The 70,772-nt window shown below is 53.9% G+C and overlaps 1 protein-coding gene across 1 annotated transcript; it reads left to right on the plus strand.

Moving 5' to 3' along the window:
- Positions 1 to 7,056: 7,056 nt before the first annotated feature.
- Positions 7,057 to 28,764, plus strand: WDR75 (WD repeat domain 75). The gene is made up of 21 exons (XM_080670055.1): positions 7,057 to 7,363; positions 10,213 to 10,342; positions 12,676 to 12,741; positions 13,902 to 13,992; positions 14,988 to 15,112; positions 15,665 to 15,735; positions 16,046 to 16,165; positions 16,650 to 16,738; positions 17,670 to 17,828; positions 19,453 to 19,512; positions 19,598 to 19,713; positions 20,396 to 20,571; positions 21,813 to 21,970; positions 22,344 to 22,524; positions 23,278 to 23,372; positions 24,115 to 24,210; positions 24,686 to 24,855; positions 25,112 to 25,171; positions 27,529 to 27,675; positions 27,976 to 28,067; positions 28,449 to 28,764. The coding sequence occupies exons 1-21, from the start codon at positions 7,275 to 7,277 to the stop codon at positions 28,651 to 28,653; spliced, it is 2,496 nt and encodes an 831-aa protein (XP_080526181.1). The 5' UTR covers positions 7,057 to 7,274; the 3' UTR covers positions 28,654 to 28,764.
- The last annotated feature ends 42,008 nt before the right edge of the window (positions 28,765 to 70,772 follow it).

Raw genomic sequence — 70,772 nt, forward strand, 5'->3', positions numbered from 1 at the left:
CAACAAATAATCAATCTGAACTACGCTTTGATCGTGAAACGACCAGAATGGGCCAGAAGACACGGCAAAGTAATTTTGCTTCATGATGTCACACCATCACACACTTCAAAACCAGTTAAACACACATTAAAGATCTTGCCTGGGAAGTATTAACCCACCCGCCGTATTCACCAGACCTTGCTCCTTCAGATTACCACTTGTTCCGATCAATGGCACACGCACTTTCTGAGCAGCACTTCAAAATGTAGGAAGAAGTGGAAAATTGGGTCTCTGAATGGTTTGCCTCAAAACAAGAAAAGTTCTATTGTGATGGTATCCACAAATTACCTGAAAGATGGGGGAAATGTGTAGCTAGCGATGGACATTACTTTGAATAAAGCTCTTTTGATGTTTCTCTTGAAATTATCGTGTTTTCTTTGATTACAAAATCCGCATTATTAACTGGTACACCTAGTAGAGCGTCAGCCTGCGGACTGAAGGGTCCTGGGTTCGATCCCGGCCAAGGGCACATGCCGGGGCTGCCAGCTCCATCCCCAGTGTGGGGCGTGCAGGAGGCAGCTGATCAATGATTCTCATCATTGATGTTCCTCTCTCTCTCTCCCTCACCCTTCCTCTCTGAAATCAATACAAATATATTTTTTTAAAAACCACAAATGCCAGTCACGTGCCGAAGCAATTCACCCCCTTGGCAATGCCTGACAAGTGAGCTCCGTGGCGAGGGGCGCACAGGAGGGACCCCGCTGGCCCTGGAGGCAGCAGCAGCAGCAGCTTCGTGCCTGACGTCATTGGGCCGTCCTTGCCTCAGGCCCTCGCCTCCTGACTTCTCCTTGGGAAGCATTTGCTCTTACAATACCCACTCTCCTGACGGCCTTTCCCCAGACCTGGGATCCCAAACTAAACGGGCCCCTCGGCTGCCATGAGCTATTCTTCCTGGGCGCCCGGGCCACGTCTCAGCTCCACAAAATGCTCCCCGGAACACACAGGCGGGCAGGGCCTCGGGGGTCTGCCTCCCACTCCCGCAGGGCTTGGAGGGGACAGGCTCAGGGCGCCCCTCCTCCCAGCCCCGACCCCCTCCACCGTATCATCCAGTCCCACCTTCAGCACCTCCTCCGGGACCAGCCAGCACACGGGTTTTCCACCTTCACTCCTTCTGCCGACACCCATGGGCTCCCAATTCCTCAGGATCATCCCCAGGTAGAGGCCGGTCCCCGCCCGCACCTGCCCCTCGCCCACACCCACCTCTCTCTGGCCTCTGTTCTGACCCCAGGCTGCGGCTCTCCAGGGTGGGGGGCCTCTCCTTCCTCGAGTTGGCGGAGAAGAAGCCGAGGGCGCTGAGCATCTTAAGGTGCAAACCCAGCGCGGGGGCCGCCTTCTCTCCAGGAGGAGCTGGAGCCTCCCCAGGTGAGGGGGTGACACCCGGGACCCCGAGGAGGCCCTGGCCTGGGAGGGGGAGCTGGCCCGGCCCGTGTGGAGCTGCAGGCCCTGGTGCTGCCGCAGACCCTCAGCTCCGTGCCCCCTGCAGAACCGCCTCCGCGGGAGGAGGGGCAGCTCATCAGGAAGATGGGCCACACCTGCCTCCCCTCCGCAGGCTGCCCCCAGGCGGGGCTGGCGAGTGTCTCTTCCAAAGGCTCCCCTCCAGCACCCCAGGAGCCTGGGAGCCCAGAGGCCTTTGGGGGCCCCTCTGCGTCCCCCTGGGGTCTGGCTTCTGCCCGAGCCGCCTCTCCCCGAAGCCACTAGGCATCCTGTAAGCACCTGGAGCCCTCTCCCAGGCACTGGACCAAATGCAACAATAAAGTTTTCTGCAGCAAAAAAAACACACAAAAAACAAAAACTGCAGCTACCCTTCAAGCCTGCAAGCCCAGCCTAGGACGCCTCTGCGAGGTGTAACATGTACGTGTCCCGTCGCGCTGTCTGCGCCGTTAAAAACCGGAGAGACGGCACCACCTGTGAGAGAATGACTGAATGGTGGCACACTTCCTCTAGGAGACACACGCAGCCATTCAGAGGAATGGGGATCTGAAGGTGAACACGCGTGTGCGTGTGCTTCTAGGCCCGAGAGGAGCCTGCGTGCAGGCCCCGGTGGTTCGGAGCCCAGACCCGCATCAGGAAGCGCCCCGCCCGCCCCCCCTGCAGCTGGAGGACGCTCCTGGGCTGCGGGGACGGGCCTTCCCCATGGCATCTGGGCACCGGTTCACGTGGAAATGCTGTAATTTTCACTTTTTTTTTTAATATATTTTATTGATTTTTTACAGAGAGGAAGGGAGAGGGATAGAGAGTGAGAAACATCGATGAGAGAGAAACATCGATCAGCTGCCTCCTGCACACCCCCTACTGGGGATGTGCCCGCAACCAAGGTACATGCCCTTGACCGGAATCGAACCCGGGACCTTTCAGTCCGCAGGCCGACGCTCTATCCACTGAGCCAAACCGGTTTCGGCTAATTTTCACTTTTTAACCTGCCAACTTTAACAGACATCGATTCATCAGCTGAAGCCGAAACCTCCTCAGGAAAAACTGCCCTTTTACCGTTCTGTTCCCTTCAACACGCGATCTGCGATTCTGTTTTATTTCCTTCAACACACAATCTGTAATTATTTGGTGTAACTTGTTAAAGTCTCTCTCCCGTTTTAAAAAATACATTTTTAATCCTCACCTGAGGATATTTTCCCATTGATGTTTATTTTTTATTTTTTAAAATATATTTTTTATTGATTTTTTACAGAGGAAGGAAGAGGGACAGAGAGTTAGAAACATCGATGAGAGAGAAACATCGATCAGCTGCCTCCTGCACACCTCCCACTGGGGATGTGCCTGCAACCAAGATACATGCCCTTGACCGGAATCGAACGTGGGACCCTTGAGTCCGCAGGCCGACGCTCTATCTACTGAGCCACACCGGTCAGGGCTCCCATTGATGTTTAGAGAGAGTGGAAGGGAGGGGGAGAGCCAGAGAGAAACATCCATGTGAGAGAGACACATGGATTGGTTGCCTCCTGCACGCGTCCTGACCAGGGACTGGGATTGAGCCCGCAACCAAGGCACGTGCCCTTTACCGGAATGGAACCCGGGACCTCCAGTCCGCAGGCTGACGCTCCATCCACTGAGCAAACCGGCCAGGGCTCTCCCCCACTTTTAACCGGACAGGGTCCCCCCTGCCCTGCACCATCTCCCACGTGAGGCCCCTCCTGCGCCATCTCGCTCACCGTCTCTAGGTAACCCTCAGCCTCCAGAAGCCCCGAAGGGACGGGGTGACCCTCAGCACCCCCAGGAGGGCGGGTGCCTGCACAGGAACCCCGCTGAGCCTGGGGAGCAGGCCCACGGCGCTAAGGGCAGGAGCACACTGCGAACAACAGGGACCTGCCTGTCCTCCCGGGAGCCCTGCGCCTGGGGAATGAACCTGCAGGAGCCCCTGGTCCCCTCCATGCGCCCCAATAGGGAGGGGGGAGGAGGAGGAGGAGGAGGAAGAGGAGGAGGAGGAGGAGGAGGAGGAGGAGGAACCCTGGCAGGCACACGTCCGTCCTGGGCCCCTGTGGAGGCAGGTTGACAGGCGGGAGAGAGGTCCCTGTACTAAACAGATGGAGAGAGGTTACCTGTACTAAACAGATGGAGAGAGGTTACCTGTACTAAATAGATGGAGAGAGGTTACCTGTACTAAATAGATGGAGAGAGGTTACCTGTACTAAATAGATGGAGAGAGGTCCCTGTACTAAATAGATGGAGAGAGGTTACCTGTACTAAACAGATGGAGAGAGGTTACCTGTACTAAATAGATGGAGAGAGGTTACCTGTACTAAATAGATGGAGAGAGGTCACCTGTACTAAATAGATGGAGAGAGGTCCCTGTACTAAATAGATGGAGAGAGGTTACCTGTACTAAATAGATGGAGAGAGGTCCCTGTACTAAATAGATGGAGAGAGGTCCCTGTACTAAATAGATGGAGAGAGGTCCCTGTACTAAACAGATGGAGAGAGGTCCCTGTACTAAACAGATGGAGAGAGGTTACCTGTGCTAAATAGATGGAGAGAGGTTACCTGTGCTAAATAGATGGAGAGAGGTTACCTGTACTAAATAGATGGAGAGAGGTTACCTGTACTAAATAGACGGAGAGAGGTTACCTGTACTAAATAGACGGAGAGAGGTTACCTGTACTAAATAGATGGAGAGAGGTTACCTGTACTAAATAGATGGAGAGAGGTTACCTGTACTAAATAGACGGAGAGAGGTTACCTGTACTAAATAGACGGAGAGAGGTTACCTGTACTAAATAGACGGAGAGAGGTTACCTGTACTAAATAGACGGAGAGAGGTTACCTGTACTAAATAGACGGAGAGAGGTTACCTGTACTAAATAGACGGAGAGAGGTTACCTGTACTAAATAGACGGAGAGAGGTTACCTGTACTAAATAGACGGAGAGAGGTTACCTGTACTAAATAGATGGAGAGAGGTTACCTGTACTAAATAGATGGAGAGAGGTTACCTGTACTAAATAGACGGAGAGAGGTTACCTGTACTAAATAGATGGAGAGAGGTACCTGTACTAAATAGATGGAGAGAGGTTACCTGTACTAAATAGATGGAGAGAGGTCCCTGTACTAAATAGATGGAGAGAGGTTACCTGTACTAAATAGATGGAGAGAGGTCCCTGTACTAAATAGATGGAGAGAGGTTACCTGTACTAAACAGATGGAGAGAGGTTACCTGTACTAAATAGATGGAGAGAGGTTACCTGTGCTAAATAGATGGAGAGAGGTTACCTGTACTAAATAGATGGAGAGAGGTTACCTGTACTAAATAGACGGAGAGAGGTTACCTGTGCTAAATAGACGGAGAGAGGTTACCTGTACTAAATAGATGGAGAGAGGTTACCTGTACTAAATAGATGGAGAGAGGTTACCTGTACTAAATAGACGGAGAGAGGTTACCTGTACTAAATAGATGGAGAGAGGTTACCTGTACTAAATAGATGGAGAGAGGTTACCTGTGCTAAATAGACGGAGAGAGGTTACCTGTACTAAATAGACGGAGAGAGGTTACCTGTACTAAATAGACGGAGAGAGGTTACCTGTACTAAATAGACGGAGAGAGGTTACCTGTACTAAATAGACGGAGAGAGGTTACCTGTACTAAATAGATGGAGAGAGGTTACCTGTACTAAATAGACGGAGAGAGGTTACCTGTACTAAATAGACGGAGAGAGGTTACCTGTACTAAATAGACGGAGAGAGGTTACCTGTACTAAATAGATGGAGAGAGGTACCTGTACTAAATAGATGGAGACAGGTTACCTGTACTAAATAGATGGAGAGAGGTTACCTGTACTAAATAGATGGAGAGAGGTACCTGTACTAAATAGATGGAGACAGGTTACCTGTACTAAATAGATGGAGAGAGGTTACCTGTACTAAATAGATGGAGAGAGGTTACCTGTACTAAATAGACGGAGAGAGGTTACCTGTACTAAACAGATGGAGAGAGGTTACCTGTACTAAATAGATGGAGAGAGGTTACCTGTACTAAACAGATGGGACTGCCATTGGGCTCAGGGACCCCACTCGGAGGAATATTTCCTAAGAAACCCAAAACACCCACCTGAGAGAACGTGCGTTCATGGCAGCACAACGTACACTAGCTAAGATGTGGACCAGCCCTGCCCATCAGCGGACGAGTGGGTAAGAACGCTGTGGGGCCGTAACCGGTTTGGCTCAGTGGATGGAGCGTCGGCCTGTGGATTGAAAGGTCCCGGATTCGATTCCAGTCGAGGGCATGTACCTTGGTTGTGGGCACATCCCCGGTGGAAGGTGTGCACATCCCCGGTGGAAGGCAGCTGATCGATGTTTCTCTCTCATCGATGTTTCTATCTTTCTATCCCTCTCCCTTCCTCTCTGTAAAAAAATCAATATATATATATATATATATATATATATATGTATATATATACATATATATATATATATACACACACACATATATATAAAAGAACGCTGTGGGACATCTACACCCTGGAGTACTATGCAGCCCTGAAAAGGGAAGGACTCTTATCCTTTGCAGCAGCATGGGGGGGCCTGGAGAGCAACGTGCTGAGTGAACCAAGCCGGGCAGAGAAAGACAAGCATCCCGTGATCTCTCACAGGTGGGACCCAGGGAACAAAATAAACTGATGAACCAAACTAGACCCCGAGACACGGAAGCATCCAGCCGAGAGTGGAATCTCAGAGGGAAGGTGGAGGAGGCGGTGGGTGGGAGGTCATCAGCCAAGGACCTTGTGTGTGTGACCCAGGGCCACAGCCGGAGGTGGTGAGGGCCGGGGCGGGGTGGAGGGGGTCCATGGGAGAAAACGGGCATCTGTACATAGAGATTTTTGTAGAAGTCAGAGGGAAGGCAGGGGGTGTGGGGAGAGCTCACCCAATGAACTCACACGCGTGTATGCACAGCCCATGGGCCCAGACATCCGGTGGTGAGGGCCCCGGGGGCGGGGGCAGGGTGGGAGAGGTCAGTGGGGGGAAGGGGGACATCTGTAATACTTTCAACAGTGAAGATTTTTTTTAGAAATAAGGCGGGGGCGGTGGGTGGTTGGGAGGTAATCAACCAAAGACCTTGTGTGCCTATTAGCAGAGCCCATGGGCGCAGACAACAGCGGTGCAGGCCGGGGGGGGGGGGGGGGGGGCCGGGGGCTAGAGGGTAAATGGGAGGAAAAAGGGGACAAATGTAACAATTTCAACAAGAGACTTAAAAAATAAAATAATAATAATAAAATTTTAAAAGGTAAATAAATACATAAATAAATGAATGAATGAATGAATAAATAAATAAATAAATAAATAAATAAATAAATAAATAAATAAATAAATAAATAAATAAAAGTGTTAAAAAAAAACGAGTTCAAAGGTACCCAATAGAAACGCATTGTCTCTGTCTTTCATTTCCCCGTGAGTTCTCACTGGACGTCGCCACACGAACGATGGCGGCGCGGGCGCGGCGTCCTGCCATAGAGACGCCGGCCTAGAGGAGCCCTGCGCGGCGCCTGTGCGCGTGCGCCCCACCGCCCGGCCCCCGGAAAGGAAGCGGGGATAGGGCCGCCGCCGGGAGCTCCTGCGCCTGCGCGAAGGTAGTGGAGGAAGAGAGGGTCGGCAAGGGCGAACCCGGCGCGGCGTCCTACCATCGAGATGCGGTCCTAGAGGAGCCCTGCGCGGCGCCTGTGCGCGTGCGCACCACCGCCCGGAGAGGAAGTCGGGGGCGGGGCCGGCGCCGGGAGCTCCCGGGTCGCCGCGAAGATGGTGGAGGAGGAGCCGGCCGTCCGCGTGGTCCGCTGCGGCGGCAGCGAGCTGAACTTTAGGAGGGCGGTGTTCTCTGCCGATTCCAAGTACGGGGCTGTGCGCTGCGTCAGGGGCCGCGCGTGTGCGTCCCGGGGGCGGGGGAAGGACTGTCAGGTGCCCGCGCTCGCCGGCCGCTGGTGGGGGCCTCAGGGGGGGTCCGCGTGCCGGACCCCAGGGCGCACGGAGGGGGTGGGGGGCGCTGGTGCCAGGGTGGGGTGACAAGAGCGAGACACCCCTCCGTCCCGGCCACCGCAGGCTGGGGCGCGCTGCCGCCCCGCGATGGTCCCCTGCGCGGGGAGAGGAGGGCGCGGGGGGCGGGCCCATGTGTCTGCAGGGCTTAGGTGCACCCTTATTTCACAGCAGCACGTGTGGAGTGTTTGCTCTGTGGGCTAAGCGTGCCTTTGCCTGCACTGATTTTACGGAACCCTCATGGTAACACTGAGACAGGACGTGGGAAAGCTGGCTTCAAACCCACGTGTGTTTGACCGGTACCATAGGTCTGTTGTTATTTACTAGTGGCCCGGTGCACGAAATTCGTGCACATTAAAAGGGGATTAATTAGAGGAAATAATTTAATGTTGCTATTCGTCCTTGAAGTGTCAGAGATGAAAGAAAATTAGTAAAATGTATATGAAAACCTTCCTCCTGTCAGAGTCTGGGGCAAACCACGGGACCCAGAGTCAAGTCCCCGCCCACCCACCCACATGCGCCTCAAAATTGCGTGAGACCCAGACTCGGCCAGTCCCCCCCCCCATTGGGCTAGATCCAGACCTGGCCAGTCCCACTCTTGCCAAGCCCTGCTGGACAGGGGACGTAGTCTCAGGTCCCCTGGCCCGGCTCCAGGACGGGGGCGTGGCCTGAGGTCCCCCAGCCCAGACTGGGGCAGGGGACGTGCCTTGAGGTCCCCCATCAAGCCCTGCCAGTGGGGGGTGTGCAGCCTCAGATCCCCCATCAAGCCCTGCTGGGCAGAGGGCGCAGCCTGAGTTCCCCTGACCCAGCACTGGGGGTGAACCTTTAGGTCCTCTGTCAAGCCCTGCTGTGTGGGGGGCGCAGCCTGAGGTCCCCTAGCCCAGCATCAGGATGGGAAGCACACCTTGAGGTTCCCCCATCAAGCCCCACCAGGCAGGGGGCATGGCCTCAGGTCCCCTGGCCTGGTGCTGGGGCAGGGGGCGTGGCCTGAGGTCCCCTGTCAAGCCCTACGGGGGCAGGAGAGGGCGTAGCCTCAGGTCCCTGCTGATTGCTTGTTAAGGCTCCTTATGGGAACTTGGCCTCAGCTGTGGGTGCAGCCATCTTTGTGATGGAGTGATGGTCAATTAGCATATCCCCTCTTTATTAGTAGGATAGTAAGCAAGCACACAGTTCCTCCCCTCGGGATCTGTCCTTACGCCCGGTGGGTGTGGTGAGGGAGCCTGGCCGTGGTCCCTGGGAGCACAGGGGCTGCCGCTGGCCTGGAAGGAGGTGAGGGAGGCCCCTGCACCGAACTGTCAAGCAGTAGCCGAAGGAAAGTGCTATACGGAGACCACGGAGCATGCAGAGCATGGGGTGCCTTTGGGGGTGCATGCAGGTGGTTAGAGGATCAGATCGTTTCCTTTGGGGATGCATGCAGGTGGTTAGAGGATCAAATGGTTTCCTTTGGGGGAGCATGCAGGTGGTGCAGCCACTGTTCTTGCTGAAGGTCCCAGCGAGGAAAGCCTCCTCTGGGGAAGCATTTCAGTGTGGTCACGGGGAGACTTCTAGGCAAACAGGACCCACCATCTGCAGGAAGCACAGCCTAGGGGACCTGCCCGCTGACTCCAGGGCGTCTGTGTTCTGCGAGGGAGAAGGCTGTTGGAGTGGAACCGGTGACAGGTCAAGGGAAAGGGGTTCCAGGCGGGGTCAAACCACCCAAGGCCTGAGGAGTTTGGATGGTGTGCTGAGGCGGTGGGAGAACTTTGGAGGGTTTAGCTTCATCTTATTTAAGGCGTGCTGTGGTCACATGCACAGGGTGAGCCCGAGGTAAGTCTGAAAGGTACATTGAAGGGCGCGCCTGGAGACGGCAGGACGTCCCTGAGCGTGCCCAGGCTGGAGGTGGGCCTTGGGCACGGAGAGGGGGACCACCCGCTGGGAGGCGCGTGCCCAGAGCTTGGTGCTCATGTTGCTTATCTTGTAGACAGTTGCTCACAGCCACGCGGTGACGGCCTCGTGGCCACAGCACTCAGAAGACGCAGCCGGCTCTCAGGGGAAGGTGAAAAATCAGTGGCTCAGAACGGGAAACATAGTGACCCCGGCCGGCGTTAGAACAGTTGCTCTTATTATTTTATAATAGTTATTTTCTGGTTCATTTCACCCAGTTAATTTGTAAAGCCTCTGAGGTTCAGGCAAGTTCTGTTCAACAAACTGCATTGGACACTGGGAAACAGAAAATAATCCCTCTGCCCCGTAGGGTCTGATGGCCAGGTGAGGGAGGTAGACATGTATGTAAGCAGGTGCTTCCAACACGATGTGAAAAGACCACACCGTGGCCTGTGTTCTGTCTGCTATGAAAACAGTCAAACAAGCGTCCCAGCTTTCATCTACTAGCAGTTCAGTAGCCTCTGCGATAAACTGTTGTTTTGAAAGGAACATGGACCATAAAGAGGTCTTACTCTCTAGAGCAGGGGTCCTCACACCTTTTAAACAGGGGGCCAGTTCACTGTCCCTCAGACCGTGGGAGGGCCGGACTATAGTTTAAAAAAAAAAACTATGAACAAATTCCTATGCGCACTGCGGGCCCGGGACGCGTCGGCTGCTAAGCAGGACAGGCAGCGGCCCCCGGCGGGCTGGATCCATGTCCTCGGCGGGCCGCATGTGGCCCGCGGGCTGTCGTTTGAGGACGCCTGGTCTGGAGTGTGTGGGACTGATTTTCCTCTCGTTGCAGGTACCTCTTCTGTGTGTCTGGAGACTTTGTCAAGGTGTACAGCACAGCCACGGAGGAGTGCGTGCACGTGCTGCAGGGCCATCGGGACCTGGTGACGGGCATCCAGCTCAACCCCAACAACCATCTCCAGGTGGCGACCGTTCACGCTTGCGTCTGTGCATGTTGGCTTATTGTTGCCAGAAACGTTGGCCTTACTTTGCCTGGGAATCTGTCCAGGTTATGATCAGGGAAGGAACTATGTTGATTTTCTGATTCAAGATATTTTCACTTATTTTTATTTTTTTTAACTTTTTTGTTCCCCTTCACCCAAGAACATGCATGTTATTGGTCATTAACATGGGGTCCCAGCCCACGGCCGCACAGCCTGGGGGGTGTTCTGTCAGTCACTGTCACTCAGGGCCAATAGCTGTGCTTGGGGGCGGGCTCTGGGCTGCCTCCGCCTGACACTCGGGGTCTGGCACACAGTGGGTTTCTTGATGAGTCTTCTCGGCTTCCTTTCATGCCCGGTGACTAACCCGCGTCCGGGAGGGGCAGCTAGGACTTGGTGCTTCTCCAACCTGTTTGACCTCTGAACTCCTGTTTCCGGAACACGTTTTTCAATGCTGCCTCCGGGCTTGGTTTGGTAGCTCTTTCAGAGGTGCGGCTTGTTCGTGTGGATGCAGAAGCCGCCTCCGGGAGGCCGGCATCTGGGCAGGAAGGGCCCCTCAGCCAGTGGGTCCATCGGTTCGTTTTAGGACAGATGTGTGGGCCTCCCGTCTCCCTCCACAAAAAGCTCTTGCTTCTCGGAATTTAAGGATAAGGAACCGTCACTTTAATTCAGTTCCTAAGTCCCAGCCAAGCTACCAAAGAGGTGCCTCCGGAACACTGCCTTGCTCTCATTTTCCATCAGGTCCCACTCCTCCGGGGGAGTCACAGCCACCTGGGGAGCGACTGCTTGGTTTGACCAAGGTGTGCAGCCCCGGCCGGCCGCGTCCCCTGCCCCAGCAGGTGGCCGATTCGCTTCCGGCCGGCGCACACCTAGACTTGGCTCAGGTGCCCACAGGAGGCAACCGAGTGACCCCCATGTTTCTTCCTCCCCCCCCCCCCCCGCCCCGAAATGAAAAGTAAAGGGACTCGCATTGTCATGCACTGCACTGTCACAGGAAGTCGGACGTAAAGGGACACTGAGCCTTTCCAAAACCGAAGGAGCTGCTCTGGAAAGTCGGTGGTGGCTTTCCTGCAGGGCAGGCGCCCTGCTGTCCTCAGGGTGTGAGCACACAGCTGTTAGTGTCCACAGCATTTGGATGGTTTTCTGTAGCGGGAATATCCTGTGATTAAAATTGGAATTTGTGAAATCTGTATTACTAAGTTTTAGAGCAACATGAAAAACTACACATTACATAAAAGATCTGTTTCGAGGAACCTTAAGTTAAAGAATTCGAGGAGGACAATTTTAACAGCAGGTTCGGTTGAGGTGGAGGGTGTGTGCCGGAGGTTCTGTGGACTGGAGTCATAGTTTTTTATTGGCCATTGTTTTAACAGTGATTATGTATTTGCCTTATTAGATTTTACTAATTCGTGTTCATGAGTCTAAGGTTATATGTAGTTGCAATGTGTATTTTTAACTTAATATAAATGTTTTAATTGAATAGATAATATTTCCTTCATCACTTTTTATTCCTATTCTCCAATTCCGTGTCCTCAGTGGTAGAAATCTTAAAATTGCCGCTCTCAAAATTATCTGAAATTCTTTATAAACATTATAAGCAAAGCGTTTTCACAATAACAACAAAATCTCCCCACGTCCAGTGGGCAGAATGGGGGCGGGGCTTGGCCAGGCCTCCGGGTGCTGCGGAGCGAGGGTCCTCGCTGGCGGGGTGTGTTCGGAAGAGGACACTCGGTCCTTCCGGAAGCACTGCCCTCCTGCGCACAGATGACAGCAGTTTGTTACACAGGACGCAGCCCCGCCCCTGAGGGCTTTCGGGTCAGTCCCTCCAAGAGGAGGTTGACCTTCCCCCCCCTTTTTTTTTTTTTTTAAATACATTTTATTGATTTTTTACAGAGAGGAAGAGAGAGGGATAGAGAGTTAGAAACATTGATGAGAGAGAAACATCGATCAGCTGCCTCCTGCACACCTCCCACTGGGGATGTGCCCGCAACCAAGGTACATGCCCTTGACCGGAATCGAACCCGGGACCCTTCAGTCCGCAGGCCGACGCTCTATCCACGGAGCCAAACCGGTTTCGGCAGACCTTCCCCCTTTTTAATTACACGTTCAGTCGATGGATCTGCTTCCTCCACGGCTGTGGTAAGATGGTCACAAACAATAGAAGTTTTGCAAAAACAACCAAATCAATGACTCCACTTCTCTAAGACGAATAGTGAGTTAGTGGGCAAAATGCCTTCTGTGTTAGCATTTAGTTCATTTGATGTCTTAACGCAGTTCCTTTTTTTAATCCGTTGTTACCGTGTGTACCCTTTTAGCTGTACTCTTGTTCCTTTGACGGCACGATTAAGCTGTGGGACTATCTCGACGGCATTTTGATAAAGGTATGTGGATTGGTCTTCCAGTTTTGTTATGTGAAAAGGAATGGCGACATAATTTAATGACCCATTGCTCCTCTGTAAGGCCAGACGGCATTCCCAAACAAGGCGTGAAAGTCACACACCACAAAAGCAAACCTGACGACATAAAAACTTTAAACTTTAACAGGAAATGAGCAATGAAATGAAGATAACACTTACTAAAGATATGCAGTAAACGTGCGGATGTGCCTGACCCCGTTGGTAACTAAGGAGATGTGAATTAGACGTCAGGCGTCCGGCACTCCCACCGGTCACGCCGAATTACAGGCTGAAAGAAGCCTAATGGCAGGCAGAGCGTGGAGCAGCGGCCACGAGGACAGGCTGAGCACACATGCCTTTGCTCCAGCTGCCTCCCCGTGGGGCTCTCCTGACCAAACCGCGCCTGTGCCGTCGGCCTTAACGCCCTGCGTACGGCAGAAAGGAGAAACCCACTGTGACCTTGAAGTCAGTCAGACTTCGATAATTCGTTCAGTAGGGTACTGGACAGCCATGAGAAAGAAAGGGCAGGCCCTGTCTGTGTGATTTGGAAGGCTGTTTGATAAATACGTATTGTCGTTCAATAGGGTACTGTACAGCCATGAGAAAGAAAGGGCAGGCCCTGTCTGTGTGATTTGGAAGGCTGTTTGATAAACACGTATTGTCGTTCAATAGAATACTGTACAGCCATGAGAAAGAAAGGGCAGGCCCTGTCTGTGTGATTTGGAAGGCTGTTTGATAAACATGTATTGTCGTTCAATAGGGTACTGTACAGCCATGAGAAAGAAAGGGCAGGCCCTGTCTGTGGAATTTGGAAGGCTGTTTGATAAACACGTATTGTCGTTCAATAGAATACTGTACAGCCATGAGAAAGAAAGGGCAGGCCCTGTCTGTGTGATTTGGAAGGCTGTTTGATAAACACGTATTGTCGTTCAATAGAATACTGTACAGCCATGAGAAAGAAAGGGCAGGCCCTGTCTGTGTGATTTGGAAGGCTGTTTGATAAACACGTATTGTCGTCTGTGTGCCAGTCACCCTTCTGATGTGAGCAGAAGGGACAGAAGTCCCTGCCCTGCGTGGAACTTGGGTTGGGGGCGGGGCTCAGAGGTAGGAGGGCAGGCTGGACAGCGTGGCTTTCTGTCTTTCAGACTTTCACAGTTGGGCACAAACTTCACGCCCTCTTTACCCACGCGTGTGCTGAGGACTCTGTCTTCGTTACGCTGAGGAAAGAAAAGCCAGGTACGGTCCAACTGATGTACTTCGCTTGGTACAGGCGCTTCCATTTCACAGTGTCTCAAACGCAGGGGTGCCTGCAGCCCGCGCTGTGGAAGGCTGCTGTGTTCAGAACTCAGTACAGACAGCTCGGAGGCTGTCCCCGGGCCGGTGGCTAGATGGGCTCGCGGCTTGTTAGCGGAGTGAGTCCTTCCCGCGCTTCTGTATTTTTGTCTCACTTTGTTTTCGGGTTTTTTTGCCGGGGGGTTGGGGAGGGGGGAACAAGTTTGCCCATTGTTAGTATATCATGGACTTTTAAGTAACCTGAGACTAGTCAAAATGGTGACAGCTAAATTTTTTTTTAGCTAAAATTCATTTGGTGCCAAGTCTGTTAGTGAATAACATTTTATCTGTCAAAATATTACATTAAAAAAAACAGTAAGTTTAGTTTTCCCTATGTAGTCGTCTCTAAAGGGTATTCCAAAAATGTTCTGGAAATGGCAACATTCTAAAACAGTTAAGTTGCCTTCTCAAATGACTGCTTTAAACATAACAGTCTTCGCTATTCAGGTTCTGTTTTGTATGTAAATACGTGGATTCTTATGTCTGTCCACATGCTTCCAGCAAGTTCAGATTCCTCGTCTCCCTGGCTGACAGTTCACAGGCTCACTGGGTCTGAGGCTTGGCTGGGAATCTGCATGTTGGTAAACCCCCAGGGGTGCTGCTCACGCGTATTTGGTAGCCCCTCTGAGACTCACCCAGACTCCTGGGCTGGGGGCGGTGCCCGTGGCTGGAACAGCTCTCCTGTCAGTGAGGCCCGGGGCCTGACCGGCTGCCCATTGGGATCGCTCCAAGGGGCTGAAACGTAAGACGCAAAGACTCCCGCTTCAAAGCCGCTTTGTTCACGAGGCCTATGACCGACCACTTGGCAGCGAGCGGCTCCCAGGAACGGCGCGCGGTTCCGTGCGGGAGCGCTGTCTCGCTCGCTGCGGGCGCTCGCTAGTGACCCGCTCCTGTGCTAGATGTGTTCCAGCTCGTCTCCGTGACGCTGCCCCGCACGCCCCGCCAGGACGCCGAGGCCGGGGAGCCCTGCCTCGTGCTGGACTACGTCAGCCCGTCGCCCAAGTGCATCGCCTTCGGGAGCCAGGTCAGAGTCCCTCCGTGGGCTTCTGTTTCGTGCCTCGACTCCCTGTCCTGCAGCCTGCCCTCAGCGTGTTTCCTCACGGGCTCAGTGCTGCCTCGAGCTGCAGCGTGTTCGTTAGTGACTAAGGCAGCCGTGGGCAAACGACGGCCCGCGGGCCGGATCCGGCTGTTCTATCGGTTCTTTGGCTCTCCCCTCCGCTCCTTTACTTTGAATTTATATTAGTTCACACGAACACTCCATCCATGCTTTTGTTCCGGCCCTCCGGTCCAGTTTAAGAACCCATTGTGACTCTCGAGTCAAAAAGTTTGCCCACCCCTGGACTAAGGCCTGTGTCGCTCTGGAGCGTGTGTTTATGGTGTGGGTTTGCCAGACCATCTCGTGTTGTACATCCTGTGCCACTGCTCTTGAAACGCCATTGTCCAAAACATACTCGGTGGTTTTGGCATTTGCACTGTGTTTCTGCAGAAAAGTCACTGTCACCGTACTGACTTTGTGACAGCATTTCTTCCTAGAGCGCTGACTCTTCGGGGCACGTTCCCTTCTCTTTGAAACCAGGGCGACTACGTGGCTGCCGTGCGGGACTTCTACTTGTCCGTGTATTTCTTCAGAAGGAAGGCCACGTCGAGGTGAGCGTTCCCTTGGGTGGCACTGGTCTCGGGTGCAGTAGGGCGAGGGCCCTGACAGCTTTAGGCGCGTTAGCCAGTCGTCCCAGCTGCCATTCCTTAGGCCCGGGCAGAGCTGATGCTGACACTCAGCTTCAACAAGAAATTCGAGCCAGCTTTGCCCAGGCAACGAAAACAGACACCAAAAACACCAGAAGGACTTTCTTTCACAGTCCTGCCCTCCCGCGGGGCTGATAAGGGCGCGAATCCCTTTCACTTAGTTAACTACTTACCAGGAGACTTTAATAATCAGGAAAACGTTGTTTTCTTTTAGGTTTACTTTGTCATCATCAGGAAATAGGAAACACGCCAAGAACAACTTCACATGTGTAGCGTGTCACCCGAAGGAAGACTGCATAGCGACCGGGCACAAGGACGGCAAGATCCGCCTCTGGTCAGGCGGCTCGGGGAGGGCGCCGGTTTCTGTGCGGCTGTGTGTGGTCTGCGGGGCAGCCGCCTCGGTCAGGAGGGGGAAGCACTGGGCCTCTACGTGGGGACACCCCTTCACCCCCTCCCCTCCCCTCCCCGCCACCCCCCCTGCTCCTCCCTCCACCTGTGCTTCTGTGCATACACTTCAGTGCGCACGCTCACTGCTTTAGGGGAGAGGGAAGTTGTGCTGTAGTCATTTTACTGAAGAGAGCTTTTTTGTCTGCCTTTAAGTAAAAAGGAAAGGGTGAGTGACAGTAAGGGACCAGCTGAACCGTAGGACCCCAAGAAGGCCTGCTGTTCATAGACGTGACTGGTTAGAAATAGGACATGGACTCAGTGTACTTTTTGGACGTTAGGACCCATAAGCTGGATACCGTGATTTGTTATTTTGTGCAGAAATGTAACATACACCTTTGGTGAAATTAAAAATACTGGTTTTTCTCCAATAGGCGGGGTTTTGATGATGAAAAGAAGTACACGTACACGTGTCTGCACTGGCACCATGACCTGGTCATGGACCTGGCTTTCTCAGCGACGGGTAAGGCACGCTTAGTGGTTTCGTTAAGGTGAATTTTGGACGCATGTGAGTCCAGTATTTGAATCTCGGAGTTCAGAAGCCTTTCCTATCTTAGGATAAGATCATGTTGAATCAAAGCGGTAAAGTGTTCCCAGTCCCAAGAGGGACGTGTTCAGTGTTTTACCCGAAACACGCATTTGCAGTTGAGTCTCTGGGACCCTGGGTGGAAAGTAAAGGCCCATCAGTTCCACGTTGCCGAGTGGCCTGCCTCATGGGGGTAGCGTCTGTCACTTGGTGACCGTTCGGATCTGTGGTTTCCCCTTGCTCTGTAAGCGGGCGGGTTAAATCGATGGATTTTTCAGGTGTTAAGACAACCTCGCGTTCCCCTGCAGGGAATCACAGGGTCCCGCTCGATCCTCGTGTTTCGTTGGGAGCTTCCGCCTGTCACGAGATTGGCCGGGATCGCTTCCCGGGCGCTGGTTTAGGTGTAGGCTTGTGCCGGTGACACACATTGGGAAATGTTCTTCTGTTGTTGTTACCCGGAAGATTTCTTCCTAGAGAAGCCAGCGGGCCTAGAGGGAGCGTATTTCTTTCCGTTCTCCTTGTCATCAGAGGAGGAGCTGGTCAGCAGCTAATCAGAGGCCAGTGGGAAGGAAAGTCCCTGAATCGTGACCTTAAGTCTTGGTGTGAAGAGATTAAAAGATAGGAACGCACTTGTGTGCCTATATAAAGTCAGCTCAGCGTTTGCTTCAGCAGGGCATACACTACCATTGGAACGACACAGAGGTTAGCATAGCCCCTGCGCAGGATGACAGGCAAATGCATGGGGCGTTCCACGTTTAAAAAGAAATGGTTCGTTTCTCTAACATGGCCAGAAAAATCAAACGCCGAGTGTACTTCTCTTTCCCTTTTCCTCCCCGAACACCGCCCTGGCCTCTCCGTGCGGGAGAAGGCAGCAGCCTGCTGAGCGGCGGCCGGGAGTCGGTCCTGGTGGAGTGGCGCGACGCGGCCGAGAAGACCAAGGAGTTCCTGCCGCGCCTGGGGGCCACCATCGAGCACATCGCGGTCTCGCCGGCGGGGGACCTGCTCTGCACCTCCCACGCGGACAACAGTACGTCCGCACTCGGGGCGGGCAGCACCGTGGGGGGAGGCCTGCACCGCCTGCCCCTGCGGGAACGGCAGGCGGAGGCGGAGGCCGGATGCAGAGCAGCCTCACGTTTAGGAGCCTGTCTTTCTCTGTGGACTTGGTGTGCGTGGGCCCGGTGTGCGCGTGGGCCCGGTGTGCGCGTGGGCTCGGTGTGCGCGGGGACCCGGTGTGCGGGGACCCGGTGTGCGTGGGCCCGGTGTGCGCGTGGGCCCGGTGTGCGCGTGGGCCCGGTGTGCGCGTGGGCCCGGTGTGCGTGGGCCCGGTGTGCGTGGACCCGGTGTGTGCGGGGACCCGGTGTGCGTGGACTCGGTGTGTGCGTGGACCCGGTGTGCGTGGGCTCGGTGTGCGGGGACTCGGTGTGTGTGTGGGCTCGGTGTGCGTGGGCCCGGTGTGTGCGTGGACTCGGTGTGTGCGGGGACCCGGTGTGCGTGGGCCCGGTGTGTGCGGGGACCCGGTGTGCGTGGGCCCGGTGTGTGCGTGGGCCCGGTGTGCGTGGGCCCGGTGTGTGCGGGGACCCGGTGTGCGTGGGCCCGGTGTGTGCGGGGACCCGGTGTGCGTGGGCCCGGTGTGTGCGGGGACCCGGTGTGCGTGGGCCCGGTGTGTGCGGGGACCCGGTGTGCGTGGGCCCGGTGTGTGCGGGGACCCGGTGTGCGTGGGCCCGGTGTGTGCGTGGGCCCGGTGTGTGCGTGGGCCCGGTGTGTGCGTGGACTCGGTGTGTGCGGGGACCTGGTGTGCGTGGGCCCGGTGTGTGCGGGGACCCGGTGTGCGTGGGCCCGGTGTGTGCGGGGACCCGGTGTGCGTGGGCCCGGTGTGTGCGTGGGCCCGGTGTGTGCGGGGACCCGGTGTGTGTGTGGGCCCGGTGTGCGTGGACCCGGTGTGTGTGTGGGCCCGGTGTGCGTGGACCCGGTGTGTGCGTGGGCCCGGTGTGTGTGGGGACCCGGTGTGCGTGGGCCCGGTGTGTGCGGGGACCCGGTGTGCGTGGGCCCGGTGTGTGCGGGGACCCGGTGTGCGTGGACTCGGTGTGTGCGTGGACTCGGTGAGCGTGGACTCGGTGTGTGCGGGGACCCGGTGTGCGTGGACCCGGTGTGTGCGTGGACTCGGTGTGTGGTTTTTGTTGTACCACTTACATTTCAGAGCCTTTTCTGGGGAAGGAACGGCGTGGGCACGTGGAGGACGGGCTCTGAGGTGGGCCTTGGTGCTGGCACAGGCACGTGCGCTTCTGGAAGAGATGGCCGTGTCGGGGCGAGGGCTGCTCTGGCAGAAATGGAGGCGGTCTGCTTCCCCCAGAACTGGTGCTCGTCCTGTCCCCACGCCGGATGGAGAGCCCAGAGCCGCTGCCTCCCTGCCCTCCGGCGGGCACACCTGAATGTACACCCTGAGCCACCACATGCAGGGGCCGCTTCAGAGGGCAGGCTCTCTTTCGGGGCACGTGGCTTTCCGAGTTAACACTTACAATGCACTCGTGTGACACCCAAAAGACAGCTCGTTCCGCTTCCTCATACCCCGATGACTTCAGAGCCTCTAAGTTCAGCTGCTTTTTCTAACGGGGGCTCCGACCTGCTCACGGTGGAGTGTTTTGTGCCCACAGAGATCATCGTCATCGGCCGGAACCTGGAGGCCTCCGCGGTGATCCAGGGCCTGGTGAGAGGTACTGCGGCGCGGGGCGGGGGGGCTGCGTCCCTGGGAAGCGGGCGTCTGTCTGGCTTCAGCCGCTTGCGTCACTCTCTTTGCAGACAGCAGTGTCTTGACTGGCTTGATGATTGATCCGAGAACGAAAGCTTTGGTTTTGAATGGAAAGCCCGGCCATTTGCAGTTCTATTCTCTCCAGAGTGATAAGCAGTTATACAACGTAAGCTTCTGGCCCGTCAGCTGCCTTAAAGCTAGTGGGAGCTTGCAGCCCGCAGGGCCCTGGCCACCACGCGCTCAGCAGCGCTCAGTCTGCAGCTGGTCCTGGTGGCCGTGGCCGTGGCCACAGCCTGAATCTGCTCGCAGCCACCGGCGCTGCTGCAGCCCCTCTGTCTGTCGCCGTGTTTTCAGACTCTAATTAGCTGCACACACGTCTGTGCCTCAGGCCACGGGGACCGGGAGGAGAGGATGTGGCTGCAGTGCAGACGCGCCTCCGCCGGTGGTGGAGCGGCCATGGCACACGGCAGATAAGCTCTCCGCTGCAGACTAGAGGGAGGCCTCCTGGGACCCGAAATCCAGCCCGCGGCCGCCTCCTCTGTTCCCCGGGACCCTCCGAGATCTGTCCGGGGAGCTGTGGCACCGTCTCTCTCTCTCACCTGTCAGCCCTCAGAGAAAGGAAACTTGCTGGTCTTTTTACTCCCACGTTTCTACTGCAGTCCTGGGGGTAGCAGGCACTTAACACGTGTAGTACACAGACCAGGAAGCGGGTGAAAGGAACAGCTGGGAGTAAAATGCCGGGCTACTCACAGCACTTCAGTCTTTTTCCACTTCTTAAAGTGATCCTTGAATGCTGTCACGTGCATGTATTTACATTAATAAGCATTTTGGATTTTTTTAACCCCCAGCTAGACATTGTGCAGCAAGAATACATCAATGACTACGGTCTGGTCCAAATTGAGCTCACAAAGGCTGCATTCGGCTGCTTCGGTGCCTGGCTCGCAACCGTAGAACAGCGTCAAGAAAAGGAAGGGGAGCTGGAGCTGCAGATGAAGCTGTGGACGTACAATAAGAAAACACAAGGGTAACGCCCCTTTACAGCCCTAGGCAGGGGTCCCCAAACTTTTTAAACAGGGGGCCAGTTCACGGTCCCTCAGACCGTGGGAGGGCCGGACTATAGTTTAAAAAAAAAAACTATGAACAAATTCCTATGCGCACTGCGGGCCCGGGACGCGTCGGCTGCTAAGCAGGACAGGCAGCGGCCCCCGGCGGGCCGGATAAATGTCCTCGGCGGGCTGCATGTGGCCCGCGGGCCGCAGTTTGAGGACCCCTGCAGAGCTTCAAATTGGAAAACGTTTTCTCTATGGTTTCACTTCCTGGTCTTTCAGATGCTGTATTTGATTGGCTTTAGATTTAGGGTGATGGAGGAGGCATGCTTCTGATAACGCCGTTAAGCTTTCTGCTCTGAGACAGCACAGGTGTCCCCCAGGTTATCAGTCATCTCACTGCATAAATGAGAGAACATGGGGAAGTGACACCCAGGACATAAGGCCTGGTTCCAGGCAGATCCAGACTCTGAATGTCTCGGCTCGTTGCTCCCTCATCACACTGCCTTCTTGGGGAACATGGCAGTGTAGACGGCGGGGTGCAGTGTGTGTGTGTGTGTGTGTGTGTGTGTGTGTGTGTGTGTGGACTGGGGAAGGAGCCCACCGGTTTCTCATACCAGGACCATCCAGCCCTTTATCAAGTCCTTCCTGTGTGCCAGAGCGAGGCTTGCTGCTTCTGTACCCACAGAACCCGTGGGATAAGCCTGGCGTCCATCTCGCCAGGGGAGGGAACAGGCCCGGTCACCCTCTCGGAACCTGAGCTTTTTCCACAGCACAACCCGGTCCATCTCCCCTCCGCAGCCTCCCGGGGACCGGCGGGAAAGGTGGTTGGGTGATCACAGACACGAAGTGCTGACAGGCAGTGGGAGTAGGTGGTTTTCTCTTTTCTTCCTCAGTGGGGTCTTCGTACTCAGTCCGTCGTTTGCTTATTTTCAGAAGCAGCCAGGGAGGCACTGGGCTGTGCAGGCGGCTTTCGGGGGTCATGTTTGATGGCCCCGTTTAGACTCACGTCGTACCATTGAGGTGACCCGGTGCTCCATCACCTCTGCACTGTGGACGCTGTCAGGACAGGTGGTGTGTCAGGAGTGCGCCGCGGCGGAGACAGCAGGCGGCTGTCTGTCTGTCGTCCTAGGCCTCCCGAGATGCCGTTGTAGCATGTACAGCAGGCCCCGTGTGTTGTGTGAGAAATCCAGGATGACGTGCGTCTTCTTCCTTCCAGGTTTCTTCTCAACACCAAGGTTAGCGCGCCCCACGAGGACCGCATCACCGCCCTGTGCTTCCGCAGCGCAGAGAAGGCCGACAGCCCCACCTTGGTCACGGCCAGCAGAGACGGCCGCTTCAAAGTGTGGGTCTTAGCGGACGACTCTGACATCTACAGTGAGTGGCTCCCGCAGAGCGCGTCGGGGAATGATAGGTTTATCCCATGCGCTACACCCATTCTGGCAGGGCACTGACACGACGTAAGAGGTCACACTGACGTGCCTTTTCTCCAAGCCCATGCTTTTCAGCGACGTACTGGACTGCTCCGTGCTGGCTGTTCTGTTCCCTTTGCAAGAGGGCTGGAAAGGGCTCGGGTGCAGCCTCCCGTGGCCCCACCAGGGGGCGGTCGAGGTCTCTGGGACGAGCATGAGCTGCAGCTCAGCCCGTGCTTGCAGCCTCCTCCCCAGGGAGCAGGGGTCCTGCCTGTTGGGTGACTTCCCACACCTACCCGCCGTGGTGCCGTTTCCAAAGCGTGTCCGTGCTTCCACAGGAAAGGCTGTGGGCTGGACCTGCGACTTCGTGGGCAGTTACCACAAGTACCAGGCGACCAACTGCTGTTTCTCGGAAGACGGCTCGCTGCTGGCCGTCAGCTTCGAGGAGACGGTCACCATCTGGGAGTCGGAGACCTGGGAGCTCAGGTGCACGTTTTGCCAGCGAGCTGGGCACGTGCGGTAGGTGAATGATGGGGGGATAGGAAGTACCTTTCTCTGACATTTAAACTAGTTCTGCACGTGAGCTCTAGGATACTGTGTGCCTCTGTGACGGCTGTGGGCCGTGGGCCGTGGGCAGCAGCTGAGCCGAGGGCCGTGGGCCGTGAGCCGAGGGCCGTGGGCTGAGGGCTGTGGGCCGTGGGCAGCAGCTGAGCCGAGGGCAGGAAGCCAGGCCTTCTCTGCGGGTGGGCCAGGTGCTAGAGTCGCCATTTCTGGAACCAGGAGTGACTCCTCGTTCCGGGCCTGTGGGTTCTTCTCTCTGTCACCACCCACATCACGTTGTGCTGCCTCAGGACCAGCTGTGCCTGAGCCTCGGGGTCCGGGGTGCTGGCCCAGCAGCGTCCCCCCCTTCAGGGGACAGAGTGGCAGACGGCGAGGACATGGCTCCCAGTTCCCAATGCGTGTGACTCCGAATTCACTTTGTAGGGTTCACAGTGCAAACCCCTCCTTAGGTAAATGAGCACAAAAAGGGGCTGTTACTAAATGTCTGTACGTCCGCATACGTTCTGTGTGAGTGTGAGTTATTAACCACGCAGCACAGCAGAGAGAGAACTGGTCATCAAACCTGTTTCTCTAAAGAAACAGGCCCAAGTAAGCTTCCCTCTGTGCTGCTCCGTCCCTTTTCCGCACGATGATGATGCGGAAAGCGTGTCTCTGGAACCGGCCAAGCGGCCGTGCCTGGGGTGGGGCTGACTGAGCCCCTGTGGTCCTCAGGCACCTCTGCTTCGGGAGGCTGACTTGCTCGAAGTACCTTCTTGGAGCCACTGAGAACGGGATCCTGTGCTGCTGGAACCTGCTGAGCTGTGCACGTAAGATGTCTCCGGCGCCTCGGCAAAGCACGGGCGGCGGGAGCCGGGCCTTCTAGGGCTTCTGGGTTGTAGCCTCACGTCTCGACCCAGAGACGAATCTTCTCAACGGGGCGTCCTGAAGGGCGGCGCCCAGGCCTGCCGTAGGCGGGTCATTCGCAAGCGGCCAGTGTCGGGGGCGAGCCTCAGCTGGCCTCGCTCTTGGGTGCCTGCAGCGTGTGGCTGGCTGCTGCCCCGTCCTCCATCCGCTGGCCGGAGCCGTGTTTCCGCTCGCGTGTGCATGTCACCCCCAGTGTCCCGGCCGCTTGCAGCCTGAGCTGCCGGCCACTCCCTCCTGGCCGAGGTGACGGAGTGGCGTTTACTCGTTGGAGTACGTGTTGGAAAGGCGTGGTGGGTGCTTAGCAATGGATGGTGTGGGAGCACCTTTCGTTCTCTGCACTGTCTCTGGCTGACGTTTTGCCCACGTTTAGCAGCAGCAGAAAGCGCCTGGCATAGCTTCAGGGAAGGGAGCATTGCATGGTGTGTGGGAGGAGGGCTGGGTCCTGCCTGCGGCCTCTGCAGCTTCCACCCAGTCCCTGTGTCTGTGTCTGTGTCTATGTCTGTGTCTGTGTCTGCCAGGGCTTTCGGGAGCTGACTCCCTCTTCCTGGGACAGGGGGGGGGATGGCTGTCCCAGCAGAGAGTTAAGTGACAGGCTTTGACGCGCTCCCGGCCAGTAGCAGTGAATCGCTTTTCCTTTCTCCCCAGTGGAGTGGAGCACAAAACTGAACATCACAGTGATGGAGCCGGACCCTCGCTCAGAGAACGTGGCCGCCGTCGCTCGGTCCTCGGGGGGTTCGGACTGTGAGTGCAGATCCCGCTGGCACAGTAGGCGTCTGTTACTAAGTCTCCTCTGAACGGCTGAAGCAGAAGTGGGGTCACACAGGCCTGCCGGTCAGAGGTCTGAAGCCTCGGAGCCCGCGGCACTGCCCTTCCCCGAGTCCCTGTTCCAGCGCCGAGTGCTTTGGGCGGCGTGCGTGTCCTGGAGCGTCGTGCAGCCTCGCTCCGTGCACCTCCCTGCTCCTGGGGGCGCCCCGCGCTGGGGCCCGCTGTCTCCTCGGCTCTGGGCTCTGGGCTCTGGAGCGGGGTCCTGCCTCCTGGTCCCCCGTGGCCTCGCTCCTCCCCTGGACACACAGGCGGCCAGGAGGTGTTGGTAGGGTCAGCGCTTAAAGCGGCCAGGACGGCTGTGGCGAGGTGGGCGAGTCCGGGAGGGTGGCCGCCAGCCCGAGGCCAGAGCTGGCCTTTGCGAAGCGTGTTTTCTGTCCGTCTTTCCCTCTAGTGTTCGTGTTCAAACCGAGCGAGCCGAGGCCGCTGTACGTTCAGAGGAACATCTGCAGCGAGGAGGTCAGGTGGGGCGTCTTTGTGCCTCGAGACGTCCCCGACGCGCTCACCTCCGAGGCGCTCCAGTGGCTGAACAGGTCCCAGTTCTACTTCCTGACGGCGTCGCAGGTACGCGCCCTCCCCGAAGGCTCCCTCGGTCGGGAACCGCCGGCTGCTGTGCTGCTGAGGGGTGGTCGCCAGGACAGGCGCCGGGCCTTGTTGCGGGACTGCTCCCACGGGAAGTTGTCCGGTGTGCCCACCCTCAGGCCTTAGGTGGACGCTCCTGCGTCAGAACGGAAGGCTGGCCTCCCTTTCTCGCTGTCACATCTTCCTTCCTGTGCCGCCTCAGGTCATCTCTCACGCATCCACTGATCTCTCTTTTCAGAGTTTGCTGACGTTCAGCTCAAAGTCTCCCGAAGAGAAACTCACTCCAACAAGCAAGCAGGTATGTGGCGCCGCCCACGGTGCAGAGCGCGTGGCTTCCCTGCACAGATCGGTGCTCGTTCGAACGAGCCATGAGGAAGCACGCCTCGCCCGGCCTGACCCGGAACCAAATCCGTCCTCCCCTGCGGCCTCCTGAGGCACGTTGTTCCTAAACACGCCGTTTGGCGTGTGAGTCCGTGTTGGGTGCTCGTGCGCGAAGAGGGACGCGTCAGGGACAGCCTTCCATCCGCGCGTGTCTGAGGAACACGTGTGTTGCTGACTCGGGTTTTGAGATGCAGGGTTACCTGTGACTCTGAGCCGTGGAAATGGAAGTTGTCGCTCTTTTCCACACCACCCCTCCCCCACATGCACGTCGCTCACACACACCCCCTCCCTCCCGGTTTCCCAGGAAACATCTGAAAATGGGTCGGTCAGTATCATGATGATAACCCCGAACACGGCTCCCCGGCCAGCCGTGTAGAACGGGCTGTTGTTCCTTTGTGACCACTTCTCTCCGGCGTCAGTAATGACCTCCTCCCTTCGTTTGCTCCGTCTTCTGTTCACTTCTCCCCGACCCGCTCCGAGCTCGCTCCCAGTTGCACACGTCGCCGCGGCATTTCCAGGCACATCGCGTGCTCTTTCGGCTCTTGAAGAAATTCTGAGCCTTCTGACCGCTCCCACCTGGCTGCTTGCTCTGTGAGCCCGAGGCGGCCTCTGCCCACGCCAGGGCCTTGCCTCACCTCTGCGGTCAGCCCGTGGTCCCCGGCTCCGGCCACGCCCTGGCTTCGGTGCAGCACGCCCTTCGGGGCCGGGGTGGTCAATGGAAGACCTGTGTCTGGGAGAGGGTTTCCCTTCTCCCGAGGCCTGACTGGTTGGCTGGGCATAGAACTCTGAGGGGAAAGCCGTCCTCTCTCAGAACTCTGACGGCCTGTCCCCGTGTGCTGCAGTTCCCACTGTCACCGGAAGGCCAGTGCCATGTACTCATTGAACCCACTCAGCAACCTGAGCGCTCCTGGGTCTCGACGTTGGAGATGTGCCAGCGAGCAGATCTCACCTGCGGTGTTGGCATTTAACAGGAAGATGCAGACAGGATTTCAGGCTGTGTTTACTATCTAATAAGGAGGGAATGTGCTAATTGACCCTCATGTCATCGCAAAGATGGCAGCGCCCACAGCCAATAAGGAGGGAATATGCTAATTGACTGCTCTGCCCTCAAAGATGGCGGCGCACAGTCCCCTCAGCCCTGCTGGGGCAGCAGGCGCACGGCAAGGCCGGACCTGCCCCAGGCACGCCCAGCTGCTCCGCGCGCCTGCCTCCGGAGTCCCCCAGTCCCCTCAGCCCCCCAGCCGCCCAGGGCCGCCCAAATCTCAGGTAACCAGGGCCGCCCGAGGCTTGCACTGCCGGCAGTGACAACAGCAGAGGTGTGATGGGGCGTCGCCTTCCCCTGATCACTGGGTCACCTCCTGCCTCTGAGGGCTCCCGGACTGTGAGAGGGGGCAGGCCGGGCTGAGGGACCCCCCTCCAGTGCATGAATTTTCATGCCCCAGGCCTCTAGTAAGTTCATAAGCACTATTTCAAGTGATGAGAATATGAGGGAGGACTAAGGGGGGGGTACTGCTTGCCGTGTTAAAAGGGGGTGCAAGTCAGCCTTCAGGAAAGATGGCTTTTCCTCAGGAAATGAGGGGCCTCCCGACGGGTGTTAATCAGACAACTAAGGAAGAGTCAGTTACTCCTTGCCTTCATTTCTGTTCTTTTTCTGGAATTCCTGCTAGACTGGCGGCGCGAATGTTCTTTATTCCTCCTGTTTTCTGGGAGACGTCCTCGTTTTTATCCTGACGACCTTTTCTCGTTCTCTCTCGCGTGGTCCGTTCCATCAGGGACCTAGCCCGTTGCAGAGACCCTGTGTCTATGGGTACCGCTTCCTGGCATCTGCAGGACTCTGCAGTGCACACGGGGTGCTCTCGGCTCCCCCACAGGCAGCGTGCAGCCGCGGTCACCAGCCTCCCGGACCTCATGCACACCGTGGTCCACGGGCCACCGGTTGGCGACCGCTGGCCTAGAGCTCTGCTTCCTGGGGCCTGTCAGCCACTGGCCCTCAGTCTACGCCCTGTTCCACGCGGCACCTTGCGCCCAGCCGCTGGGTCCGCCTTCGCAGGCGTCTCTGTGGGACTTGGGGGGCGGCAGTGAGAAGTGGGTGTTGGCGCTGTCATCAGCGTTCCCTGGTCGCCTTTCTCGGCGTAAGTGGCTGCTGGGCCTCGGCTGCTTTGCCGGTGACATGAGAGGCAGACCAGGGCGTTCTGAAGGTCTTGGCCCGGCCTTCCCGACTCGCGCTTCTGGCTGAGCTGCCGGAGTAACTGCCCTGCGTCTTCGCCCTCCCAGCTGCTGGCAGAAGAGAGCCTGCCGACCACCCCGTTCTACTTCATCCTGGGGAGACACCGGCAGCCGCGGGGCGAGCAGGCGGGTGGCGCCTCGGAGAGCGAGCTGGTGCAGCTGCCCGTAACGGAGAACGTCCCCGCCATCAGCGAGGTGAGTGGTGCCACGGCAGGCAGGCCGTGAGGGCAGAGAGGAGCGCTCAGCCCTTGAGTTAGACCGTCTGCAGGGTCTGTAACAGGCGGCCTGTTAACCCTTCCACGCTGTGCCGCTCGGTGCAGACTGTGCAAACGGCACAGGCGTGGGACTCACTCTTCGGGAGGGGCGGCGGCGTTGTCTGCACGCAGGTGGGCAGGGAGGAGCGTCGCGCTCCGGCTTGGTTTTCTCTGGGGAACCTGTGGTGGTTGGTTTGGTGGCGACGCTTTAGGTGGAACCCTGGTTTCTGTTTCCCTGCAGCTTCTTCACACCCCCGCCCACGTGCTGCCCTCGGCCGCCTTCCTGTGCTCCCTGTTCGTCAACTCGCTGCTGCTGGCCACGGAGGCCCGGAGGTGGGCGCTGCGGTGTAAGGGTGTCGTGCTGTGGGGGCGGGGTGCTGGCGACCCCGTGCTAGAATGTCCCTCCCTGGACGTCTCTCTGTTTATAGACTTCACGTGACGTCGGGTTATGAAGTCAAGTAGGTAAAACACATTGACAGTTTCCTAAGTGTTAGAAAAGAGATCTTTCGTGTAGGTTTTAAGGATTCAATATGCAATTCAAAATTACACTTTTTGTAAATTCACCTGCTCCTTTATAATAGCCTATAATTTTTAAACTGCACACAAGATTCTTCATTTACTTTGTGTGATTCTATCTTTATATAGATACCTTAGAGTTATTTTTTACATTTATATTTAAATAGTGAGTTTATGTTCTGTTCTGTGTGGTTGAAGTGCTGAAGAAGTGCCTGATGATGTGGATATGGAAGGAGGAGGAGAAAGGGACAGTTCAGAGGAGGAAGACGCTGCCCCTGCAAAGGTCCAGCATGCAGACCACACGGACGTGGGGGACGACCTTCGGCAGCAGCTGTCCAAGTGCGAAGAGAAGGAGCTGCGGAAGCTCCGGAGAGTGGACTACAGCTGGGTGGCCGTCCCCTAAGCCCGGGGCTCTGGCGCTCTTTCTAAGCATGTGGATGTTCCAGAAACGCCTACGTTAATGTTATTTCCGTTTTTAAATAAATATGAACAGGCTTTCCTTTTTAAATAACTGATCATATGCGTTTTGGACTGAAGCGTCCCTGGTTCCATTCCAGTCAGGCCACAGGCCCGGGTTGTGGGCTTGATCCCCAGTGGGGGGCGTGCAGGAAGCAGCCGATCAATGGTTCTCTTTCATGGTTGATGCTTCTCCCTCTCCCTCTCCCTTCCTCTCTGACATCAATGAAAATAGATTTAAAAGACAAGGACACCAGCACCTGTGCAGTACAGTAACACGAGGCTGCTTGTACCGAGTCCAAGAACACCCCCTTTTTCACCAGCTCAGTAGCTTTTCTCCAAGAGCCTGTCCTGTGTTCTGTAAAAGGCGTGAAGCTGCCACGTTTTAAGCACTTAGCATTTGGCGTTTCCCAGTTCTCTGAAACACTTCTGTAAAAGCGAGAGTGAAAAGTTAACTGAGCAGGCAGAGGGGTAAATTCTGAGCTCACCTCCTCCCAGGCACACATCAGCATTACAACTAAACTCTGGAACCGCCACTGAGCCGCCTGATGGACCGCCTCTCAGAGTTCCTGTCCCTAAGGATGTAAACAAGCCACGTGGAGACAGACGGGCTCAGACACGTCCAGGCAGGTCCTGCCTCCACGGGGTGGAGGTGAATAAACCGGAGGGACAGCTTGGCCTCCGAAGTGCCCCGGGGAAGTGTTCGGGGCCCCGCTGGGCACCTGCTGGGGAAGAGTCCCATGACATCTGGCTTTGAGAGCCAGCGGGTGGGGTTACCTCCCAGAGACAACGGAGATCCTTAGAACCGCCCAGCACAGGGGCAGCAGCCGCAGCCCGGCCGCGGGAGGGTTAAATGGACGGCTCCGGCGACAGCTGAGGGGCAGGCACCTGCCGGCTCGGGATGGAGCCGGGAAGCCAGGCGGGCACCGCTGCTCTTCTGTGGAGCTCTTCTCCGCCTCGCTGGCCCCGCCATGTGGGCAACAGAGTCTCCTCCATCACCTGGCTACCTGCCTGCCCTGCCCGCCCAGCCTGCCCTGCCCACCCAGCCTGCCCGCCCAGCCTGCCCACCCACCCACCCAGCTGCCCACCCACCCACCCAGCTGCCCACCCACCCACCCAGCTGCCCACCCAGCCTGCCCGCCCAGCCTGCCTGCCCTGCCCACCCAGCCCGCCCGCCCAGCCTGCCTGCCCTGCCCACCCAGCCCACCCGCCCAGCCTGCCTGCCCTGCCCACCCAGCCCGCCCGCCCAGCCTGCCTGCCCTGCCCACCCAGCCTGCCCGCCCAGCCTGCCTGCCCTGCCCACCCAGCCTGCCCGCCCAGCCTGCCTGCCCTGCCCACCCAGCCCGCCCGCCCAGCTGCCCGCCTGTCCAGCCAGAGCCTCTGCCACCGGCCCGGACACCACACAAGCACAGCTCATGCGCTGCAGCCTCCCAGAAGCCACAGCCCCACACAGGTGGAGGCCGGCCTCGGCTCACACTGGCTCCCGCCCAGCAGCCCCAGCCCAGCACAGGGGCCAGGCTTGGCTGGCACTGGGGTCCCACCAAGTGGCCCACGCCCGGACAAGCGGCACCCCGTCTTGCCACGTAGCTGCTGCCCAGCAGCCCCAGCCCAGCACACACAGCGACCACAGTCCCCTTGCATTGCAGCTCCTACCGCAGCCCACGCCTGACATGGGGCCAGCCTCCGCCCACCCCAGAGCCCCCCGCAGCTCCACGCTGTGCCCGCACCAGGCAGCCTCCGCCCACACCAGAGGCCCCCGCAGCTCCACGCTGTGCCCGCACCAGGCAGCCTCCGCCCACACCAGAGGCCCCCGCAGCTCCACGCTGTGCCCGCACCAGGCAGCCTCCGCCCACACCAGAGGCCCCCGCAGCTCCACGCTGTGCCCGCACCAGGCAGCCTCCGCCCACCCCAGAGCCCCCCGCAGCTCCACGCTGTGCCCGCACCAGGCAGCCTCCGCCCACACCCCCCGCAGCTCCACGCTGTGCCCGCACCAGGCAGCCTCCGCCCACACCCCCGGCAGCTCCACGCTGTGCCCGCACCAGGCAGCCTCCGCCCACACCGCCCGGCAGCTCCACGCTGTGCCCGCACCAGGCAGCCTCCGCCCACACCCCCGGCAGCTCCACGCTGTGCCCGCACCAGGCAGCCTCCGCCCACCCCAGAGCCCCCCGCAGCTCCACGCTGTGCCCGCACCAGGCAGCCTCCGCCCACACCAGAGGCCCCCGCAGCTCCACGCTGTGCCCGCACCAGGCAGCCTCCGCCCACACCCCCCGCAGCTCCACGCTGTGCCCGCACCAGGCAGCCTCCGCCCACACCCCCGGCAGCTCCACGCTGTGCCCGCACCAGGCAGCCTCCGCCCACACCCCCGGCAGCTCCACGCTGTGCCCGCACCAGGCAGCCTCCGCCCACCCCAGAGGCCCCCGCAGCTCCACGCTGTGCCCGCACCAGGCAGCCTCCGCCCACACCCCCGGCAGCTCCACGCTGTGCCCGCACCAGGCAGCCTCCGCCCACACCCCCCGCAGCTCCACGCTGTGCCCGCACCAGGCAGCCTCCGCCCACACCCCCGGCAGCTCCACGCTGTGCCCGCACCAGGCAGCCTCCGCCCACACCCCCGGCAGCTCCACGCTGTGCCCGCACCAGGCAGCCTCCGCCCACCCCAGAGGCCCCCGCAGCTCCACGCTGTGCCCGCACCAGGCAGCCTCCGCCCACACCCCCGGCAGCTCCACGCTGTGCCCGCACCAGGCAGCCTCCGCCCACACCAGAGGCCCCCGCAGCTCCACGCTGTGCCCGCACCAGGCAGCCTCCGCCCACACCCCCCGCAGCTCCACGCTGTGCCCGCACCAGGCAGCCTCCGCCCACACCAGAGGCCCCCGCAGCTCCACGCTGTGCCCGCACCAGGCAGCCTCCGCCCACACCGCCCGGCAGTTCCACGCTGTGCCCGCACCAGGCAGCCTCCGCCCACACCGCCCGGCAGTTCCACGCTGTGCCCGCACCAGGCAGCCTCCGCCCACACCAGACCCCCCGCAGCTCCACGCTGTGCCCGCACCAGGCAGCCTCCGCCCACACCCCCCGCAGCTCCACGCTGTGCCCGCACCAGGCAGCCTCCGCCCACCCCAGAGCCCCCGCAGCTCCACGCTGTGCCCGCACCAGGCAGCCTCGCGGCGCCAGGAGAACTGATCTGCATCCACTTGGTCCTGCCAACCTCCCCTCCCCCAGGGAGTGGGACATGTTGGCATGATTACAATTAATTCCATGATTATCTGTCCATATTCAGACACTGACATGGTGACATGGCACCTCCAAGTGTAAGAAACACTTACTTTGGGCAGTTAGATACAAAAGGGTTATACTTTCCAATCGAAGGACGCACTGAAACATGTCTTTTTAAAATAGTGATTATTGCATAATCTGAATAATTACTTGTGAGTATGGATTTAGTTCCTTTTTCTAAGAGTGGGTCACTCTTACACTGAAACAGGACAGCCTTGTGGGGGAAAGTCATTACAATTCCTCCTCCAATACAAAAACATCCCAACCCAGCTGGAGCGACGGGGGGACTCGGCCCTCTCGTCCTCATCGTCCGGACCCCGGTCCCAAAGGTCCGTCATGCTGACCTCCGCTCTCTTCCCACAGACACGTCCCATCACAGTGAGCGAGCCCACGGAGCCTCCCACCTCCCTCATTCGTCTATGTCACCCCTCGAGGCATGAACCTAGAATACGTTGCTAATGTTGGGGCTAATGTGTCTTCGATCATCATTTCAGCGCTCTGGACTAGGACTGCCGTGGAGCCTCTGACACAGGCGTCCTCAAACTACGGCCCGCGGGCCACAGGCGGCCCGCCAAGGACATGGATCCGGCCCGCCGGGGGCCGCTGCCTGTCCTGCTTAGCAGCCGACGCGTCCCGGGCCCGCAGTGCGCATAGGAATTTGTTCATAGGTTTTTTTTAAACTATAGTCCGGCCCTCCCACGGTCTGAGGGACAGTGACCTGGCCCCTGTTTAAAAAGTTTGAGGACCCCTGCTCTGACAACCTACTCGGTGAAGCACAGCCGTGTGGTGTGAGTCAAGTCCTCTGGTTTCCTGGAGACGCTTCACCCGAAACCCTCCTTCTGGAGCCGTGCTTCCTCCGCCCCCTGCCAGGCTTCGTGATGGCCGTGAAGACCGCAAAATGGTCCAAGTCCAGGTTCTGTGACCGCCCACGGTCCTGAACGAATCGGTAAGGGCAAGCCCGGGAGGCTGTAGGCTCCCAGCAGGTCATTCATCACCGAGGAGGAGGAGGAGGAGGAGGAGAAGGAGGAGGAGGAGGAGGAGGAGGAGAAGTGGGAGGAACTGGGGTTTGACGGGTGTATCTATGGGAGGGGGTGTGAGTAGAATAGGATCAACCTGAGAGAGAGAATCAATGAGTCCATTGCTCAGACTGCTTCTGTTGTTCTATAACCAGGAGCAAACAACTCTTTTTTTTTTTTTAATCCAGCAGGGGGATTAATTGAATTTCTTAAAGCTCCGTTTAAGTGCAGTCTTTTATCCATATATTTTGCTGGTTAGTCGCAGTTTTAATAGCAAGATTCCACTGATCATTGTTTGCATGTGTTAACTGGAATTTCTTTGAATTTTTGTTTTATTATTTTATTTTATGTATACTTGTGGGCATATGGGGATAATCCAAGGACACAGACAATAGTGTGGTGAAGGCCCGGGGTGGCGGCGGGGCAGGCTAGGAGAGGTCAGTGGGAGGAAAGGATAGAAAAAACAGAGCAGCCGAAACCGGTTTGGCTCAGTGGATAGAGCGTCGGCCTGCGGACTGAAAGGTCCCGGGTTCGATTCTGGTCAAGGGCATGTACCTTGGTTTCGGGCACATCCCCGGTGGGAGGTGTGCAGGAGGCAGCTGATCGATGTTTCTCTCTCATCGATGTTTCTAACTCTCTATCCCTCTCCCTTCCTCTCTGTAAAATATCAATAAAATATATTATTAAAAAAAGAAAAGAAAAAACAGAGCAAAGGATCTCTGACTCAGTCCCTCCTTCTGAATTGCAGAATTAGACAAGATGCGTTCTGCTCCTCTGTGATCACAGACATTAGCTGCCAGCGTGGTGTCTGGGAGCCCCACCCACACCCCATGCCCCCAAGGCCAAGGATCTGGTCGTGCAAGTGCTAAACGTGGGGCCCCTGTGTATGAACCCATAGTCCTGGCTAGCCCAGGCTCCCACCTCTAGGGAACCCTGGCTGCTCTGCGGCGGCCTGCTCTAGCGGGAGGAGCCACACGCGTGCTCTGAGCACGAGCCCTTCACCCGGGATCAGTGCTGCTGCACGCTGGCTCCCTTAGGGAGCGTCACTTCCACGCCCCGCGTCCTCGGAAACGCCTGCCTGCAGGGGTGAGGTTGGAGTCCCGTGGCCCGGCTCTATCTGGAGAGCAGCGTCTCGTGCGGGAAGACCCTGGCCCAGGAGCCAGAAGCGGCTGTCCAGTGGCGTCTTAGTGCTTGCGGTCAGGTTACTGGAGGCTTGGATTTCTTTCATCTCTAAAAGCAGCCAGTTGTGCCCGGCCGGTGTGGCTCAGTGGTTGAGTGTTGACCCAGGAACCACGAGGTCACTGGTTCAGTCCCCAGTAGGGACACATGCTGGGTTGCCGGCTCGGTCCCCAGTGGGTTTTTGAGTCTCGGAATACAGTTTTACTGGCATCTGACGTCGCTCCCCGCTCCCCACACCCCCCAGCACGGGGGGAGGGCGGGAAGGTTGGCTGGCTTCTGTCGCCCAGTGACTCTTCACACCACTGCGGTTTTATCCAGTGCTTCCTGTCCTTCCCAGTCTCCTGGCTGGCCCAGGGCTGCCGGGAGGGCCGGCCACACTCTCCAGCCAGCAGCTGGGCGCTCCAGAGCTGAGTGATAACAAAGGGATTGTCTCTGTTTATGAAGAGGAAGGAGGCGGTGTTTCCCTCCCCTCCCAAGACAGTCTCCTTGGAAACCTGAGTCCAGTCCTGGCTCCTTATCTCAGGCAAATACCTCCCGGCCAGAGAGGCCCTTGTCTCAGCTTTCATGCCCTGAGATTTCTCCAGGGTCTGGGCCCCATCCCACAGGAGACAGAGCTGCCTCGGCCCCGGGGCAACCTTGGCTCCCGGGGATGTGAGATGTCATTTCAGAGCAGAGCCATTGACCGGAGAAGAGGACAGACGGCTGACCCAGGGTGTGTGAGGAGTGGAAGGCTTCCCAGCAGAGCCAGGAAACCCAGCTCTACGTCCCAGCAAAGACCCACCATGCTCCCGCCATACGAGGCGTGCCTGGAAATTCAACTGGATTCAATGAGTGTTTGAGTTTATACTTTATTTTTACTTTTATGTTTTTAATATAACTTTATTGATTTCAGAGAGGAAGTAAGAGGGAGAGAAAAAAACATCAAAGATGAGCGAGAATCATGGATCAGCTGCCTCCTGCACGCCCCCTACTGGGGATCGAGTCTGCCACCCAGGCATGTGCCCTTGACCGGGAATTAAATCATGACCTCCGGTTCATAGGTCAATGCTCAACCACTGAGCCACGCCAGCCAGGCTGGTTTATGATGGTCTTGAGCTCAACTACATCCTTACTGGCTCTTTGCCTCCCGGGGTCTGTTCATCCTGATAGAGGGGTGTTGACGTCCCCAGTTATGACAATGGATTCACCTAATTCCCTTTGTAATTCTCTCCGGTTTTCCCTAACATATTTTAATGCTAAGTCCCGCCCCCCCCCCCATTTTTTATAGCAAAAGTACTTTGTAGACTTTTAAGAATTATATGAATGCTTCAATGCAAAATGCTTAACACTTCACATTAGCAAAGCTTCACTGAAATCAAAAACTTTATTTGATAAAGATGATTCACCCCCAGAATTGTACCGTAGTCGCTTCATGCTGGATGGTGCCAGTCCTCATAAATACTCCGAGACTCGCATCATTCGCTGCTGTTTTCCTCCGTTGCTCTTTTTGAATCTTAAAGGGCAGAGGAGGAGGACTCAGACAAACACGAGACAAAATGCAACCCCAGGGAGCCGGACAGGGTTTTCACCCATCGTAAATGCAGGTTCACCCATCGTAAATGCAGGTTCACCCATCGTAAATGCAGGCTGGCTGAGCCACAGCCACGTAGCCGGGGCCCAGCTGCAGGGATTGCTCCAGGGCTGGGGAGAGGTGGTTCACAGCTCAGTGAAAGATCTGCACTAATGAGAGGTCACAGTTTTAAGGATGCATGTTTTATAAATAGGTATTGCACATACGTATGTAGTGTCTGAGAACACTAGAAATACACATTAGACGAGGGGTGGGCAAACCTTTTGACTCGAGGGCCACAATGGGTTCTTAAACTGGACCGGAGGGCCGGAACAAAAGCATGGATGGAGTGTTTGTGTGAACTAATATAAATTCAAAGTAAAGGAGCGGAGGGGAGAGCAAGAGAACCCTCCGCTCTTTCGGCTCCGTGGGCCGGATAGAACAGCCGAACGGTCCGGATCCAGCCCGCGGGCCGTAGTTTGCCCACGGCTGCATTAGACAGAGTCCCCTCAAAAGTCGGGCACAGTTAAAACAAAAAGAAAGAGGAGGTAACGTGATTCTCAAAGTCCACAGGAATTTTGCCTAAAGAGTTCAAACACCTCCAAGGATTCCCTTTCCCTGGGAGGCGGGAAGGCGCCCCAGGACCCTGGGGTTGGCCAAACTGGACTTGCTGGCTTTCCGCACAGCACCTGCCTCTTCCATGGTGCGGCAGGTGACACTCTTCCTCTGTCATCATCGTCCCGGTCGGTGTGGGTCTCTAGCAGATCACAGAGCTCCTGAGTAAGCCAGGTCCTTGTCTACCATGCTCGGGAGACCCCACATCTGCAACTACCGTGACAAGAACCTGCACTGGAATTGCTGCTGTGAGAAATGCCACGTCTCACAGACGAACAGCCAGGCCTTGAACTCTATGATCTTGATGAAGACGCTTCCTTGGTGATCAGGAAAAATGCAGCTCTGATCACCAACACGATCACAGTCACTGGGTTCGCTTGAACTCACTGTCCTGGTGCCTTTTTAAGGAATTCTCGTATCCTCTGTGTCTCCACTGGCACAGACGTACCAGAAGGCTTCTGGCGCCTTTTCCTTCAAGAAATCACTTTATTGTGAGTTCACGAGCATTCCCATCTTGGATCGTTTTAAGGACTTCTTCCTGGTCCCAATGCCCTTTGGAATTCCCACAGAGACCAGGACCTTAGCCGCATCAGATAAAGATGCCTCAGCAAAGAAGTTGCTCCACCATTCTTATCTTTTGGAGTGATTAACCCCCAGGACTTACACATCTCAGGACCCCGAATCCAGCCAAAGTGGTTTGGCAGCCTGGAGACAAAATCTCATTGTCATCTTACCTGTGCACTCAAGCGGTGGAATGTTGGCCATCGGACCAGGAAGCCCAGAGGGCATCCTATCTTTAAAAGCTCCTCCTGAGAGCCAGCCCTTCAGTTTCAGCATCATCAACTCCTTTTCATTTTCCAAGAGGTTTGGAACCTCTTCAAATGCATTCCCAAAGTCTCCCGCTGTGGCTTCTGTGGCGATTTCCTTGGTTCTTGGTATAGACCGAATGTGTATGCCCCCTCCCCCCAGATTTCTGTGTGCAAACCTAATCCCCAATGTCATGGTGTTCGGAGGTGATTAGGTATGAAGTCAGAGCCCTCACGAGTGGGATTGGTGTCCTTATAAGAGACCCCAGAGAGACCCACAGGCGAGGACACAGCAAGCAGACAGACAGCATCTGCGAATCGAGAAGTGAGCTCTCACCAGATACCCAATCTACCGGCCTCCTGATCTTGAACTTCCCACCCATCCAGAGCGATGGGGAATAAATATTTGGGGTTGTGTTTTTTTGTTTGGTTTGTGTGTTTTTTAAATGTATTTTATTCATTTCAGAGAGGAAAGGAGAAGGAGAGAGAGAGAGAAACTTCAATGATGAGAGGGAATCATTGATTGGCTACTGTGACCTCCTGGTTCATAGGTTGACACTCAACCACTGACCCACCCCAGCCGAGCTACTTTCCTTTATCTAAATCAGTCCCCACCAGATTTTTGGTTAAAGCCAACCATAACCTAACTGCTTCACTTCTATTACAAATACTGGACAAAGAGGCAACCCAGCAAAAACCACCGGAGTCTAGTAACCTAGTAAACCAGGTGTTTTAGAATCTGTGTGAGGAGAATCATGATCACAGAGCTCCCTTTTCTCGTTCATCACTCATCTCAGAGACACGGTGGCGGGGATGACCAAGCGGACATTATTTCAGGTATATTAGGTTAGGAATCCTTGGGAAGCAAGACACAAAAAGTCTGACTAAATAAGAAGTGAAGGGATAAGCGGTGGTTGATGCCAGTCAACTACTGAGCCATGTCATCAGGAGCCTAGACTTTCTACCTGTCTGCTCCATCGTTCCTAGCTTTTCATCTTTCGGCCTTTCAATTCATGGTCTCGATATGCCCACTGAATTTTCAAGCAAAGAAGAAGGTGGAAATACCACTTCCAGCCCCTCCTATGCCTTTTATCAGGAAAGCGGAAGCTTTTCCAGAAGTCCTCAGCAGACACCTTCTCACATTTCATTGGCCAAGACTGGGTCATTTGCCCACCCCTGGCTCTAGGAGAATCTGGAAATCAGGTAGATGGAAAAGAACAACAGTATTATCTTAGATCAATTATGATTCATTCTCGAGAGCTGGGCAACCTCTGTATCCGTCAGCTATTACTGGGATAATGCTCCATAATAAGCAATCCCTGAAAATCTGAGTGGTTTACAAGAACAAGCTTCTGTTCCTCAGTGATGGGCCTGTAGGTCACCTGTGACTCAGCTAGATTTGTCTGGGATCATTTGGGCTTGGATCTAGGCTGTGTGTGTTTTCATGTCGGGCCAATATATTTTCTTATTCTGGCACCACTAGCTACCCAATAGCGTATTTTTCTCATTACAAAAGGGATTGGTTCCTTTTGCCTGGTAGACTTCTAGTCATTTTGCAATAAATATCCTTTAATATTCATTAGGAAGAACCTCATTGTCTCATTAAACACTGATTTCAAGCCATTTCCCCCTCTCTCTGCATTTAAAGAGCCACACCATCCTAAATGGTAAGTGTACCAGAAGCGAGATAAAGTCCTGTCCAGTCTGTGTCCCGTCCAGTAACATTCCATTCACCAAACAAATGACCTGGCCACGTCCAACACGAACTGGGCAGGGATATATACTCTGCCTACTCCCATGGAAAGTGCCATAGAGCTAAATGCCCAAAGGTGTAGCTGTATAATTCTATTACAGAGAGGGAATGAAGAATTGGGAACAAAAATCCACTCTACTCAGCCTCGCGAGCAGCCCGCCCCAGGCCAAAGAGCAGCAGCCTCACATTGCCTGCCCCTCTCCAAGGAGCAGCAACTATGTGAGTGGCCACTCCCCGTCCGAGGAGCAGCAACCATGCGAGCAGCCCTCCCCCATCCGAGGAGCAAGAGCCACACAAGCAGCATGCCCATGACGGAGGAGTGGCAGCCCCACGCAGCCCACCCGCCCCCATCTGAGGAGCAGCAGCTGTGCACAGCCCGCACCCTGCACCCGTCCAAGGAGCAGCCCGCCCCCGTCCGAGGAGCAGCCCGCCCCCATCTGAGGAGCAGCAGCTGTGCACAGCCCGCACCCTGCACCCGTCCGAGGAGCAGCCTGCCCCCATCTGAGGAGCAGCCCACCCCCATCTGAGGAACAGCAGCTGCGTGAGCAGCCCACCCCCGTCTGAGGAGCAGCATCTCTGCGAGCAGCCTGCCGCCATTTGAGGAGCAGCCCCAGTCCGAGGAGCAGCAGCCACACAAGCAGACCGCCCACATCCGAGGAGCAGCAGCCCTGCACAGCCTGCACCAGTCCGACAAGCAGCAGCCGGGTGAGTGGCCCTCCCCAATCCGAGGAGCAGCAGCCACAAGAGCAGCCCACTCCAGTCCGAGGAGCAGCAGCTGCGCGAGCAACCTGCCCCTGTCCAAGGAGCAGCAGCTGCACGAGCAGCTCACCCCAGTCCCAGGAGCAGCAGCCGCGTGCAGCCAGCCCCCGTCCAAAGAGCAGCAGCCGCGAGCAGCCAGCCCCCGTCCAAAGAGCAGCAGCCTCATGATAAGCCCACCTTCGTCTGAGGAGCAGCAGCTGGGCGAGCAGCCTTCCCCACCAGCCAGAGGAGCCACCACTGCTGCAAACAGCACCCACAAGAGGATCTGCTGCCAACTGAGGAGCAGCCGCTGCTGCTGCTGCTACCACCTGAGGAGCAACTGCACTCTGAGGAGCTACTGCCACCCAAGGAGCAGCCCCTGCAAGACTCAACATCCAGATCAGTCAGTGAGACCAAAAATGGGTAGACAAAGAAACCCCCAAAGGAAAGAAAAGGAGAAATTGCCAGAAAAGCAGCTAAGTGAAACAGAAAATATGTCAGAAAAAGAATTCAGAATAAGGGTCATAGAGTTCATAAATTGGATGGATGAAAAAATCAACAACTTATGTAAGAATCAAGAAGAAATGGATGAAAAAATCAATAACTTATGTAAGAATCAAGAAGAAATTAAGAGTGATATAGCTGCAATAAAAAACACCATGGATAGTTTCAACAGTAAACTAGGGGAAGCGAAGGACTGAATTAGCGAATTAGAAGACAGGGAAGCAAAACACACCTAAACTGAACTGCAAGTGGAGAAAAAAGTTAAAAGACAGGAGGAGAGCCTAAGGGAGCTATGGGACAACATGAAACGAAGCAACATACAAATAATAGAGGTGCCAGAACAACAGGAAGAGGAACAAGGGTTAGAAAACCTATTTGAAGAAATAATGTCAGAAAACTTCCCTGATGTGGGGAAGAAAAAAGTCACACAAGCACAGAGAGTCCCAAACAAGATGAACCCGAAAAGACCCACACCAAGGCACATCATAATTACAATGACAAATGTTCAGGACAAAGAGAGAATCTTAAAGGCTGCAAGAGAGAGACAGAAAGTTATATACAAGGGAGCTCCCATTAGATTATCAAATGATTTCTCAACAGAAACACATCAGGCCAGAAAAGAATGGAAGGAAATTTACAAAGTGATGCAAAGCAAGGGACTGAATCCAAGAATACTCTCTATCCAGCAAGGCTATCATTCAAAATTGAAGGGGAAATAAGGAGCTTCACAGACAAAAAAAAATGCTAAGGGAATTTATCACTACCAAGCCAGCAATGCAAGAAATGCTAAAGGGACTGGTGTAAAAAGAAGAAATAAAAAGGTAAGAAGGAACACAGGCACAAGAAATAAAAATGGCTACAAACAAGTACCTATCAATAATAACTTTCAACATAAACAACTAAATGCTCCAATCAAAAGACATCGAGTGGCTGAATGGATAAAAAAACATGACCCGCCCTAACCGGTTTGGCTCAGTGGATGGAGCATTGGCCTGCGGATTGGAGGGTCCCAGGTTTGATTCCGGTCAGGGGCATGTACCTTGGTTGCGGGCACATCCCCAGTGGGAGGTGGGCAGGAGGCAGCTGATCGAGGTTTCTCTCTCATTGATGTTTCTAGCTCTCTATCCCTCTCCCTTCCTCTCTGTAAAAAATAAATTATATATATATATATATATGACCCATATATATGCTGTCTACAAGAGACCCACCTCAGAACAAGGGACTCACACAGACTGAAAGTGAAGGGATGGAAAAATATCTTTCAGGCAAATGGAAATGAAAAAAAAAAAAGCTGGGGTAGCAATACTTATATCTGACAAAATAGACCTCAAAGTGAAGGCCATAATAAGAGATAAGGAAGGCCACTTCATAATACTAAAGGGATCGATACAACAAGAGGATATAACCCTGATAAACATATCCAATGCAGGAGCACCCAAATACATAAAAAAACTCCTGGAAGGTATCAAGGGAGAGATCAACAACAATACAATCATTGTAGGGGACTTTACTACACCACTGACATCACTGGATAAATCCTCTAGACAAAAAATCAGCAAAGAAACAGCAATCCTAAATGACTTGCTAGAGCAGATGGACTTAATTGACATCTTCAGAACATTTCACACCAAAGCCACAGAATATACGTTCTTCTCAAGTGCACATGGGACATTTTTAAAAATAGACCACATATTGGGTCACAGGCAAAGTCTCCCCAAATTCAAGAAGATTGAAATCATATCAAGCATCTTCTCAGACCACAATGGCATAATATTAGAAATAAGCTACAATAAAAACAATCCAAAAAATTCAAACACTTGGAGGCTGAATAGCATGCTATTAAACAGTGATTGGGTTACTAATGAGATCAAAGAAGAAATTTAAAACATCCTGGAAACTAATGACAATAAAAACAGAACAATCCAAAATCTATGGGACACAGTGAAAGCAGTCCTGAGAGGGAAGTTTATAGCTCTACAGGCCTACCTCAAAAAACAAGAAAAAATGGTAGTAAACCATCTAATGCTACAACTTAAAGAATTAGAAAGAGAGCAACAAGAAAAGCCCAGAGTGAACAGAAGGAAGGAGATAATGAAGATCAGAGCAGAAATAAATGACATAGAGACAAAAACAAAACAAGACAAAAAAATACCAATACAAAAGATCAATGTAACCAAGAGCTGGTTCTTCAAAAGGATAAACAAGATTGATGAACCTCTAGCCAGGCTCACCAAGAAGCAAAGAGAGAGAACCCAAATAAGCAAAATCAAAAAATGAAAGAGACAAAATAACAACAGACCCCACAGAAATACAAAGGATTGTTAAAAAATACTATGAACAACTCTGTTCCAACAAACTAGACAACCTGGAGGAAATGGACATATTCCTGGAAAAAATACAACCTTCCAAAACTCAATCAGGAAGAATCTAAACATCTCAATAGGCCGATAACTATGGAAGAAATTGAAGCAGTCATCAAAAAGGTTCCAGCAAACAAAAGCCCGGGGCCAGATGGCTTCACAGGGGAGTTTTACCAAACACTCAAGGAAGAACTAAAACCTATCCTCCTCAGACTATTCCAAAAAATTCAAGAGGAACACTTCCAAGCTCATTGTATGAAGCCAGCATCACCCTAATACCAAAACCAGATAAAGACAACACAATGAAGGAGAATTACAGGCCAATATCCCTCATGAACATAGATGCCAAAATCCTCAACAAAATTCTAGCAAATCGGATCCAGCACTACATCAGAAAGATCATACACCATGACCAAGCAGGATTTATCCCAGGGATGCAAGGATGGTACAATATTCGCAAATCAATAAACGTGATATATCACATAAACAAATTGAGAGATAAAAATCACATAGTCATATCAATCAATGCAGAAAAAGCATTTGACAAAAATCCAACACCCTTTCTTGATAAAAACTCTCAGCAAGGTGGGAATAGAAGGATCATACCTCAACATCATAAAAGCCATATATGACAAACCCACAGCCAACATCATCCACAATAGGCAAAAACTAAAACCATTTCCCCTAAGAACAGGAACAAGACAGGGATGCCCACTCTCACCACTCCTGTTTGACATAGTACTGGAAGTACTAGCCATTGCAATCAGACAAGAAGAAGAAATAAAAGGCATCCAAATTGGAAAAGAAGAAGTAAAACTGTCCTTATTCACAGATGACATGATACTATACATAGAAAACCCTAAAAACTCCATCAAAAAATTATTAGACTGAATAAATGAATTTGGCAATGTAGCAGGATACAAAATTAACGCCACGAAATCTATGTGTCTATACACCAATAGTGAACTTACAGAAAGAAAGACTAAAAAAGCAATCCCATTTACCATTGCGCCAAAAAAATTAAGATACCTAGGAATAAACTTAACTAAGGAGGTAAAAGACCTATACGCGGAAAACTACAGGACACTGAAAAAAGAGATAGAGGAAGACATAAACAGATGGAAGAACATACCGTGTTCATGGATTGGTAGAATCAACATCATCAAAATGTCCATACTACCCAAAGCAATCTATAAATTCAATGCACTTCCCATTAAAATACCAACGGCATATTTCACAGACCTAGAACAAACTTTCCAAAAATTCATCTGGAATAAAAAAAGACCCCGAATAGCTGCAGCAATCCTGAGAAAGAAGAACAAAGTAGGTGGGATCTCAATACCAGATATCAAGCTGTATTACAAAGCCACTGTTCTCAAAACTGCCTGGTACTGGCACAAGAACAGACATATAGACCAGTGGAACAGAACAGAAAACCCAGAAATGGACCCAAACCACTATGCTCAATTAATATTTGACAAAGGAGGCATGAACATACAATGAAGTCAAGACAGTCTCTTCAATAAATGGTGCTGGGAAAATTGGACAGATACATGCAAAAACATGAAACTAGACCACCAACTTACACCATACACAAAAATAAACTCAAAATGGATAAAGGACTTAAACATAAGATAGGAAACCATAAATATACTAGAGGAATCCACAGGCAGCAAAATCTCAGACATATGCTGAAGCAGTATCTTCACTGATACCGCTCCTAGGGCAATGGAAACTAAAGAGAAAATAAACAAATGGGACTACATCAAAATAAAAAGCTTTTTCACAGCAAAAGAAACCATCAACAAAACAACAAGAAAGCCCACTGCATGGGAGAACATATTAGCCAATGTTATCACCGATAAGGATTTAATCTCCAACATCTACAGGGAACTCATACAACTTAACAAAAGGAAGATAAACAACCCAATCAAAAAATAGGCAACGGACCTAAACAGATACTTTTCGAAAGAGGACAGAAGGAAGGCCAAGAGACATATAAAAGCATGGTCAAAGTCACTAATTATCTGAGAGATGCAAATCAAAACGACAATGCGGTACCATCGCACACCTGTCAGAATGGCTATCATCAACAAATCAACAAACGTCAAGTGCTGGCAAGGATGCGGAAAAAAAAGGAACCCTCATGCACTGTTGGTGGGAATGTAGACTGGTGCAGCCACTGTGGAGAACAGTATGGAGTTTCCTCAAAAAACTAAAAATGGAACTCCCATTTGACCCAGTGATCCCACTTCTAGGAATATACCCCAAAAAGCTAGAAACACCAATCAGAAAGGATATATGCACCCCTATGTTCATAGCAGCACAATTCACCATAGCTAAGATTTGGAAACAGCCTAAGTGCCCATCAGCCGATGAGTGGATTAAAAAACTGTGGTATATCTACACAATGGAATACTACGCTGTGGTAAAAAAGAAGGAATTCTTACCATTCGCAACAGCATGGATGGAACTGGAGAGCATTATGCTAAGTGAAATAAGCCAGTCAGAGAAAGATAAGTATCACATGATCTCACTCATTTATGGAATATAAAGCAAAACATAAACTGATGAACAAAAACAGATCCAGAGACAGAGAAGCATCGATCAGACCATCAAACCTCAGAGGGAAGGTAGGGGAGGGTGGGGGTAAGGGGGAGAGATCAACCAAAGGACTTGTATGCATTCATATCAACCTAACCAATGGACACAGACAACAGAGGGGTGAGGGCATGAGTGGGGGGGTGGGGGGGGGCAAGAGGGGGATAAGGACACATATGTAATACACCTTAATCAATAAAGAAATTAAAAAAAAATCCGTTCTACTCCCTCATTCCACATGAATGGGGCTCTGGCAGCAAGAGAGAAAGGAATGGCTGTTGGGTGGCCTCCGATAAGTGTCGTCAAAAGAAGCTTTGAAAACTTATTTTTCTGGCTTAGTTAGCAGGAGGAAGAGGAGGAAGCAAGGAAATAATAGTAGCTACAAATGGCTTTCCCGGGCAGGGACTTCCAGCCTGCACATTGATGTGCAGTTGAATAGGCTGAGAGAGACTATACAACTTCTCAGACTCTGTGTCATCGTCTGGGTTCTGGCTCATAGCAACAGCAGATACATACAGGCCACACGCTACCCAAAGGACCCTACATGCAGGCCTCCCTTTGTCCTCAGCACACACCTGTGCGGTCACCCCCACTCCACAGCGAGAGGTCAGGTGACTTGGGCAGCTGCCGATGAATGGCGAAGCGCTGACAGCACCCGGATCTGTCGGGTTCCATTCACTCGGGCAGCCACTGCTTGCTAGGCCTGTGCTGGGGGTACAGACCAGCAGCGCAGCCCCTGGCCCCAGGCCTGCAATTCGTCTCTGAGCTTTCGAGAAAGCCCCCTGCAAAGCATGGGTTGGCTAAAGAGTGAGTCCAATGCAAATAGCTGTGTTATTTAACAACTAGTGGCCTGGTGCACGAAATCCGTGCACATTAAAAGGGGGTTAATTAGAGGGAATAATTTAATATTGCTATTTGCCCTTTCTCTGTAATAGAAATGTCAGAGATGAAAGAAAATTAGTAAAATGTATATGAAAACCTTCCTCCTGTCAAGAGTCTGGGGCACACCATGGGACCCAGAGTCAAGTCCCAGCCCACCCACATGCACCTCAAAATCGCGTGAGACCCAGACCCAGCCAGCCGCCCCCCGCAAACTGGGCTAGATCCAGGTGCAGCCAGTCCCACCCTTGTCAAGCCCTGCCGGGCAGGGGGCATAGCCTCAGGTTCCCTGGCCCGGTGCCAGGACGGAGGGTGTAGCCTGAGGTTGCCCAGCCCAGACCAGGGAGGGGGGTGTGCCTTGAGGTCCTCTATCAAGCCCAGCCAGGTGGGGACACGGCCTGAGATCCCCTGTCAAGCCCCACTGGGTGGGGGGCATGGCCTGAGGTCCCTTGTCAAGCCCCATGGGGGAAGGGAAGGGCGTAGCCTCAGGTCCCTGCTGATTGCTCGTTAAGGCTTCTTATGGAAACTTGGCCTCAGCTGTGGGTGTAGCCATCTTTGTGATGGAGTGATGGTCAATTAGCATATTCCCTCTTTATTAGATAGGATGTGTAAATTGCCCTAACCGGTTTGGCTCAGTGGATAGAGCATCGGCCTGCAGACTGAAGAGTCCCAGGTTCGATTCCGGTCAAGGGCATGTACCTTGGTTGTGGGCACATCCCCAGTAGGAGGTGTGCAGGAGGCAGCTGATCGATGTTTCTCTCTCATCGATATTTCTAACTCTCTAACCCTCTCCCTTCCTCTCTGTAAAAATCAATAAAATTTATTTTTTTAAAAATGCGTATACTATGTGCCAGAGACTCTTCTAATGGCTGGAAATGCCATATAGTATCAATGAACTGTCAAACCAACTCTATGAAGTACTATTAATCCTCTTTTTTTTTTTTCTTAAAAAATTTAAATTGACTTTAGAGTGGGAAAGAGTGTGTGTGTGTGTGTGTGTGTGTGTGTGTGTGTGAGAGAGAGAGAGAGAGAGAGAGAGAGAGAGAGAGAGAGAGAGAGAGAGCGCATTGATTTGTTGTTCCACTTCTTTATGCATTCATCGGTTGATTCTTGTACGTGCCCTGACCAGGGATCGAACTCCACAACCTGGGGTATTGGGAGGACATTCTGACCCACTGAGCTACCAGCCAGGGCTCTTGGTCCTCACTGTAAATATTAGGGAACTGAGACGCCTCGGGGCGACCTTCGTTACACACGAGAAAGCGCTGAGCAGGACAGAACCAGGCGACCTGAACCCGGAGCCCCCCTTCTCACCACCACCGCAGCCCTGGACGATACAATACCATACGGGCTCATTTAAATGTCAGTGAATCAGTATAGCTTTCTTGATGTGTTTCCTCAATAAAAGATAGTAGCTATAAGCTTAATCACACAAAGGCCTGTAAAATATTTTATGTTAAAAAGGGTTTCTCATAGTTGAGAGACTTGGGCCAGGGGTCTGGTATTTTTTTTTTTTAATATATTTTATTGATTTTTTACAGAGAGGAAGGAAGAGGGATAGAGAGTCAGAAACATCGATGAGAGAGAAACATCGATCAGCTGCCTCCTGCACACCTCCCACTGGGGATGTGCCCGCAACCAAATTACGTGCCCTTGACCGGAATCGAACCCCAGGACCCCCCAGTCCACAGGCTGACGCTCTATCCACTGAGCCAAACCGGCTTTGGCGATGGTCTTTTGAGAAGTCTTTTGACACGATGAACACAGAGGAAAAATATTAAAATATAAAACAGTATGTGCAGTTCCTTTTTCCTTAAATCTCAGAGACTAGATTTCAGAGATTCCATTATTTCTCTGTCCCATGTTCATATAACACTTTACACTTGCTAATGAATTCAGTGCGTTCTAGTGGTAACTGTGACCATTATCATTAAAATCCCTTCAAACAGAGGTCCAACACGATGTACCACCACAGAGAACAATCTTCATGATAAAGTTTACACAGAAAGCTGTCCCCCAAAGCACATAGTTTCCGCAAAATGAAATCGGGACGCCAGGCCCTGCGGTGGCTCGGTTAGATGGGGCACCCTCCCAGACACCACAGGGTTGGGATTTGGTTCCCGGTCAGGCACAGACCCAGGCTGCGGGTTCCATGGCGGTCTGGGCGCCCACAGGAGCAAGCAATGGATGTTTCTCTCCATCTCTCTCTCCCCCGCCCTTTCAGTCCTTTAAAAATCGGTGCAAAAGCATCCTCAGGTGAGGATTAACAACACCAACACCAACACCAATGGACATGTTCAGGGGAAAAGGGCAAGGTAGCACCGTTCACTCTTGGACGATGGGGAGGAGGGCTAGGGGCGCAGTTGAAACCTAGCATGACTTCCCCCGCAAACACGTGTCCCCCGGGGTCCACAGGGTCGGGCCCTCCTGCCCGGAGACTTCCGTTTCTCTCGCCATGAAGATGCTTTCCTGGTCGCCAGGACCTCGGTGCGCAGCTGGAAATGGCCGTTTCGAGCCGTCTCCCTCTGCCCCTCACAGGTGCAAAGCCACACGCCAGCAAGCAGCACCCCTGCCCGGGCCAGGAGACAGGGGCCACCGGGCCCACCTCTGCCCTCGGCCTGGAGGGACCGACAGGCGGACACGGAGCCACGGACCAGGGAGCAGACACCCTCCTGGCACCAACCCCTCAGGCCCCCGCCAGGGTCGGAACCCACCGCAATGGATGAATTGCTGTCGCTGGGTGTGTACCCCTCCCGGGGACCCCCTACGGGGCCCCCAATCCCCTGAGACCTACCTGCAGGCGCTTGAGCAGGTTCCCACAGCAGAGGTTTCGGGAGCATCCCCTCTGAGGAGGAGGAGGAGGAGGAGGAGGAGGAGGAGGAGGAGGAGGAGGAGGAGGAGGAGGAGGAGGGCGGGCCACGGGGTCAGGAGGCCAGGCCCAGGAGATGCTGGTGAGGTGCTGAGTGCTGGGATGGGGTCAGGAGGCCTGGCCCAGGAGGAGCTGGTGAGGCGGGGAGAGCTGGGATGGGGTCAGGAGGCCTGGCCCAGGAGGAGCAGGTGAGGCGGGGAGAGCTGGGATGGGGTCAGGAGGAGCAGGTGAGGCGCTGAGAGCTGGGATGGGGTCAGGAGGAGCAGGTGAGGCGGGGAGAGCTGGGATGGGGTCAGGAGGAGCAGGTGAGGCGGGGAGAGCTGGGATGGGGTCAGGAGGAGCAGGTGAGGCGGGGAGAGCTGGGATGGGGTCAGGAGGAGCAGGTGAGGCGGGGAGAGCTGGGATGGGGTCAGGAGGCCTGGCCCAGGAGGAGCAGGTGAGGCGGGGAGAGCTGGGATGGGGTCAGGAGGCCTGGCCCAGGAGATGCAGGTGAGGCGCTGAGTGCTGGATGCACAGAGCCCGCACACCTGTGGGACCTCCGGTCGGGGCTGCCTTCCAAGTTGGGGGAAGGAAACGCGGAACCCCAGCCCCCTCCAGCCCTCCTGTCCCACCTAAAGGGGGAGGAGAAACTGGGGGAGCGTGTGAAGGTCACAGGCCAGGGGTACAGGCTCCCTAAAGCACTGAGGCCTGGTAACAGGACCATGGACGGCTCCCCACACACAACGGACCCCCACGAACGGCCCGCGCAGCAGGCCGGCCGTCCAAAGGCGAAGAGGCCCCGGCAGGCAGGACAGCGCCTACACCGAGTTCCCATCCTACCCCCTGTTTATACAGCCGCCCAAGATCTGCCTCCACCTTCCACTGTCCCAAACCAATAAAACCCGCACCCCTATATTTGTAGGATTAGACAGTGAAGTTCTTAGGATACATTTCTTTTTTTTAAGTTTACATATAACTTTAGTGACTATATAGCAGTCAACCGTTAGGATTCAATAAATTGTCTACAGATTCAACAAAAATGTTAGGCTGCGTAGACCTGTGTTTACTGGGGAATATATGTCTAAAAACCGTTTGCCATCAGCTGGAAACTAACGGATTATCGGCTAGCTTCATACACAGCCCTGTGGAGAGGGGGGAGACTGTGGGGAGAAACGGGGAGGAGGAGAATAAGAGCCAGTTTAGGAAAATGTATGACCACATCTTGTCTTTTCCCCCCTCCTCTTAAAATGTTTGTTTTTTGAATTTGTTAAAAAAAAAAAAAAAGTCTGGGATTTCAAAAGACACAGAGACGAAAGTAAGTCTGCCTCTCCCTGACTCCCAGCCTCCAGTTCCCTCCCCGGCTCCCTGTGTATCCCCTTAGACATTAGGGGGAGCCATGCAAACAGCCATTTCTATAGATCCAGCCCCGCTTGCAGACAGACAGCGGTTCCCCCCACATCAAGGGCACCCCCGCCTACGTTCCCACACGTGGGTGGGATCAGGACAGACTCGGCGACTTCGTGGTTATGCCAGAAGGTTTGTACGAACTTCTTCCGGAGCGGGGACAGCGTGCCTGAAAGTCAGGGTTGGAGTTACACAGCCAGGCAGGGTTCCGTCCGGGTGGGGAGCCTCGGGTGGGCCAGTCTCCCCTGAAATGAAGGGGTCCTTTCGCTTGGAGGGGAGGGACGCTTCTGAAGCCTGTGGCTGCACCAGGTGATGAGAAAGCCAAGTGTGGGGACAGTCTGCACTGACAGCCCCCGTTTTCCCGGAGAAGCCCAGCCCGGAGCGTCCTGCTGGCCAGAGGGCGCTGGGCCCGACCCCCCACGGCTCCTGCTGGGGGGCGGGGGGCGGGGGGGGGGGACCAAAGGGCCTAAGATCGTTTTTGAACCAACAAATGGGGTCGCAGTCGTTTCTCTCCTGTGACTCCATTTCCTAACGTAGCTTTGCTCTAGAAAAGCAAGGAGAAGGGACTACATCCTCCTGGCTGTGTGAGCAGAATAACGTCCTTTCGAGAACAATTCACGTTGCAGAGCCGGAAGAACCTTATCGCCCATCCAGGCCTGGTTCTCGCTGGGAATCATATCCGAATCGCCCCCCCGCCCCCCCCCCCCCCCCCCCACCGCCTCTCTCTCTCAAACCAATAGACAAATCCTCAGGCGAAGCCTAAAGGGTGACATTGGAAACATATCTGGGGCCACTGCGCCCTGGTCAGCGCTACCCCGAGCCCAGCTCCTCGTCCGTCCCGCAAACAGCTCTCTGGCCTGTGCGGGCCTGTCCTGACCTCCCTATGCCTGTGCGGGCCTGTCCTGACCTCCCTGTGCCTGTGCGGGCCTGTCCTGACCTCCCTGTGCCTGTGCGGGCCTGTCCTGACCTCCCTGTGCCTGTGCGGGCCTGTCCTGACCTCCCTGTGCCTGTGCGGGCCTGTCCTGACCTCCCTGTGCCTGTGCGGGCCTGTCCTGACCTCCCTGTGCCTGTGCGGGCCTGTCCTGACCTCCCTGTGCCTGTGCGGGCCTGTCCTGACCTCCCTGTGCCTGTGCGGGCCTGTCCTGACCTCCCTGTGCCTGTGCGGGCCTGTGCTGACCTCCCTGTGCCTGTGAGGGCCTGTGCTGACCTCCCTGTGCCTGTGCGGGCCTGTCCTGACCTCCCTGTGCCTGTGCGGGCCTGTCCTGACCTCCCTATGCCTGTGCGGGCCTGTGCTGACCTCCCTGTGCCTGTGCGGGCCTGTGCTGACCTCCCTGTGCCTGTGCGGGCCTGTCCTGACCTCCCTATGCCTGTGCGGGCCTGTCCTGACCTCCCTATGCCTGTGCGGGCCTGTCCTGACCTCCCTATGCCTGTGCGGCCTGTCCTGATCTCCCTGTGCCTGTGCGGGCCTGTCCTGACCTCCTATGCCTGTGCGGGCCTGTCCTGACCTCCCTATGCCTGTGCGGGCCTGTCCTGATCTCCCTATGCCTGTGCGGGCCTGTCCTGACCTCCCTATGCCTGTGCGGGCCTGTCCTGACCTCCCTATGCCTGTGCGGGCCTGTCCTGATCTCCCTATGCCTGTGCGGGCCTGTCCTGACCTCCCTATGCCTGTGCGGGCCTGTCCTGACCTCCCTATGCCTGTGCGGGCCTGTCCTGATCTCCCTATGCCTGTGCGGGCCTGTCCTGACCTCCCTATGCCTGTGCGGGCCTGTCCTGACCTCCCTATGCCTGTGCGGCCTGTCCTGACCTCCCTGTGCCTGTGCGGCCTGTCCTGACCTCCTATGCCTGTGCGGCCTGTCCTGACCTCCCTGTGCCTGTGCGGGCCTGTCCTGACCTCCCTGTGCCTGTGCGGGCCTGTCCTGACCTCCCTGTGCCTGTGCGGGCCTGTGCTGACCTCCCTGTGCCTGTGCGGCCTGTGCTGACCTCCCTGTGCCTGTGCGGGCCTGTCCTGACCTCCCTATGCCTGTGCGGGCCTGTGCTGACCTCCCTGTGCCTGTGCGGGCCTGTGCTGACCTCCCTGTGCCTGTGCGGGCCTGTCCTGACCTCCCTGTGCCTGTGCGGGCCTGTGCTGACCTCCCTGTGCCTGTGCGGGCCTGTCCTGACCTCCCTATGCCTGTGCGGGCCTGTGCTGACCTCCCTCACCCTTCGCGCACACGTGCCCCTGCTCACGGCTAATGCAGCGCCTTCCGGCTCAGTGTGGCACTGACTGTTTCCGTGGGGAAACGTGTCCTGGTCGGGTGGGACAATGGTTGGGCTTCTAGGCCAGGTCACCAAAAACCATTTCGTCTGTGATTTACCGAAGGGAGAGGCCTTTGGCCCTGTTTCCAGTTCTTCCTCCATCCCCCGGGCCAGGCGTTGAACAGGTGCGTCCTGATGTCAGACACCAGCACCCAAAGACACTGACTCCAGCAGGAGCATGAGTCCGCGAGGAGGGCCGGGCTCCGAGCTCACAGGGCAGCACTCGGCCCTCGCTGTGTGCTTGCCATCCATCCAGGAGGCGCTGGGTATTCTGAAAAAATTACGTGCAGTGGATCTCAAGCAGATGGAAGAATGAAAATACGGAAACATCCAAGTAGGGCAGTGAGGTCAGACAATATTTAGTTTAGTAATTAAAGGAGGTGAGCCTCAGTGCATCAGCTGATAAAACACTTCACATTTTCTGACCAGCCTCCCCAACTGTTGTTTTCGCCAGTTGTTTGTTTACTTATTTATATTTTTTTATGTTTTTATTGATTTCAGAGAGGAAAGGAGAGGGAGAGAGAGAAACATCAGTAATGAGAGAGTCATGGATCGGCTGCCTCCTGCACACCCCACACTGGGGATAGAGCCCACAACCCGGACACGTGCCCTGACCGGGAATCAAATTGTGACCTCCTGGTTCCTAGGTCGACACTCAACCACTGAGCCACGCCAGCCTGGCCATTTGTTTGTTTAAATTTTAGGTTAGCAGCAAATATTCAGAGACCATTAGGACAACAGAAAGCAGAGATGTGGAAGACAGAAGACTTCCCTAGCTCTTGTCACAGCCTGTAAAAGGGGGGCGGAATATAAGGTGGACATGACAGGGGGGTAGCCCGGGCTCCCCTGGCTAGGGGAGCGGGGAGTGCCCACAGCCTGGTTAGCTGGGGCTGTGCTGGTCCACTTGCAAATGATGACACGAGGTGCTTCTGAAAGCATCAGCGATGCGGCTGCTGTCTTACCAGCACCTCCTAAATAGGAACCTGCCTGGGCAAGATTCAAGATCCCAGGTCCCTCGTACATTCCCAACCCCGTCAGCTGCCTCTCAAGTCACTTATAAGGTCACCAACTGAGGAGGCAAGAAGGTGTGGACGGACCTGTGAAAAGTCCCCTCCCTGATGGACAAGCAATTCCATTGTCCGGTCTGGTGGCGATGAGTCACCGCAGCCTGTCTGTGAGGAAGGGCAGCCGTGTTTATTGTGTGACCATGGTCCACTGACAGTTCTTTCAGAGCGTCCCTGTGTTTGCTCTTAAGTGGATGTATTGGCTGCCCCCAGACAAAGGTCTCACGCTGAGCAGAGGTAAATGCTGCTGGGGCTCCTCTCTGCGGGGGGCTTTACTGGGGGGTGGATGCCAAGGGAAATGGGGAGGGGGGATGAATGAAGGAGTGAGGAGCGAGTGTTTCCCGGTGGCCGGTTTACATAAGATGAAATGCAGTGACCTGTTTCTCTGACTCACTCAGGTTTCTCAGTCCAAGAGGCGAGGTCTGTACCTGGCCATCTGACAAGGCAGCTTTGTAAACCAAACGTCTCTTTTCCAGAAAAATGGAGTCCGCCCTGCCAATGTGGCTCCGTGGATGAGCGTTGACCATGAACCAGGAGGTCACTGCTGGATTCCCAGTCAGGGCACATGCCCGGGTTGTGGGCTCAGTCCCCAGTAGGGGCATGCAGGAGGCAGCCGATCAGTGACTCTCTCTCATCATTGATGTTTCTATCTCTCTCTCCCTCCCCCTTCCTCTCTGAAATCCATAATGTATATACTAGTTACATGTATATTTTCTTAAAAATCCTGATTCAGATGGAGGCATTCCCCCAAACTAGAAGACGTACATATATATACACGAATGCTGTGGTAGATGTTATATGCACTATATATGTAGCTGTGAGGCAAGCTACGTCACTCTTTGGATCCAGACTCAGACTTGGCCGGGTGAAGGGAGCCACGAGCAGCCGTCCAGCAGAGGATAAGACGGGGCCTGGCAAGACCTGGGACAAGGCCCCTGCTCAGTCCGCTCTGAGCTGAGCCAACGTGGTGAGTCACTTAATCCCTCTGAGTCTCATTTTCAACACCTGTCAATTAAGAAGAACATGCTACTGCAGAGGTGTTTGGGGTTCAGATGACAACGAAAATGCATATACTTTGTAAATGATAAAATGCTGTGCAACTATTATTTTATTTTTAATGTATATTTTTATTGATTTCAGAGAGGACGGGAGAGGGGGAGAGAGAGAGAGAGAGAGAGAGAAACATCGATGAGAGAGGAACATCATGGATCGGCTGCCTCCTGGGCGGCCCCCACTGGGGAGAATGTGTCCTGACCGACCGGGAATCGACCCAGCCACCTCTTGGTTCCTGGGTGATGTCCAACCACTGAGCCACACCGGCTGGGCCCTTACCTCCATGTTCACCACCAAAGTGTCCCGCTAAGCGAAATGGTGCTGAGGGAGGGTCATGAGTAAGCAAAGACGTTGCCACACGTCGATTAAGACAGCTGTGTCAATAGGACGTCCCCCCACATGGGCTGCAAAATGGCAATTGAAGCACTTTTTTGTTCAGATGGTCAGTGAACTTTATGTTCTTTTCCGATAATGTACACGTTGCCCATTTGCCACAGGGAAACCACACACCGTTCCTTTTCCCCGAGCCGGTTCTGTGGGAGCCCACGTCTCTGCAGATGTAGGTGGGAACCCCCGTCCGGGCAGGCGTTGGCAAAGTCCGTCTGACCTCCCAGCAGAACCGTGGCTTCTGCTTCCTCCACCGGCAGCAGCACCTGAGGGCACCCACCTCCTGGCAAGCCAGAACGCTGGGCTCTTAGGAGCTGCCGTGGTTTTGAATTCTCTTCTCCGCTGCCCTTCTGCTAAGCTCATCTGGGGCATTTGAATCACGGGAGGGGAGCTCACGGCCTCAGCTTCTCAACGGTCAGACCCCATAACAGATTGCATTAGGAAGGGACTCACAGGCCTGCTTCCCCAGGCTGACTTGCCTTCATCCCGCTTCAGAAAGGGCTGCTATCGGAAATAGCCACATGAGACCTATTTCTGCGTTTCCGTACGCTATGGATTGAATGTACTGTCTACCATATGATAAACTATCTCGTATGTAATTAATTTAGAGTACTGGGGAAAACAAAATTTCCCTTTGGTTACAAAGGTATAATTCCCTCGATTAAGTAGTGAGAAATATAGAATCCAACATGGTTTATGTTTGCCCTCTCTCCCAAGAAACGCAGATCTAAGTTTTCTGCTTGTTCACTACTGCTAGCCTTCCTATAGCTAGTTCCTCCTCCCTCCTACCCGATTTCAATAGAATTTGCCTTAAGCCCTAACCGGTTTGGCTCAGTGGATAGAGCGTCGGCCTGCGGACTGAAGGGTCCCGGGTTCGATTCCGGTCAAGGGCATGTACCTGGGTTGCGGGCACATCCCCAGTGGGAGGTGTGCAGGAGGCAGCTGATCGATGTTTCTCTCTCATCGATGTTTCTAGCTCTCTATCCCTCTCCCTTCCTCTCTGTAAAATATCAATAAAATATATTAAAAATATATATATATAATTTGCCTTAAAAGTTGTAATTTTGAGAATTTTATTAAAGATTTTAGCCAACTTAAATTCGTTTAATTCCAACAACGTAATAATAAAACCATTTTAATACTACTCTCTGCATTATTTATCTTAATTCTTTTTACAAAAAGATAAACCATGGAGTTGAAGGAAATAGACCTAGAAATGTAAGATTACTTAAAGTATTCGTGTTTCCATTGACTTTAAAACCCACGACTCAGGGGTGTTTAGTTCCCCGTTTTAACAACTTCAGAGATGTCTTTTGATTTAAGGGAAAGTGATTAGTTGAATCTAAATTCAAATTGCCAAATATAGCTCATATGGTAGACCAAAAAATGACAAGGAGAAGAAATCCCTGCCCAAGATTCCTCTAAACCCCTGGTCGGCAAACTGCGGCTCATGAGCCACATGCGGCTCTTTGGCCCCTGGAGTGTGGCTCTTCCACAAAGTACCACGGCCTGGGCGAGTCTATTTTGAAGAAGTGGCGTTAGAAGAAGTTTAAGTTTAAAAAATGTGGCTCTCCAAAGAAATTTCAATCGTTGTACTGTTGCTATTTGGCTCTGTTGACTGATGAGTTTGCCGACCACTGCTCTAAACCATTTCTGGCTCTAAATGAAAGAAAGGACTCCTACAGAAGGGTAGTTCCTGCTTGGGCATAAGCTAAATCACCAAGGCAGGAACGTTAGGTTCCCCAAACGGCAACATATTAATAAAACTGACTAGGGTGCCAGAGTCCACCACGTCACCTCAGCACAACAGAATGGTTACCCCATAGCTGCGTCTCTGGTTTAAAGAAATCTCATTTCGGGTCTGCTGCTTTGCCAACCAAAAACCAGTGAAAAAGGACATCGGACACTTCGTGGCTTTCTACGGCCATCTTTCTCTGCCCGGCGACCACGAGGTCAAGGACAGCTGGTAGTTCTGTAGGAGCTGGTCTAACCCCTGCCTGGACTCTGTTTCCCAACCCCCTTCCATCTCTAGTCCCTTCTTATCAACAGTGACTTCTAGCCCGGCTGGTGTGGCTCAGTGGTTGCGTGTCAACCGATGAACCAGGAGGTCATGGTTTGAATCCCATTGTGGGCTCGATCCCCAGTAGGGGGCGTGCAGGAGGCAGCCAATCATGATTCTCTCTCATCATTGATGCTTCTATCTCTCTCTCTCTCCCTGAAATAAATAAATAAATAAACAAACAAATAAATATATATATATATGTGTGTGTGTGTGTGTATATATATATATATAATATATATAAATAAATTTATAAATATATATATTTTTTAAGTGACTTCTATTGGGATTTTAGAGAAAGCTGGTAGAGACCACTGAGCCACACGGCCTTCCAGCCTGGTCCTCTATGTCCCCTTCCGGGGGCCATTTCTACCAGGGGGCTCCCAGCTGTGGTTTTCCTTGGCTTCTTTGGACAATCGTTCCCAATGTCAGTCGTTGCAGATGTTTGCTTGTTGGCTTGGTGAGGTCAGAGGCTGTGTGAACACGGTAAGAGGCAAATACGCATTTGTGGATGAATGAATGATCAAACTATAACTTTCCAATAAACGCCCCCAATGAAGCGTCTCGCTTCCACGTGGACCGGTGGCACTGCGGGGAGAATCACGCTCCTCGGTGGACGCGGAACGCCTGCCTGCCAGTGTGGCCGGCCCCTGTGTCCCCACGTCAGTCTCCCAGCCAGACGCCCCCTCCGTGGCCAGGGACGGGGACCCCCTTCCTGGGGTAAGACACACGCTCGCAGCAAGCGCACCTCCACGCTCACAGACGAAGCTTGGACTGAAGGTCACTGAGAAGCCGCCCCGTTCTTTGTTCCGATGAAACGTTAACGTGACAGTTTGTAGCTCAAACACAGAAACCTCAGCTTGGGAGACTGTTATCCGGGAGGCCACGTCCGACCCAACAGCGAACGGCTATCTCATCCCCAGGAAGCGGCCTCCGGTCAGTGTGTGCGCTACGATTCCGCCCGCCGCTCAGACGCTGAGGATCTAGAACGGCCTGGCCTTTCTCCTGCAGGGCCCTCCACAGCCAGGCCTCCGAGCGGCCTGGCAACGGCACCGAGAGACGGGGGCTGTTTCTCTGCCAAAGCCATCGCCTTTCTGCTGAGTCACCAGCCTTGCCTGCCTTTGCTTCTGCTCGGCTGAAATGTGTTTACATTCTCACCAAAATAGAAACAGCCGCGGTAATCAGTTCTCAGGGCAGGAAGAGACGCGGGCCACCCTCAGCAGAGGATGTTTGTTCACGGGGACAAGTGCCGACTGAAACGTCGATCCACTTTCCTTAGACCTGTGGGAACAAAATGCGAATTTCCTCCAAGTTTTATCTTGAGTGCAGCGCATCTAACTAATGGACTCAGTTAATCAGACCTGTGAAGATACAGCATTTGATTATTTTTTAAAAAAATATATTTCATTGATTTTTTACAGAGAGGAAGGGAGAGGGATAGTTAGAAACATCGATGAGAGAGAAACATCGATCAGTGGCCTCCTGCACACCCCCTACTGGGGATGTGCCCACAACCAAGGTACATGCCCTTGACCGGAATCGAACCCGGGACCCTTCCGTCCGCAGGCCGACGCTCTATCCACTGAGCCAAACCAGTTAGGGCAGCATTTGATTCTTAAAACTTTTTTAAAAAATATTTTTTTACTGATTTCAGAAAGGAAAGGAGAGGGAGAGGGAGAGGGAGAGGGAGAGGGAGAGGGAGAGGGAGAGGGAGAGGGAGAGGGAGAGGGAGAGGGAGAGGGAGAGGGAGAGGGAGAGGGAGAGGGAGAGGGAGAGGGAGAGGGAGAGGGAGAGGGAGGAACATCAATGATGAGAGAGAATCATGGATCACACCCCACACAGGGGACTGAGCCAGCAACCCGGGCAGGTGCCCTGACCATGAATCGAACTGTGACCTCCTGGTTCACAGGTCGACGCTCAACCACTGAGCTATGCCAGCCGGGCGATTCTTAAACCTTCTAATAATGAAAGAAATAACCATTTTAGCCTCTGACTTTAAAAATCCAGATGACCTTTCAAATAGTTTTATAATGATTCAAGTCAACTGCAATATATTCATCTTATTCAACATCTTCCAATCGTCCAAGATTGTCCTGAGACCTGAGATCAGAACATTTGAACCACAGAGTCTAGAATTCTCCGATCAGTTCCTGGAACATGCCTACCTCCAGAGCCAGGAGAGCGACACGGGTCAGGGGCAGTTTGGTGAAGTAGCGGGACCGTGCCCCTGGGAATGAGACGTGGAGAGAAGAAGTGCTGATGGTGAGGAGAAGGGAAACGTGGCAGGTGGCAGTCTTGAGTTGAGCCCACAGACTAGGTTCGGACAGTGACCCAGAGAGACATCTGGGACAATTACCCGTCGGCATTCTTGAACTGTTCCAGCAACTTGGCCGAGGAGGCCAAGGCCCGGTCACGGGTTGGTTTGCTTATGACTTTGAGCAAAATCATCTCCTTTCCTTACCTTGCACAGCTCTCTCTCCTGTGTGTTACCCAGTTCCACAGCCTCTGTTTTAGCTTCTCGAGGGAAGCATGTGTGTCTTGTAATAACTGACATCACCAAGCAATTGTGGTGGCACAAAGCAACACCCAAAAATATTGATAAATCAACGAATAAGGGAATTTTTATTCCCTTATTCCCTTGCAGTTCGATGTAAAAAGTCACAGAGCAAGTGTATCTTCGACGTCGTCCCATCGGTGCTATTTAGATTATGGACAATATACCAGTACAGGTAGGTGGCTGCTTGACTACTTCTAAGTGCACACACTTCAGGAAAACACAAATTCATCAAAAGGAAATGCAAGACCATGGTTTTTATTTGGAATTTGCTGCTCTTTAAATAAAATAACGCTCAGCATTTTCAATCGCTCGGTTTGGGGCTAGTTCTGCTTTCTCGTCTTTGCTCATTGGCATGTCTTCGCAGGCAGAGTCATACGCTACATTTATTCCAGAGCATTCGTTCACCTCTAGACAGAGAGTGGTGCTTCCCCCCTCAGCCACTTTCTGTTCCCGTGTCCTCCAAGCCAGCCCGTCACGCGTACTCAGCTGTTCTCATCCTTCGCCGTGCAGCAAAGCATTTCTTGGCAATAAAAAAGAATTTCCCCCTATACCCTCTCCCACCTCCCCGCCCCCCAGTCCCCACACTATTGTCCTTGGGGGGAAAATAAAACAAAACAAAGAATAATAATTTCCAATTGCCTCTATTCTTCCTAGAACATGACAAGCAAGGTTATATTATTTAATCTGACAGCAACATTTTACAGGTGAAATGAACCCTACCAGCCCAAAACCCGGTCCGATGGCCCACCGTCAGAGCGGCATCCGGCTGCCCGCACCGGCGCATACCCGGGGCCCAGAGGGGTCCGCGCGGGAGGAGGAGATCTGACCTTGGCCGTCGCTGACACCGTGAGGGTACGGGAGAGACTCGCTCGGGGAGAGACCATTGAGAATAAAGAACGAGAGGTAAATCCTGAGGGGACCAAAATGTTTAAGGGTCGGGATGAAGCGGCAGAAAGAACGAGAGAAGCTGAGGCGGAGCGGTAAAAAGGCAGGAAGAGAACTAAATAAGCAAAACGATCGATAGCATTGTTGTTGCCAAGAAGTCAAAGGAGGCGAGGACGGAGAAGAGCCCTGTGCTCAACCTCAGGGCTGTCCCTAAGGGGCCCTGGAGCAGGTGTCCTCAAACGACGGCCCGCGGGCCACATGCAGCCCGCCGAGGACCTGGATCCGGCCTACCGGGGGCCGCTGCCTGTCCTGCTTAGCAGCCGACGCGTCCCGGGCCCGCAGTGCGCATAGGAATTTGTTCATAGTTTTTTTTTTAAACTATAGTCCGGCCCTCCCACGGTCTGAGGGTCAGTGACCTGGCCCCTGTTTAAAAAGTTTGAGGACCCCTGCCATGGAGCCAGTTTGCAGAGAAAACCTGAGCGTTGATGACAGCGAATGTAGGCAGTGTTACATGAATGCTGGTGACATCGAACAGCAGTTGGAGGCGGAGGCAGAATCAAGAGAGATGCTCTTCATCTTTGTGGCTTGTTTTTTCAGGAGGGAAGAGACAAAGATAGAGTGTGAAGTCGCCAGCAACTGTTTAAAACAAAGTCCTAAGGGGCGGGGGGCGCTGAGAAGGGGGAGTGGTGGGTGGAGGTACTCGTGTTGGAAGAAGAGAGAAGGGAAAGAAAAGGGATTTATTCTAAGACAAGAGATAAAGTCATCGCTTAGTATGAGAAGGTGAGTAGAATGAGGATGTGCAGGACACTACTTGGGATCTTTCCAGTGGAGAGAAAGAGGGTGGGGATCACCTTAAATGCCTCAGTCCTCCCAGCCACGTGGCGAGGCTGGCAGGTGGGAAATCCGCTGCATTCGAGAAACACGGGGGTTCCAAAACCAGATGCAGGGCTGACGCCAGACAGGTCAGGCCACCCTGTGTCTACCCTCCCCCACCTGCCCATCCCACTCCCCCCCCCCCCGCCCCCCGCCTGCCCCGCAGCCTTTCTTCCTCCTCACCTAGTCCTCACAAGCCCAACTCAAGTCGTGCCATTTAGAAAAATCACAGTTGAGCCCAGCCTGTGTGGCTCAGGGGTTGAGCATCGACCTGTGAACCAGGAGGTCCCGGTTCGATTCCCGGTCAGGGCTCATGCCCGGGTTGTGGGCTCCATCCCCCGGTGGGGCCTGCAGGAGGCAGCTGATCAGTGACGCTCTCTCATCATGGATGCTTCTCTCTCTCTCGCTCCTCTCTGAAATCAATACAAAGAAATATTTTTTTAAGAATCGCAGTTGGAAAATGCATCTGTGGCCTTTCCTAACGACACAGCAGGTGCCTGGGGAATGCTGCCTTTCCAGCGCCCGCTGTCTCGGGTCCATGTGCCAGTTGCTGCTCTGGTCACAAGTCCGCAATCAGTTCTCAGAACTGCGGGCAGCGAGCCCTGATGTGCAAGCGCTGACGGCGGGCAGAGCTTCGGGATGTGAGCCCGTTACGAATCACAGCTCGGCATTTTGGAAACCATTTTGGAATTAAACTTCTGTGTCTTAGCGCTGCCCTCGTAATGGCACCGAGTGAAAATCTCTTTGAGCCAGCTTTCATTCATGAGGGAAATGAACAATTGTTTTCAACACCCTCCCCCGTCCCACCCCACACACATTTGACCTGTGAAATGACCAGTTTCTCCTTAATTCAATCTGTTCTCGAATTGAAAATTGGAGGTAGTTTAGAAATAGGCGAATTTAAAATTTTTCCTTTTGCACACATCTTTAAAGAAGAAAATCAATGGCCCTAGCAGGTTTGGCTCAGTGGATAGAGCGTCGGCCTGAGGACTGAAGGGTCCCGGGTTCGATTCCGGTCAAGGGCACATGCTCAGGCCATGGGCTCGATCCCCAGTAGGGGATGTGCAGGAGGCAGCCGATCAATGGTTCTCTCTCATCACTGATGTTTCTCTCTCCCTCTCCCTTGCCCTCTGAAATCAATAAAAATATATATATTTTTAAATGAGAAAATCGATAGAGTAAACACAGTTTCAGGGTAGGCATGGCCTGGATGTCACACTGTGTTAAGGAGTGGGGTGAGCATAGTGTGGGGACATCTCAGTGGAGGGGGCTCAGCCAGTCACTCGCCTCACGGAGCCGCTGACCATTGTAGCTGGTGAAGCGGGTCCCCTACCGGACCCGCTCAGCCAGGTCCCCGTCCCAGGTGAAAGCAATGAAATCGCATTCCTACTCAAATATTGCATGAATTCAGGTAGTTCACAAATTCTAATCAGTCAAGGTTATAATCACTTAGTGTTTTATTAAAATTTTGCTCACTTTGCTTTCTGCTCTTCAAGTGTAACTTGATTTTATTCCTATGAAATTCCTGAAAAGAAAAAGGTCAGTGTCAGGGAACCATTTTTCTCCTGTTTCAGCTCAGAGGCGGTGTTTTGAAAGGAACAGTTCTAACAGCCGTGACAGCCGCCGCCGGACGCTGAGTTAAAGGAGCCGGGTTCTCCGCGAGCAGCCTGCGAACGCCTCGGCCGGGACAGGCGGTCCGCCTCACAGCACGGAACCACATCTGCTTCCCAACACAGTGAGCACGGCACCGTTCACATTTTGCATAAATCCTGAGTCGGTGTCTGCTAAGTTGTTTATTGACATACATGACTGTTGAGTGGAGTTTTACTACACGGTGACCTTTTGTGACACAACCTTCACTTTCCCTTCAGAGCACTGGCCTGACAGTGGCCTCCCAAGTGTCATTTCTGGACTCTGAACTGATTCTAGGCATCTTTTGTAAAGTGGGCTGCTACCTGTAACCCTCTCAGTCACGCTACAGCCGTATTCATGCTACAGCCGTATTCATGCTACAGCCATATTCATGCTACAGCCGTATTCATGCTACAGCCGTATTCATGCTACAACCATATTCATGCTACAGCCGCATTCATGCTACAACAAACATATTCATGCTACAGCCGCATTCATGCTACAGCCGTATTCATGCTACAGCCGCATTCATGCTACAGCCGTATTCATGCTACAGTCATATTCATGCTACAGCCGTATTCATGCTACAATCATATTCATGCTACAGCCGTATTCATGCTACAGCCATATTCATGCTACAATCATATTCATGCTACAGCCGTATTCATGCTACAGCCATATTCATGCTATAATCATATTCATGCTACAGCCGTTATTCATGCTACAGCCATATTCATGCTACAATTATATTCATGCTACAGCCGTATTCATGCTACAATCATATTTATGCTACAAGCATATTCATCCTACAATCATATTTGTGCTACAATCGTATTCATGCAACAAGCATATTCATCCTACAACCATATTCATGCTACAGCTGTATTCATGCTACAATCACATTCATGCTACAGTCATATTTGTGCTACAACGTAGACTGCCACCTGTCCTTTCTAGCCAGGCCCCGTGCTGGGTGTGATGATCCAGAAACACACTTTGCCTTAAAGGAGCACACATCGGGGGAGGTGCAATCAGGGAATAGATGCGGCATGTAGATATGACTCTGTAAGAGGGGATGAGTGACAGGCGGTGAGGGGGTCCAGGGGGAGGGTCCAATCAGGAAATAGATGCGGCTGCGGAGAGGGTCTATGAGAGGATGGCAGGGGGGGATGTGGGGACCACCCACATGGGGGGCAGCGCCCAGGACTGCTTCACGCGGAGGGCCAGCTTCACGGAGTCCTGAATGAAACGGCCCTGAAGACCCCCCAGGTGGAGCTGGGGTCTGTGAGGGCACCTTGCAGGGAGCGCAGAGGGGCTGAGACCTGGCGGCAGCGATGGGGGCATCACAGGCGGTACTGCCAGGTGCCCAGGTGCACGGAGAAGGGGGCGCTGGTCCCGGTGTAGTTGTCTGAAGACTGGACTGCAGTCCTGACCCCAATGGCTCCCACACTGGGAGGAGCCTGCATCTCTGAGCTCAGCTCCGTCACAGCTCCTCTGTGAACTGAGGACGTTCTGGAGACGGTCTCCACATCGCCCTTCACTTTGGGACAGGGCGTCCAAGGGGCAGACGTGTAGGCATGGAGCTCCCAAGAGGGGGTGCTGTCCAGGGAGGAAGCCGGGCCAGGGGCTCTGGGCGGAGAGGAGATGGGCCGCACTCAGAGTCCTGGAGAAGCAGCTCTGAGGGTGAAGTTGATGTGGGGGGGCTCCCCAGAGGTGACCCCCGTAATGAAGGAAGGGCATGAGGGCCTAACTTCTTCCTAATTATTCCACTTGCTTTCTTTTTTTCAAATATATATTTTTATTGATTTCAGAGCGGAAGGGAGAGAGAGAGAGAAACATCCATGATGAGGGAGAATCATGGATCAGCTGCCTCCTGCACGCCCCACCCTGGGGATGGAGCCCACCACCCAGGCATGTGCCCTGACTGGGAATCGAACTGTGACCTCCTGGTTCCTGGGTGGACACTCAACCACTGAGCCACCCTGGCCGGGCACCTAATTGTTTCACTTTCCACCCAACACACGAGTGGAACGCAGACTTCCCGGACACCCAGAAGTCGCGCTGCCCGAGGAAAACCCGACACTGCGAACCTGCACAGGCCAGGTCTCCGATGCTCCGCGTGAGTAACACCTTAGAGCAGCGCCCACACAGGGCAAGGCAGGTGGCAGGACACAACACCACAACGACCCCCACGCCTGGGCTGCGGGAGCGCCTGCCACGTCCCTTTCCGGGGGCCACGGGCTCGGGTGTGCCTGTGTCCTCACCATCTAAGTCTCGGTTCCCCCAGGAAAGATGCAAGGAGAGAAAAGAGCACGAAGCTATAACCAGCCTTTCAGAAGTTGTTGATAAACACTTAGAAGCAGGTGAGCCCGGAGGTGGGTGGGTGTGCCATGACCTCATGAGACGCAGAAGGTGCCTTTGTCTGCACAGGGACACGTGGCAGCCAACGATTCCAAACTAGCGAGGCTCCGCGGATGCACTGGCCACACCCCCACTCAGCCTCAGACGCTCAACGTGAAAGCAAGAACCTACCGCCTCCGACGAGGCATCTCCGTCACTAATTAAAGAGGACGCACGCTTACAGACTGAACACCTAGACACGGGCCTCTGTTCAAGACAAAGGAACACGTCATAAACAGACTGTCACGCGGGACACATCTCCCAGCCACTGGCAGGACGCTGCCTGGTACAAGAGCACTCCAGCATCCGAGAGGCAGGCCTCCCCCCTGGCTGGGAATCCCAGCTCCGCCTGGGGCTGAGTCAGGAGCTTTCATGAAGCCCTGGCATCCACAGGTACAAAGACAATGCCTCGCAGATGTTCTGAAGGAAACGTGGAGGGTGGAGTTCTGCAGACAGCAGGCTCCCAACGTGGGTGAGGCCCCAGCGAGGTGATGACGGAGCCGTGAGCACAGCGTGCTGCTGATTGCAGCGCCCGATGCAGAGCGCTGCTCCCAGGTGAAGAACTCACGTGCGAAAGCAAACCTCAACGTGTAAACTAGCGTCGGACTCTGCCTCCTAAGCAAGGCCTTTCAGAGCACTCTGACTCTTCAGTCAATGCGGCCGCCATTCTATAGTTAGGAAGCATGACGCCAGAGCGGTGAAGGGATGTTCCCTGCATCGCACAGCAAATAAATGACTGTGTTTAATAGAATCCGAATATTTGCAACCAGCAGCTAGAAATAACAATCAAATAGCTAACTTTTAAAAACCACAGGTTTTCATTCTTCACATGACTTTTCATGTCTATTTGATTCTCTAACCTATAATGTAGGTACGTCTGTCACTTTCATGTCATCTCTGAGGAGACGAAGCTCAGTGTGGCTGTTTACCTTCTCCAAGGTCACACACAGCTGGTGAGTGTAGACCAGTCACATAGAACTAGTAAGTACGGACTAGTCACACAGCTGGTGAATATGGACCAGTCCCATAGAACTAGTAAGTACGGACTAGTCACACACAGCTGGTGAATGTGGACGAGTCATATAGAACTAGTACGTACGGACTAGTCACACAGAGCTGGTGAATGTGGACCAGTCCCATAGAACTAGTAAGTACAGACTAGTCACACACAGCTGGTGAATGTGGACAGCCCCATAGAACTAGTAAGTACGGACTAGTCACACACAGCTGCTGAGTGTGGAGGAGTCGTATAGAACTAGTAAGTACGGACTAGTCACACACAGCTGGTGAGTGTGGACCAGTCCCATAGAACTAGTAAGTACGGACCAGTCACACACAGCTGGTGAATGTGGACCAGTCCCATACAACTAGTAAGTACGGACTAGTCACACACAGCTGGTGAGTGTGGACCAGTCCCATAGAACTAGTAAGTACGGACTAGTCACACACAGCTGGTGAATGTGGACCAGTCCCATACAACTAGTAAGTACGAACTAGTCACACACAGCTGGTGAATGTGGACAGTCCCATAGAACTAGTAAGTACGAACTAGTCACACACAGCTGGTGAGTGTGGACCAGTCCCATAGATCTAGTAAGTACGGACTAGTCACACACAGCTGGTGATTGTGGACAGTCTCATAGAACTAGTAAGTACGGACTAGTCACACACAGCTGGTGAATGTGGACAGTCCCATAGAACTAGTAAGTACGGACTAGTCACACACAGCTGGTGAGTGTGGACCAGTCACATAGAACTAGTAAGTACGGACCAGTCACACACAGCTGGTGAGTGTGGACCAGTCACATAGAACTAGTAAGTATGGACTAGTCACACACAGCTGGTGAATGTGGACCAGTCACATACAACTAGTAAGTATGGACTAGTCACACACAGCTGGTGAGTGTGGACCAGTCACACACAGCTGGTGAATGTGGACCAGTCCCATAGAACTAGTAAGTACGGACTAGTCACACACAGCTGGTGAGTGTGGACCAGTCACACACAGCTGGTGAGTGTGGACCAGTCCCATAGAACTAGTAAGTACGGACTAGTCACACACAGCTGGTGAGTGTGGACCAGTCACACACAGCTGGTGAATCAGGAGTGAAACTCAGTGCTGTCTGGACAGTCGGTGCTCTCACACTGTACAGTCACCCTTTATTTCTCCCCTCGCTTCCCTATGGAAACACCCTGCGGGCAACTTGTCCGTCAGGCACCAACCATCTGCTTGGGGAAGGTAAGTCCTTCCTCTACGCTCAAAGGCAAACAACCCGGAGGGTGCCTGTCGGTGTAACCACCTGCGACCGGGATCTGCTGGAGGAGGCAGCCCGCACCTCCACCTACAGGCCCGCTCCCGCCGCACCGCCCGCGAGCCGTCCTCACGCGGCGGGGACGCACATTTGCTGTGTTCAGTCTCTCCACATACACCGTTGTTTGTTTTGTAGAAACATAAAAACATCCCAGCTGCCCATCTGCTGCTTACATCCTCTCTGTAATCTTCTTGCCAAACCGTCTGGAAACCTGAAACGTCCCAGGAGAGCTGGCCCCAGCCTCGGACAGCGGTAACTGAGCAGCTTCTTACTCACGTTGAGGTAGCATCTGCCTGTCGCTCCCTTTTCCTTCCCCCAGTTTCCACCTTTGGCTTGAATCTGCTTTTTCATATTTTGGGAATTTAACAAACACCACCGGCCCCGTCACCAGCATAAAAAAAAGTAGACGTTGACATGCATGGCAGACTTACAAGCAGCCTCCGGGCATTACAGGGCCCTGCGGCCATGAGTGGTCTAGACCAATGGTCGGCAAACTCATTAGCCAACAGAGCCAAATATCAAGATATCAAGAGTACAACGATTGAAATTTCTTTGGAGAGCCACATTTTTTAAACTTAAACTTCTTCTAACGCCACTTCTTCAACATAGACTCGCCCAGGCCGTGGTATTTTGTGGAAGAGCCACACTCAAGGTGCCAAAGAGCCGCATGTGGCTCGCGAGCCGCAGTTTGCCGACCACGGGTCTAGGGCCTTAAACGTGGAAACCCTGTTCAGTAGCAACCACCCGAATGCCAGAGGGAGGGTGCCTTCCCCCGGTCCGGGGAGCCATTGGTTCTCCTCTCCCCACGGCCCTGCGTCTGCTTGGATTTGGGGTGCTCCCTTCAGCCCAGGGAGACCTTTCCGAGTCCAATTCTGTGGTCTCATCTTCAGTGCTGGATCGGGTCAGAAACCGGACCAGCCAACTCGGAGGATGTGAAACACATGAGCCACCTGACTGGGGGTCGAGGTCCTGGCTGCAAAACCTCCTTGTGCAGTGTGACCTCAGAAAACCCACGTCTCTTCTCAGGTCTAACCCCCGTGCCCCCACTTCTGAAGAAAGCAGAATGGTTACCCGATGGCCATCTCTTTGGTTTAAAGTGTTCTCACGGCCAGTAACTTTGCAAATGCATGTTGGCTATTACTTTTTTAAATGGTTTAATTATTTGTTTTAAAATAAAAATTTTTACATATTTTTTTATTGATTTCAGGGAGGAAGGGAGAGGGAGAGAGAGATAGAACCAGCAATGATGACAGAGAATCACTGATCGGCTGCCTCCTGCAGGCCCCACACTGGGGATGGAGCCCGCAACCCGGGCATATGCTCTGACCGGGAATCAAACCCTGACCTCCTGGTTCATAGGTCGACGCTCAACCACTGAGCCATGCCAACTGGGCTAAAATAAAATTTTTTAAGCTTCAAGGGTGACTTTTACTTCTAGCATTCTAGAACTTTTGTGGATGAGTTCACCTTAACCCTGCTCATGGAAGTGGTAGATCTCATAAATGAAGTCATATCCCTGCTGGTGTCTGTCATTTCAGAACGAAATTTCAATGTGGCCAGCATTGTGGCAAAAGATGGAAACAGATTTGAGTAAGAGAACCCCAGTCTGTCCTGAACTCCCCGGTGATCACAAGTAATTCCACCACGCTCTCGGGACCTCTCATTTCTCAGGTGTCAAAAGAAGGAGCTGGGTCTGAAGTCCCCTCCAGTTTTCAAACTTGTGTTTTTCTGAGGTTGTGAAGTAGCAGCAGGTACTGAAGCCTCAGAGCAAAGACAACCTGTAGCATCTGGATTCCTTTCGGTGCCTGAGACTTCCCGGCTGAAAGTATGATTTCCATCCACGGCTTTCACACACGTGCTTCCCCTCCAGGAGTGAAACAGCAGCTCACAGCCACCCCCCTCGAGCCCGACGCTTCCTGAACTCAGTCGCACATTGGAAGCACCTCAGGAATTTTAAAAACCGATGGCGCCGAGGTCCTGCCCCAGATAGATTTGGGTGGTGAGGAATGAGGCCCCCTGGACCAGCCGGATCATAAAAACTTCTCCAGTTTAGAACCATGGCTCTAACGCAGGGGTGGGCAAACTTTTTGACTCGAGGGCCACAATGGGTTCTTAAGCTGGACCGGAGGGCTGGAACAAAAGCATGGATGGAGTGTTTGTGTGAACGAATATAAATTCAAAGTAAAGGAGCGGAGGGGAGAGCAAGAGAACCGGATAGAACAGCCGGATCCGGCCCACGGGCCGTCGTTTGCCCACGGCTGCTCTAACGCACAGCTCTCCATTCTGAATGCGTGCAAGAACTACCTGGTCCTTTTTCAAAACCTGCCAATGCCTAAATCCCCCTCCAGATTCGGATGCGTTGGCCTGTGAGACCAGGCATTGGCCTGTTTTACCCACCCCCCGCCCCCGCCCCCCGATTCTAATGCACAGGCAGGGCTGGGAGTGCCTCCTCTGATCCCTACCTCACAACGTCTTCCTCATTGATCGTCTCGACCTGATTATTCCATCCACACTGGTCACTCATCAGACACAACCTTGGACCTGATTTCAGGGTGCAGCTCCACCCCATTATGTATATTAACCTGGGGCCCCGACTTCCTGCTTGTTTCTCTACAGCCGTAACTTCTTATCTTCTCAGTTAACCGAGGCTCCGCGTTCCGGGCCCTGCCTTCCCATCCCGTGCTTCCAGCTGGTGATCCCACTTCTTTTTTTTTTTTTTTTTAAATATATATTTTATTGGTATTTTACAGAGAGGAAGGGAGAGGGATAGAGAGCTAGAAACATCGATGAGAGAGAAATATCGATCAGCCGCCTCCTGCACACCTCCCACTGGGGATGTGCCCGCAACCAAGGTACATGCCCTTGACCGGAATCGAACCCGGGACCCTTGAGTCCGCAGGCCGACGCTCTATCCACTGAGCCAAACCGGTTTCGGCAATCCCACTTCTTCTGATCACCGTCGGTCTGCTTTACTCACCAGTCCTCCCTCGGACGTCGAATGCCCTTGCCCACTATTCCCAGCTTCCTCTG

The sequence above is a fragment of the Plecotus auritus genome (assembly GCF_963455305.1).
Source record: "Plecotus auritus genome assembly, chromosome: 5".
Taxonomy (NCBI): domain Eukaryota; kingdom Metazoa; phylum Chordata; class Mammalia; order Chiroptera; family Vespertilionidae; genus Plecotus; species Plecotus auritus.

Excerpts from the sequence above, each read along its gene's own strand:
- WDR75 (XM_080670055.1), top strand. The coding sequence starts at position 7,275 with ATGGTGGAGGAGGAGCCGGCCGTCCGCGTGGTCCGCTGCGGCGGCAGC. Across the intron at positions 16,739-17,669 it reads CCTGGCTTTCTCAGCGACGG|GCAGCAGCCTGCTGAGCGGC; the intron begins GTAAGGCACGCT and ends GTGCGGGAGAAG. Across the intron at positions 23,373-24,114 it reads GAACCTGCTGAGCTGTGCAC|TGGAGTGGAGCACAAAACTG; the intron begins GTAAGATGTCTC and ends CTTTCTCCCCAG.